At 53.4% G+C, this 69,767-nt stretch overlaps 3 protein-coding genes across 3 annotated transcripts in view; 1 reads left to right on the top strand and 2 right to left on the bottom strand.

Moving 5' to 3' along the window:
• Positions 1–15,163, bottom strand: part of MFN2 (mitofusin 2) — a gene marked incomplete at its 3' end in the record, with an annotated part of 24,437 nt that extends 9,274 nt beyond the window's left edge. The window contains exons 1-7 of the mRNA XM_079696557.1: positions 15,120–15,163; positions 10,405–10,583; positions 6,172–6,307; positions 2,911–3,073; positions 1,884–2,008; positions 1,061–1,169; positions 841–948 (exon numbers count right to left, since the gene is read on the bottom strand). Coding sequence (XP_079552683.1) covers positions 841–948; positions 1,061–1,169; positions 1,884–2,008; positions 2,911–3,073; positions 6,172–6,307; positions 10,405–10,579 — 816 coding nt within the window. The 5' untranslated portion in view covers positions 10,580–10,583; positions 15,120–15,163. The remainder of the gene's footprint in view (positions 1–840; positions 949–1,060; positions 1,170–1,883; positions 2,009–2,910; positions 3,074–6,171; positions 6,308–10,404; positions 10,584–15,119) is intronic.
• Positions 15,164–23,698: 8,535 nt separating this feature from the next.
• Positions 23,699–51,080, bottom strand: PLOD1 (procollagen-lysine,2-oxoglutarate 5-dioxygenase 1; the record flags this gene model as incomplete). The annotated part of the gene is given in 22 exon segments (XM_079696594.1): positions 23,699–23,854; positions 25,133–25,258; positions 26,368–26,514; positions 28,074–28,178; positions 28,828–28,893; positions 29,579–29,692; positions 30,318–30,459; positions 30,769–30,894; positions 31,311–31,415; positions 33,727–33,848; positions 35,335–35,466; positions 36,041–36,142; positions 37,011–37,108; positions 38,426–38,489; positions 40,372–40,484; positions 41,871–42,034; positions 42,477–42,610; positions 44,023–44,114; positions 45,777–45,872; positions 45,875–45,914; positions 45,917–45,921; positions 51,005–51,080. Coding segments are annotated over 22 exon segments (2,325 nt in total).
• Positions 51,081–55,828: 4,748 nt separating this feature from the next.
• On the top strand, positions 55,829–60,991 carry KIAA2013 (the record flags this gene model as incomplete). The annotated part of the gene is made up of 3 exons (XM_079698632.1): positions 55,829–56,861; positions 59,169–60,022; positions 60,752–60,991. The coding sequence occupies 3 exons, from the start codon at positions 55,829–55,831 to the stop codon at positions 60,767–60,769; spliced, it is 1,905 nt and encodes a 634-aa protein (XP_079554758.1). The 3' UTR covers positions 60,770–60,991.
• Positions 60,992–69,767: the final 8,776 nt, after the last annotated feature.

Below are 69,767 nucleotides of genomic sequence, written 5' to 3'. Positions count from 1 at the left end.
TCATATCCAACTCACAGGTGAGGATTTACCGGAGGGGTTAGGAAATTTACCAGTCACACTGCCCAGCGTCAGCCCGCTGACTACATGCTTTATCACCACCCCATATCAACTGTTACTCCTTTTTCTTTCATTTCACGCATAAAAAGTAAAGCATTCTGAGCTGTCGGTAAGAACCAATTATTCTTCACTCCTCTTTTAAGCTTCTTTCCTGGATGTCTTTCTAAAGCTAAGCCTGTTCTATAATGATTAATTCTTTATGAACTAAATAAAGAGAGCAAGCAAGGGTGCAGCAGCTAACGTGGTAGGGATGCTTCTCAGACCTGGAAGAAAGCCTTTTGAAGAGGAGAGGGGTCCGGGAAAGCGAATGGGAGAAGTGAAGGGTTTGCGTTTTGTTGCTGTTGTTGTTTTTTTTTTTGCCGCACCACGCAGCAGGCAGGATCTTAGTTCCCGGACCAGGGAATGAACCCGTGCTCCCTGCAGTGGAAGCACGGATTCTTAACCACTGGACCTCCAGGAAAGTCCCAAAGAGTTGTTTTTGTTTTTTCATTTTGGTTTTGTTTGGTCTTGTTTTTGCCACACTGCATGGCTTGTGGGATCTCAGTTCCCTGACCAGGGATTGAACCTGGGGCCTCAGCAGTGAAAGCACTAAGTCCTAACCACTGGACCGCCAGGGAACTCCCACGAAGGGGTATTTTTAAAGCCATCAGCGACCCCAAGGAATACCCGGGACTTCTTTGGTGCTGAAATTCATTCAGGGATGTGGCCTGGGAGAGCATAAAGAGGGTCTGGGTAGACACATGGGGTGGCATTCCCCAAACTGCTGGGTAAAGAGGCACCCACCTCCTCCATGTACTCAGGCTCCGAGGCGGAGGCGTCCCAGCGGTTGTTCAGGATGAAGATGTTAGGGCGGGACAAGCGCTCGCTCACCTTGTGGAAGAACTGCTTTTCCTGGATGGAGGGGAAGACCTCAGTGGGGGAGGAGCTGTGCCAGCCGAGGCCCTGCCAGCCCGCCCGCTCAGCTGGGTCCTCGGAGTGTGGGAAAAGGCAGAGGAGGGGTTACCGTCTGCATCAGGGTGGACTCTGAGTTGGCCACCAGCACGAACACATCGGCGTCCAGGCAAAACTTGTCAATCCAGCTGTCCAGCTCTGTGGTGACATCGATGCCAGGGCTAGAGGCGACAAGGATAAACTGTCACCGGACAGACCATGGGCCCCATTCTTCCTGCTCTGAACAGACCTGAGGCAGCCAGGCAAAGGAGGAGAAAGCTACAGAAGGGAGAGAAATTGGGCCTGGCCCTTATTGGAGGGATTTTTCCTTTTCATCTCATATCCTTCCAGACTCTGAAAATGTGGTTTTTGCCATACGCATCTATCACTTTTATAAAAACGTAATGATCTGAATTTTACTTTGGGGGTATACAATTAAGGTGAAGCTCTGTATTTATGTGAGTCTGGCAAGCACCCTAGTACCGCACTTCTTGGTATAGTTACAGCCTGTCCACAAAGCAGGAGCAAAGTGTTCCTTTGAGAAAAATAAAATACAACATGGACCTCACCACCGCAAGCTCCACCCCCCGCCCCCAATAAACACACTAATGTTGGGTTGAGGCTGAGAACCTTCCCAACTTTTGAGCATCCTCCCTATCCCTCTTTACAGGCCATCACTGGGACATCTTCAGGGCCCTGACACCTGCCCAGGGATACAGTAACCAGACCCTAGAGGAAATCGAAGAGGCAGGAAGATTTGGTTGAGCCAGTATGAAAAGCAACATACTTAAGCAGAGCAACAACAGGACCTAGGGGATCCTGGCCTGGATGATCCAGAAATGGAAACCTGGTGCCCTCCCAGTTTGGACCTCCTGGGGAGGCACCTTCCCTCTTACCTGTCCATTAGCACAAGGTCATCTTTGAGAAGCGGACACTTGGAGTTGGGCCACATCACACTCACCAGGCTGCCAGCATGCAGCTGCTCGTCCTGGTGAAGGGCGTGGGCCAGCTGGTTCACAGTCTGATGGGGGAGAAGGGAAAGAGGGATCAGGGCTGAGGAAGAGCCTCCAGCCTGGAGATTTCCAGTGCCATGTGGCCACAGCACAATGGCCGGAACTGCTGCCTGATCTGCTACCCCGTTTTTTTTGGTTTTTTTTTTTTGCGATACGCGTGCCTCTCACCGCTGTGGCCTCTCCCGTTGCGGAGCACAGGCTCCGGATGCGCAGGCTCAGCAGCCATGGCTCACGGGCCCAGCCGCTCCGCGGCATGTGGGATCCTCCCGGACCGGGGCACGAACCCATGTCCCCTGCATCGGCAGGCGGACTCTCAACCACTGCGCCACGAGGGAAGCCCTGTTACCCCTTTTTCTTTCATTTCACACATAAAAAGTCAAGAGCTGGGAACTGTCAATAAGAACCAACTATTCTTCACTCCTCTTCTGAGTTTCTTTCTTGGATGTTGTCCTAAAGCTGAGCATTTTCTGCATTAATTCTTTAGGAACCAAAATGAGCATCTGGCCCCAACCAGGAATGCAGCTGGCTCTCAGAAAAATGAAAACACGCAAGCCCCGAGCTGACGTGTCAGAATCACAGAGCAAATGCAGGGATCGCTCTCTGGCAACACGCCAAAGAACAAGGCACATATGCTCTTCATCACAAAGAGAAAAGGCCTGCCCAGCAATTCACAAGGACTGTGAATCCGGACTTCAGGCGCTCCGGCTTTCAGACCCTCCCTGAAGCTCTCGCAACTCCCAAACAGCCAGGCTAGGACAGGGCCTCCCAGACTCCACCGCAGTGGAGGGCACTGCCTTCTCCTTAGAGCTTCCAGTGGTCCTGGCACAGTGGATGCGCTGGTTGGTCTAAACCCGGATTTAACCCACCAGCATGCCCAGGGCTGAAAGCCGGGCCGGCGCTGTCCCCTCACCTTGACACTCCTCTTTTCCTCTGAGCCCTCCGTGAGGAGGAAGGCCTCGTGGCCATCTGTGCCCTCCACCCGCAGGAAGCAGTTGGTGGTGTGGCCGATCCCGGAGGGCAGCACTTTGTCCCAGAGCATGGCATTGATCACAGTGCTCTTCCCGTTGCTCGTCCTACGAGGAAATCCTGGCTGTCAGTGAAGCTACCGCTATCTGCGTCTCAGGCTGTGTCACTAAGAAGTTACAGCCTGCAAGTCCAAAGTCTTGTCCTCCACCGTGATGCGTGTGCCCAGGCAGGCAGAGAGGGCTCTCTGTGTCTATGAAAATGCTGGACAAATACCCGTGACCCGTGTCTGTGATGTGCTCCTGGTTCATCACGGCAAACCAGCCTATGAGGGGCTCCCTCGGTGTGGCGCTGCCATGCAGATGTTCTCTGCCCTCAGGGGAGCCCACCACCGCCTGAGGCTCTCAGCCTCACTCTGGAGATGACCCTTCGGACTCCAAGGGACAACCCACTCCTCCTCTTCTACTTGGAACCACTGGCTCACCCCCAGGGTGTCTTCCTCAGTCCAAGTGACCTCAGCTGAATGACCCCAAAGTCCCTGGTTTTCTACAAAAGGCCAATTTTGCTGCCCCCCACCCCCCCACACCCCCCCCACACACACACCCCCGCCATGCTCCTCCCATACCTGAAGCCCCACCTGTCAGTGCCGGCTGATAAGGGCCTGCTAAGGGCAGATTACTGTAGCATTCCTGCCCATCACACCCCTTCCCGACACTCTGGTTCTTGAAAACAGCTCTACTCTGCAGACTCATCTCTCCAGCTCACCAAAGCCAGGGCCACAGCTCTGAGGGGAGGGCGCAAAATGACAGCCCAGAGGCCTGAGGGCCACCCCTGAGGTGATTAGGGGCAGGGGTGGCAGAGTGCCAATTCCTCAGGCCACCACTGTGCGCACAGCATCCAACCGTCTGGGTGTCTCTTTTTTTTTTTTTTTTTTTTTTTTCCTGTATTGGGCTTTACTTTTTTTAAAGGTGCTGTGGTATAACAAGAAATATGTTTGATTAAAAAAAAAAAAAAAAAAAGAAATACGTTTGGTCTTTGTCCCCGGTTCCTGGCACAGAGCTCCTAAAGCCCTTGGAATTTCCTGAGTGGAAGGAGTGTCTTCAGTCACTCATAAGGAGCCCCTGTTGGGCACACCTGTTTATGCTAGTGAGGTGACTCAGGCGGGGGCCCCAGGCAGCCTGAGGATGGGCTGGGCACCAGAAAGACCAAGTGATAAGAGAGCTGCCTCCAGGAAAAGGAAGGAGGACGCTGTGGATTAAGCTCCACAAAATCTCCTGAACAATGAAAAGTGATGAGCTTCAGGGTGGAAGGCAGTGCACCTCAGTTCCACAGGGACAGAAGCTCCTGTGCTCAGGACCCTCCCAGACCTCACCCCGTGTACCTCTTCACCTGTATCCCTTACAGTATCCCATATTTATATACTAACCAGTAAATGTAAATAAATGTTTCCCTGAGCTCTGTGAGCCGCTCTAGCAAATTAAGAGGAGGAGGTCGTGGGAACCTCTGATCTATAGCCAGTGGGTCAGACGCCCACATTTCCAAAGGCACCTGAAGCGGGGGTGTCTTGAGGGACCGGGCTCTTATCCTGGGAGGTCTGCCGCCACCTCCAGGCAGCATGTCAGAACTGAGTTCACTGTGTAGGCCACCCAGTCAGTGCCCACTGAGAACTGGAGAAGTCCTTGGTACTGTAGCAAACATTCCAGAGGTGCCTACCAGACCTCAAAGTGTAACAGGAAGGATATCTGAGGGCTAAAAATATAAAGCACTTAGAAGAAAACATCGGGGAAAAGCTTCATGGCACTGGGTTTGGCAATTTCTTAGATATGACATCAAAAGTATAGGCAAAAAAGTATACATAAATTGGACTATATCAAAATAAAATATTTCTGTGCATCACAGGACACAGTTAACAGAGTGAAAAGGCGACCTATAGAGAAAATATTTCCAAATCATATGTCTGATAAGGAATTAAATCCAGAACTCCTACAACTCAAAAACAAAACAAAACAAAAAAAACCACACCAAAACGACATAAAAAAAAACCCCAAACAACCCAATTTAAAAGTGGGCAAAGGACTTGAATAGACATTTCTCCAAGGAAGATATACAAATGGCCAACTAACACATGAAAAGATGCTCAACATCACTAATCACTAGGGAAATGCGAATCGAAACTACAAGAGATACTACCTCACACCCTTTAGGATGGCTACTATCAAAAAAACAGACAACAAGTATTGGGAGGATATGGAAAAACTGGAACCCTTGTGCACTGCTGGTAGGAATGAAAATGGTACAGTCGTTATGGAAAACAATATGGTGGGTAGTTCCTCAAAAAATTAAAAACAGGGGACTTCCCTGGCAGTCCAGTGGTTAGGACTCTGAGCTGCCACTGCAGGGGGCACAGGTTGGCACGGGTTCAATCCCTGGTCGGGGAACTAAGATCCCCCATGCCGTGCAGTGTGGCCAAAAAAAAAAAATTTTAAAAACAGAATGAACATATGGTCCAGCAATTCCACCTCTGGGTATATTCCCAAAAGAACTGAAAGCAGGGTCTCAAACAGATATTTGTACACCCACGTTCATAGCAGCATTATTCACAATAGCCAAAAAGTGGAAGCAACAAGTGTCCATCATGGATGAATGGATAAACACGATATGGTATATACATACAATGGAATATTGCTCAGCCTTAAAAAGTAAGGTATTCTGACAAATGCTGCAACATGGATGATTCTAGAGGACATTATGCTGAGTGAAAGAAGCCAGTCACAAAAAGACAAATACTGTGTGATCCCAGTTACCCTGAGGCACCTCGAGTAGTCAGACCCATAGAGACAGGAAGGAGAACGGGGGTTGCCAGTGGGGTGGGGAGAAGGGAACGGGAGTTGTTACTTAATGGGCAGAGTTTCAACTTTCCAAGGGGAAGAAGTTCTGGAGATGGATGGTGCTGATGGTTGTACAACAATGTGAATGTATTTAACAAAACTGAACCGTACACTTAAGAATGGTTACGATGGTAAATTTTACGTTATGTGTATTTAACCACAGTTAAAAATAAAGAAATAAGAAGGAGAGCACTGAACTCTGAAGCATGCCAGCTGCTTCTCTGCCTTGGGGCCCTCAGGCTGTGATCCCACACACAGTGCCTGCCCCCCTGCCTGCCCCCAGCTGGGAAGAAAGACGGTATGAGGGCTTTGAGACTCACCGGCCAAAAAAAGCCACTTTCATGTGCCGCCGGGCCAGCACCTCGCTGATGCCCCTCACTTTGGACAGGTAACCTCTGACGTCCAGAACCTGTTCTTCTGTCGTAACAGGGTCCAGTTCCGCATTCCTGTAGGTGTCTGGAGGTGGAGATTGAAAACGGCTCACCCCACGGTCAGAGTCCCACGTCACAAGGCTGGAAGGCAGAGTCCACCACCACGGCTCCCTGCTACACCCTATGTGGGCCGCAGTGCAGTTAAGAACACGGCTTGGGGGACTTCCCTGGCGGTCTAGTGGTTAAGACTCCAAGCTTCCATTGCAGGGGGTGTGGGTTCGATCCTTGGTGGGAGGACTAAGATCCCGCAGGCCGCGCAGCCAAAAAAAAAAAAGAACACAGCTTGGGAGCAAGACTGCCTGGATTCCAGTGCAAGAAGTGCTGGTTCTTACCTCTTCCTGGCTCTTTGTGACCCCAGGCAAATGAACCTTCCTGGTCTTAGTTTCCTCACCCTTAAAACACAGATAACAGTACCTACTTCATGTGACTAGTGAAAGGATTAAATGGATTAAAACACAAAATGGCTAAGAATGGGGGCAGGTACCTAATGAAGTTATATGTTTTTTACTTAACAAATACTTACCAAGTTCTCACTATATGCCAGACACTGTTCTGATCTCTTTTCTTTTTTTTTTTTTTAATTTTTATTTATTTATTTTTGGCCGTGTTGGGTCTTCGTTGCTGCGTGCAGGCTTTGTTTAGTTGCGGCGAGCGGGGGCTACTCTGTTGTGGTGCACGGGCTTCTCATTCCGGTGGCTTCTCTTGTTGCGGAGCATGAGCTCTAGGCATGCGGGCTTCAGTAGTTGTGGCTCGTGGGCTCTAGAGCGCGGGCTCAGTAGTTGTGGCTCAGGGGCTTAGTTGCTCCGCGGCATGCGGGGTCTTCCTGGATCAGGGCTCGGACCCGTGTCCGCTGTGTTGGCAGGCAGGTTCTTAACCACTGCGCCACCAGGGAAGCCCCTGATCACTTTTCAAATACGGTCTCATTTAATCCACAGCGTGTACCCATCAGAGTTAGCAGATGGCAGAGCTGGGATTGGGACCGCGTCCCTGGGCACCTTCACGAGGCCCTGCCTGCTCTGGCCCCGCTCACTGCTCCAGCCGGGTCTTGGGCACCCGCTGCCTCGCATGCTGCCTCACCATATCTCCACGCTCGCCACTGCTCTGGGCTTTGCTCAGTGCTTCCCCACGCCCCTCCCCCACTCTGAAGAACTAATGCACTGCCTCGGGGTGCCTGGCTCTTTCCCACTTAGCCTGCCCTGACCACCCCTGAGTCTGGTCCCCTTGTTTACGCTCCCATAGCATCTAGCCCTTATCTCACCACAGGGTAACTGCCTAGCTCACCTGTCTGCACCACCTACCACATGAGGGCCAAGCTGTCTGATCCCAGCACCCAGCGCTCAGCAGGTGCACAATGTTCACTAAGCAAACAGATACCAGGATCACTGCATTGCTTCTTCCCAGGGCCCTTGACAGGCAGATGGATAACATACTATGACAGATGGGAGCAACTGAGCAAGATCCTGACCCCAGCCCATCTAGTACTTGCATGAGGAAGGTCATGAGCTGGCTGGACAGCAGACGGGTGTTTGCCCCTCAGCACACTCTTGCTGCAATGGACTAAATGTTTATGTGCCCCCATGTGATGACGGTATGATGGTACAGCTGACCCTTGAACAACACGGGGGTTACGGTGCTGACTCTCCACACAGTCAAAACTCAGCATGTAATTTAGTCAGCCCTCCGTATCCACGGTTCTGTATCCACAGATTCACCCATGGATTCTGTACTACTATAGAGTATTTGCTATTGAAAACAATCCACATATAAGTGGATCCGCGCAGTTCAAACTCATGTTATTCGAGAGTCAACTGTATACAGAGGTGACGACCCCATGCCTGGGATTAGTGCCCTTACAAAAGAGACCCAAAGAGCTAGCCAGCCCCTCCTGCCGTGTGGTTACATGTGACGATACAGAGAAAAGACAGCAGTTTAGGAAGCTGGCCCTCGCCAGACACCAAATCTGCCGGTACCTCGATCTTGGGCTTCCCAGCCTCCCAAACTGTGAGAAATAAATTTTTTTGTTTACAAGCCACCCAGTCTATGGTATTTCTGTTACAGCCTCCCAAACAGACTAAGGCACTTGTGAACCACTGGGCTGACAGGCCCCAGCACTGAGAGCACTCCCAGAGCATCCAGAGCATCCAATGCAAGCGCATTTCAGAGATGCCCAGTGAGTTTTCCCTGCAGCTGGTGCCACGAAAGGAAGTGAGCAAACCAACAAGACCTCCCCACATACACTGGTTACCCCCTACTCAGACCCATCAACATTCTTCCCTTATGTGGGCACCTATTCAGACCCATCAACATTCTTCCCTTGTGTGGGCACCTGGGTGTGGCCTTTGGAACGCGCCCCGGAGGAAACTGGCTCTTAAGCCTGTGGCTACATTTAAAAGAAACAGGCAGTAGGCCAACAAGCTCTTATTACCTGCCCTTTAGAGAACAGTCCCAAGGCAGCAGCCATCCCCCTCCCTAGCCAGGACAATCCCAAATACATCTCAGGATCACTCCAGCGCTTTCCCTTCTAGTCCGCCAATACGAGAGGCTCCATGTTTTCACAAAAAGAGAAACCAAAACACCCACTCCTGATGCCATCACACAAATACCTTCATTATTAAGCACGTGTTCGTCCACAGAACCATCTGAGTGAGTCAGAGCATCACAGAGGGTTAGTCTGGGCTCCGGCGGGACAGGGGCCTGGTCTGTCCCATCTCTGCAGGCACAGGGCCAGGCACACCACAACTATTGCTAAACAAACAGATAATAAACTGGAATGATTACAACCACCAATCTTATAACCCTGAAATTCAAATTTTTAAATTTAACAAATACTTTGGGAACGCCTCTCTTGCTTCAAGCACCACGCTGAGGGCAGGGCATAAAGAGTCCATTCTTAGTCGATTCGGGCTGCTCGAACAAAATACCATGACTGGGTGGCTTAGACACAACAGAAATGTATTGCTCACAGTGCTGGTGGCTGGAAGTCTCGGATGAGGGCGCCAGCCTGGTCAGGTGAGGGCCCTCTTCCAGGTGGCAGATTTCTTGCTGTATCCTCGCGTGGCGGAAGGGGGTGAGGGAGCTTTGTGGGGCCTCCTTTATAAGGGCACTAACCTCATGCACGAGGGCTCCACCCTCATGACATAATCCCCTCCCAAAGGCCCTACGTCCTAACACCAACACTCTGGGCCTCAGGATCCCAACATGTGAACACGGAGGGACAAACATTTACACCATAGTACTGGAACTACTTCCTTTCTTTAAAGGGAGCCTAAAGTAGCAGCCTGACATGTAACCCAACCAGAAGCCAAGGTGCTCCAGTGGAAAGCAGAGAGTGGAGAGCAGTGTGTCCCGGGGCATTCCCACTGAACTTTTAGGGTTCTGCAGACTAGAATTTGGAAATCCCTGGTCTCACCTGAGCCCCTCTTTCACAAATGAGGAAACCAAGGACAGATAAGATTCAGCTACTGGGTCTTCACTGACAATCCCAGGACCTGGAGCCAAGGTGTGCCTTCTAGAGAGGGAGTCTGAGAAGCCAGTGGCTGGAGCTGGTGCTCAGACCTAGTGGGGCCCTGGGAACCATACCTTCTCTGCTGACAGAGCAGGGATTAGAGGTTGGGCTCAAATTAGTAACTAGAGGAAAAGGTACTGGTGACACAAGTTTCTTATTCATAGTCCTGTTGTCTAAAAATATCAGTGAGAGAACACCCTGGTCAGGAACAACCAACAGCCAGACAGTGCCCGGACTGATGGCAGCCAGACCGGGCCAAGGAAAACACCTGGGCTTTGGAGTCAGAGACACCCGGGTAAAGGCCGCTGTGTCACTTACAAGGTATCAAACAACTCTTAAAACCTCAGTCTGCTTGTCTCTTAGATGAGGATACGATTCACCTACCCCTCGTGACTAAATGGAACAGAGTTCGTAGAATTCTTCAGTGATAGGTCCCTTGTTTTCCTGGCCCAGTCTCCCCAGAGTCCAATTCCAAGACCAGAGCACCACTGAAGGTGACAACCCATCTGGTCATGGGCTCCTCAAGAGCAGGGCTGTACCTCCCCATCCCCAAGTCCTGCCACCTAAATACTGAAGCTGACAGGAGTGGGCCTGGCTGAGTGGGTTGCCTGTCTCACCTTCGAGGAAGGTGGCGCTCTCCTGGATGTAGGCCCCCAGCTGCTCAAAAATGCCATTGATCTTCTTCTTGGCGGTGACAAAGTGCTTGAGCGGGGAGGCATTCACTTCAGCCATGTGTCTCTTATCCTTCTTGACTGTGATGATGGAGTTGCATCGAGAGAAGAGCAGGGACATTGCGCTGCCAGAGAAAGAAGACACGTGAGCGCACCCAGGGACACCCAGCTCAGGACGTTCTGCCGGCGTGCAGCGGGGTGCAGCAGGGGGACGGGCACCAGCCCGAGGGTCCATCCAGAACATGGGCCCTCCAGGACTAGATCAGGGACAGCAAGATCAGAACCAGCACCTCAAGAGTAGGAAGGGACCACTTGGGCCTGTCTCCATGTCACACAGTGTGGGCACCCAGGGCCCTGAGCTCAGGCCTAGAGCTGGCTGTTCCCTGCCTGGTGAACAGGGACAGGCCTGCCCTCCCCATCTCAGAGAGAGACAGAGGGGAACCACGAGGTAACACACAGAGAAGCCCTCCTCCTAGCCTTATGCAGAAAAGGGTGACAGAAATCTCACTTATTTCCTATACATCACCCCCCTGAGAAAAAGCACTGAATATGGAAAGCAGTGAAAGCATAGTGACACTCAAGGTCACGCACTCCCACCACCCTGCCCTGGCTACTCTGCTGCCCAGTCCTGATGGCCCTAATTCCTAACAGGTTTTTGGTTTTTGGTTTTATTTTTGGTCGCTGGGGAGGGGTGGAGGAGTAGATGGCAAGGAAGGGGGATCTTCAAATGAGAGAGGTCTACTTCTACCATTTACTTAGAGACGTTTACTGTTCTCTTTCATTTTAAATGTGTACACTGTAGAAAACGTGGAAACTAAAGGAGAAAAAAATCCACAGCCCCACCATCCTGTGATGGGCACTGTTAACATGCGCTTATCATCACGTCTGCGTTTGTGTGGGGAGCTCTCCTGTTCTTATTCAATCACACGCACATCTTTGCAGGCTCTTTTCCTTCACACGGCAATAACATGTGAGGGGCCGTGAGGCTTAACTCCAAAGCCCTAGAGGTCTTTGCTCAAAGTCAAAAGAGGGAGACAGACCAGAGAAGGCGGTCCCCAGATGTGGCTGGGCATCCCTGGATCGTTCCTCAGAGTTCCCAGCTCGCACAGTGCCATTTCTTCAGTAGAGCCCTCAGACGCTGGGAAGTCACAGGGAAAAGGCCTTTCTGAGGATGAGGGGAGTGTGCACAGCTGTGTGTGCCCGGTCCTGCCCTCCTCAACACCTAGCAATTTCTTGTCGGCCCCTCCCCCCCAGCCACCCTAATCACACTGCTCTCCACCAGACCCGGCACTCGCTCTAGCTGGGAAATGACAGCGCACTGCCCACGAGTGCACGTACACGAGAAACTGCCAAAGCGTGTTGAACCAGTTCCTGAGAAGCAGAAAGAACATCTGGAACAAACGCATAATAACTGAAAAGTGGCCCTTAGGAACTAACCATCCCAAAGGGTGGGCAGAAAGAGAGACCCACAGGGCAATGGGGACCCACAGGTTTTGCCTAAACCTACCAATTACTTTGCGCTGTTCCTGATTTCTGGGGAGATGAGAGAGGAAAGTGAGTGTGTGTCCTTCCTCCCCAGGAATACACCACAGCTGGGAGATTTTCTAAGCATGGAGCCCACGTGTCAAGGGCTGAAATAAGAAAGACAGCAGAGCTCTGAGAAGGGGAACTAGGAAGAAAATACCACTGGCTCCTCCAAAGCAGAAAAGGAGAGTACACTGAAATCAGGCTTACTGTGGCCCAGCAGGAAAGACTCTTAGAGAAACAGGGGATATGTGTAAGCAGAAGAGGAAAGTCACCGAAAGGAGAACTGGGTCTGGGATGGCATGATGTAGCCAGCATTATAGATAGATTCTGGAATCAGACAGAGCTGGGTTCAAACTGTGACTGTACTATTTCTCGGCTGTTTAAGCCTCAGATGCTTGGATTCGTCACATGTACAAGCATGATATCACGTAGACCGTGAGAAGATTAAAGATGACATGGCACGAGCTCAAAGGTAGTTTTACATGTTATAAAACAACAAGAGTAATAAACTCCACCAGCAAGATCACAAGACTTCCCTCTGGAAAAGCCAGCCTTCAGGGGAGGGCGGAGGCAACTCCACCACCAGCACGCCCACAGCTGCCATGGGGACTGCCATGGGGATCGAGGACACAGGTCAGCTCAGGGGTGAGGTTCAGCAGTGCCCCGCCCCAGAAGTGACTTGCTTGCAGGCAGCAAGTTCTCAGAGATCAGCTGGGATTTTAGAAGCAAGTGCTTTTGAATTCTGATCATTGTTTGCAAGTCCAAAGGGTATGACACCAAAGGCGTTAGTGTTCAGTAAATGCAAGACTTAAAAGCATACACACTAGTTAAAGCTCAGTGCTTCGAGGTTACCTGGTCTGCTCAGAGTGCAGCCCACCCAGGTGCTGCCCTGCTCGCACATTCCCCAGACTGCAGCTGCAGGTCCCGAACCGCCAACCCCTCCCAACTGCCTTCTCTGCCTCTGTTCGTGCCTGAGCTGAGATTCCATGTTCGTGTTACACATGTTGCTTCCAGCCTGGAATCCTCTTTCCTTATTCACCCATTTGGCCTACTCCTCCTGTCCTTCTAGACCCAGCTCTAGTGTCACCCCCTCCGTGAAGCCTTCCTTGACATCTCTGTGGAGACCATGCAACCTTACCAGACTTTTGGCTTTTTTTTTTTGGTCATACTTTCTCCCTGTCTCATCTATGAGCTTCTAGAAAGCCAGTCTCTAATACAGAGCAGTGACCTATTTCCATTTCTACTTTCCTCCTCTACAACTGTAAGAGACATGGTTTGAGACAGTGAGTGCCCCTAAAGGGGATTACCTTCCTGCCCTTCCAATCCTGGAATACATATATTTACTTTTTTCTTAAAAAGCAGCCTTTGGCTAAGCATCTGTTTCTTAGTATTTGGAGTTCAGTGAGTCAAGAGAGTTAAACAAATCTTTCAGATTCCAGAATGTAATCCTTCCAAAGAGCAAGCTAGGCATACATACGTGCACAAACGGACCACAGTTGCAAATACACACACACAAGCCAAGATAGGGCCCCAGCTGTCTTGGGGTTCCACCTGCTGGCTTCCTATGCTTCTAGAGCTGGGGGAAACAGCTGGTTCCTGTTCCTCCTCTGGAAAGCCCTGACAGCCCCTACTTCACCGCAGGGCTCACAGCAGGCATGCACAGCCAGTCCCCCAACCACAGCTGGGCCAGAGTTGAGCTCTGGTATCAGCTATACACTAAGTGGCACGCTTCAAGCTGTCATGACCGCCTCAAAGTGCTCTTGAGGTCATGGTTTCAGAGAGTTTACGCCAGCATTTCCCAAAGCGTGGTCCACAGAACTGCAGTGGACAAACATGATCCCATAGTAGAAACAATTTGTAAAACACTCTATGTTACAGTCCCCCTCCACTGGAGTACACAAGCACAGAAAAGACTTTGGGAAGGAAGGCCTGTTTAACTGTATTTAACACAGCATTTCACAAATTTATCTGAAGAGACCCTTCTTCTATGTCACAGTTTTTAAAACCCCGAGGGTCATACTTTGGGAAAAGCCTCATTCATCCTAGCAGTCTCCCACTCCCCCCCCAAAAAAAGTGCTGGGGGCACAATATTAACGGATATTAACCTAAGACCAGAACCAAACCCAATTCTAAACTGCTATGAGGGACTTTCCTGGCGGTCCAGTGGTTAAGACTCCATGTTCCCAACGCAGGGGGCATGGGTTCAATCCCTGGTCAGGGAACTAAGATCCCACATAATGCAGCCAAAAAAATAAATAAATAAACAGCTATTAGCACTCCCAGGTACTGAAAAGCTCTGCCTCAGCCTAGGCTATTAGTTAAGGAGGATTAAGTGCCTCAGGTATAGGGATGGCAACAGCAAAAGTCACCACAAGGTGTGTCTGGATCCCAGGCACAGTCCCTGAATCCACACCACCTCTTTACCCAGTTTCATGCACAGCAACTCCTAGCAGGGAAAATAAAATGGATCCACGGATTGTCTGCTGGCACAACTGGAACAGAGGAAAAGCTGAGAAACTGAAACAAAAGTGTATGCTTCCCTGGTGGTGCAGTGGTTGAGAGTCCGCCTGCCGATGCAGGGGACACGGGTTCGTGCCCCGGTCCGGGAAGATCCCACATGCCGCGAAGCGGCTGGGCCCGTGAGCCGTGGCTGCTGAGCCTGTGCGTCCGGAGCCTGTGCTCCGCAACGGGAGAGGCCACAACAGTGAGAGGCCCGCGTACCGCAATAAAAAAAAAAAAAAAAAAAAGAGTATGCAGGGTAAAGGGGCAGAGTAGACTCTTAGAAGAGCTGTGATAAGGAGCCAACGAGCCAACTTCTGCTGGGCAGAGAGGGGGAGGGAGGAGCCAGCACAGCAGAGAACAAACGAGGGAGATAGAGACTCATTCTTCAGGGAGCCCAGAGATCGCAGTCACTTTCTAAACAGTCAACCTTTAAACGGGCTCTCTCGGCAACCAGTGAAATCCTCCATGGAAGGTGAAAGGAACTACAGTTCTTTCCAACGTGGGTTGGAACGCTCCAGCTCTGCGCAGGGATGACCCCATCCAAGAGACTTGCTGCTGGATGGCCAGCAGAGTACACCCCTTTCCACTCCACCCAGATCCAGGGTGCCAGATGTCACAGCCACCCCACTTACTTTATGGATGCTGAGAGACCTTCACAGGGTGGGCATCATGGACATGGCTGGAGTCAAAAAGACGAAAAGAGTCTGAGTTCTCCTCTGTCCTGTCTCAGGTTGAGGTTGGCTACTGATTGTGTTGACTCCACCAATTCTGAGTTATTGGAAAGGAAAAGGGACATGTCAACGGGGCAGAAAAAAACAAAACAAAACACAGATGCCAAAGAAGTCTAATCAGGTTTAAAAGCCAAACAAACTCATCCCCGAGGGAAGCTTACTCACGGAGGTATTGGGGTGGTGTGTGAGGAAGTGCCCTGGGGAAAAACACAACACACAGGTGCGAGGCCAAGCCCGGGTGTGCACAAACACGTGTTCAGACATGTGCTGGTGAGAAGCAGGGACCCTGGTAAAGGCACATCCAGAGGGGTGAGAGGAAGGGGCTGAGCCAGGTCAAGGACTGGGCTTGAGGACTGGGGCACTGAGGATTAGAGACGGGAAGGCGGAGTTGAGAGAGAGAAGTGGAACTTACTGAAAGCCTCTATCTGCCAGATGCTGTAAAATATCTTACTTAATTCTCAATTCCATGGTGCAAAGAGAGGCTTGGAATACTTAAGAGATTTATGGACTGCTAGTTAAGTGGCCAAGCTGGGAACTGAGATATCACCTCCCGTTGACTGTAAAGCTCACTTATTTTCAGTTATGGGAAGCTGCCTTACCTGACCCTTGGGGATGGGAAGGGTGACCGTCAGAGCCCTTTCTGGGAGGAGAGAAAGAGAGTAAATAGAGAAATTAAAGAAACAGGGCAATCAAGGCTTAAAACAGACGGGAATGGGCAGTTTTGGCTTCAAGCATCCAAGCAGCTAATTATTCGACATTTTCTGTCTGCCTTTTGTGTGTGTGCTAGGCGCTAGAGTTAGAGATGGATAAAACACAGTCCCTGCCCTCAAGGGGGCTTACCGTCCATTGAGAAGCCAAACAAGAGACAACTGTGCGAGGGCAAGAAATGCCCAAATTTGGGGAAATCAGAGCAGGGCGCCTACGGTGATGAACGTAGGCACCTCTCATGTGCTGAATAAGTGCTGGCAAATACAGAGAACTGGATGAGAAATGGGGAAAGGGCAGGGGTGGGATGTGGTGGTGGAGGGTGAGAAAGCGGGGGTGACAAGAAGCCTTAGGGGACCCCACTCCCGAGTCCCGAGTCCCGCGTCCCGCGTCCCGCCCCCTCCTGTCAGGGCCGCTGAGGGCCCGGCGGCGAGGCCGGAACGCGGGGACGCCCGCCGGCCCGGATCCTGAGCCCCCGGGAACCCGGCGTCTCACAGGCCCACGCCGGGGTAATCAGGACTCGCCGTGTTGGCCAGGGCCGGGTCCCACCACCCGACGCGCTCGCCCTCTCACCTTCACCTTCCCGGCCTCCCGGCGGCCATCATAACCCAGACGTCACCAACACGCGCCCCCCGGGGACAGGCGGGAGGAGGAGGCAGGACGCGCGCGTCACCAGCCGCCGCAGGTTCGCCGTTCTGGTCCCAGTGAGTCGGTAGACTCCGAGCTCAGCAGCTTCCACCCTACTAACGCTTATGGGTCAGGGGTCAGCTGGCTCAGCGCCTGGAGAGGCGCCTCAGCGATCTTATTCACCGCCCAGGCGTCCCAAGCCGATGACGTAAGATTCGGGACTCCCGCTGCATCATGGGGGCTGTAGTTCCGCCAGGCGCCGGTGAAGGCTGGGGTGGGCGGGGCCGCGAGCTGTCAAGGGGAAAAGAAACCAAGGGCGTAGATTAGAGGTTCCCGCTCTTTCGTTTGTTGCCCCAGAGCCTGACCCCAAGGACCCTGTCTGCTCTGGAATCCAAGATTGCGTTTGGTAATTTTAGACAAGAGCTCTCAAGAGTAAGACAGGAAGCAAGCCTGGGCCTGCGCCCTTCAATTGACTTTGAGGAAGTAAGAATAGCAACAGTCCCTGAGCAGGCTACCCAACATATATCGTTTGACCTTCACAGCGGTCCCAGTTGGCTCAGAGGGGAGACTACCCCAGCTCACATATGGCAGCTTACTAGGCCTCATCATGTGCCAGGCACTGGGACACTGCAATAAACATACTCCTGATGGCCTCAACAACAGCAGGGAAGGCTCCAAGCCTGCGCTCTCAGGTATGGTACCCCCCAGCCATGTGTGCTACGAGCTCCTGAAATGTGGCCAGTGCAAACTGAGATGTGTAAGACTCGGTAAGAAAAGGAATGTAAACAATCTCATTGATATTTTTGTATTGTAAGATGATAATATTTTGGATAAATTGGGTTAAAAAATATATATTACTAAAATGAATTTCATCTGTCCATTTTACTGTTTAAAATGTGGCTACTAAAAAATCTAAAATTACATAAGTGGCTCGCTGTGATATTGTGGTTTATAATAAGAACTATATTTTTGGTCTTTGTCCACTGTGCCTGGCACAGAGCTCCTAAAGCCCTGGTAATTACCTATATAAGAGCCATAGGGGCATCTTTTGTCATAATATTTAGTTTTGTCCTCAGTTTCTGAAACAGCTTCAGAGCTATTCAAATAAAGGTGAAATGAGTGTCTTTTTGTTATTCACACCTTTCAACCACACCTGAGTTTATGTTAATGAGACAACTTCTGGACAACTCCTAAAGATGGGGGCTGGTTGCCAGGGGAACCCAACCACATGATTAGAGGGTTGCAACTTTCAGCCTCACCACCCCTCTCAACCTCCTGAGAGAGGAGTTGGAGATTGACTTGATCACTAATGGCCGATGATTTAATCAACCATGCCTATATTCTCAGTGAAAGAAAGGTTCTTGATCCATGGCAGAAAGAATTGAGAGATGAGACAGGGAGGTCAAGAAAGTAAATTGAGTATTTATTTAAGCAAAAGTACAGTCTCAAAGGGAGAGCGGACAAGACAGGTGAGTAGCTACCCCGAGTTTTCTTGGCAAGCCGGTTATGTGGGGTGTACAAATGAAGGGGCGGAATATTCATTGCAGAAGGAAGGCTTGGGGGTCGTGTTCCCTGATTTTCATTCCAGCTCCACCTTCCCGAGGGGAGGAGGGATTTTTGTCCTTATTTAACCTTGATTGGAAGTGTCGTGGTGCCAGTGTATAACGGGTATTTCTTATCTGCAAGGCTAATTTTTATTGTAATGAGAGCATAATGAGCAAAAGGTTACATCTGGACACCGGAGAGTCCCACCTTTTCCCACCTTTCTTTGTCTGCCACCCCAGAATATGTGGTTTCCTGTCAGTCTGGAGGTTCCTGCTTTTCTCTGTCTGCCTGTGGACCCCAAGATGCATGGTTTCCTGCCATCTGGCCTGTGCTCCCCTTTCTCTGCTCACATCTAGCTACCTGCCTGTTTTTTTGGTGTATTTTTTTAAAAATAATTAATTAAATGATTCATTTTATTTTTGGCTGCATTGGATCTTCGTTGCTGTGTGTGGGTTTTCCCTAGTTGTGGCCAGCAGGAGCTACTCTTCATTGCGGTGCGTGGGCTTCTATTGTGGTGGCTTCTCTTGTTGTGGAGTACGGGCTCCAGGTGCATGGGCTCAGTAGTTGTGGCACATGGGCTCAGTAGTTGTGGCCTGTGGGCTCTAGAGCACAGGCTCAGTAGTTGTGGCGCACGGGCTTAGCTGCTCCACGGCATGTGGGATCTTCCCGGACCAGGGCTCGAACCCATGTCGCTTGCACTGGCAGGCAGATTCTTAACCACTGTGCCACCAGGGAAGCCCGCCATGCTCTTTCTGGGCACGCCACCCTCCCAGCACCTCCACTTGTTTACCAGCCTGGAAGCTCTCTGGACCATAGTTCAGGGCTTTTTATGAGGACTTCATTACATAGGTGTTAAAACAGGCAGGTAGGGCTTCCCTGGTTGCGCAGTGGTTAAGAATCTGCCTGCCAATGCAGGGGACATGGGCTTGAGCCCTGGTCCGGGAAGATCCCACATGCCACGGAGCAACTGAGCCCAAGCGCCACAACTACTGAGCCTGTGCTCTAGAGCCCACAGGCCACAACTACTGAGCCCATGTGCCACAACTACTGAAGCCCGCGCGACTAGAGCCCATGCTCCGCAACAACAGAAGCCACTGCAATGAGAAGCCCGTGCACCGCAACGAAGAGTAGCTCCTGCTCGCCGCAACTAGAGAAAGCCCGTGCACAGCAACAAAGACCCAACACAGCCAAAAATAAATAAATAAATAAGTTTATAAGAAAAGAAAAGAAAGAACATGGGAACTCCTCACTCCTTCCGACATGCCTTGTCCTATGCATCTCTTCCATCTAGCTGTTCCTAAGTGGTATCCCTTTATAATAAACTGGTAATCTAGTAAGTAAACTGTTTCCCTGAGTTCTCTGAGGCACTCTAGTAAATTAATCAAACTTCAGGAGGGGCTTATGGGAATCTGCAATTTATAAATGGTTCATCAGGAGCACAGGTGACAACCTGAACTTGCAATTGGCATTTGAAGTGGGGGCAGTCTTGTGGGACTGAGCCCTTAACCTATGGGATCTGATGCTATCCCCAAGACAGCCTTTCTGTTTTCACTCAGAATTGGAGGACTGCTTGGTGTGGGAAAAACCCAGACACATTTGGTGACCAGAAGTGTCATTAAGGGGAGTATGGTGTGGAGTATAAGGAAAAACAATAGAGTTTTTCCTCTACACTAGGATTTATAGTTCACATTATACAGTTGTACCTCGGGATCCGCAGGGGATTGGTTCCAGGACCCTCCTGGAACACCAAAATCCTCCAGTGCTCAGGTCCCTTATATAAAATGGCATAGAACAGCTCCTCCACGTCCAAATACGTATTGTGGATAAGGAAGGCCAACTTTATTCCTAGTGGACTGCACTGCTTTATAACCACGGTAGAATCTTGCCTGTGGACACCTCAAGAGGCAAATCGTTAGCCTCTGGACCAACCAGCTTATCAGTTCCCAGTGAGGTTGGTCAGAGGTAGCTGTCCCGCCCTTTCTGTGCTAAGTGAGCTAGTAGCCTCCCATCCTAAGAGTCAGACCCCAGACTGTGAGGCCACACTCAGACCCTGCCTCAGGGTGTGGCCAGGCCTCTGGATGTGGCACACACGGGGGCCTGTACTTGCTGCCTTGTAGAGCACCTGTCTGTTTTCCTCCTCCAAGCTCCCTGGCCTCCCTAAGGAGACTGTCAATACTCCAAGGGCACGAAGTGAATTCCATTTCCCTTCTTCGGCAGAATCTTGCCCAAGTTAGGAGGAGGCCTGGAGGTTCTCCCCCTTAAACATCTGTCCTGCCCATTCCCTCCTGCGAGCTCTGGCCTAGGCGCTGGTCACTTCCCTGGGCTGCCGCAGGAGCCTTGGAATCCATCCCCAGCCTCTAGTATGACCGTCCACCCAGCACCCTGCTTTCTCTCTGAAGCACTGCCTCATGCTGTGAGGCCTCCAATGACAAGGCTCCCCTAGCTTGGCTGGTAGTGTGATTGTGCGGCTGCAGGGCAGGGATGGGGTGCATTCGCAGGACATCTTTTCCACATAACCTATTTCTATTTTGATGAACTTTTCCACGGTGGACATGAATTGCATTTTTTTTTTTTTTTTTTTTTTTTTTGGTGGTATGCGGGCCTCTCACTGTTGTGGCCTCTCCCGTTGCAGAGCACAGGCTCCGGACGCGCAGGCTCAGCGGCCATGGCTCACGGGCCCAGCTGTTCCGCGGCATGTGGGATCTTCCCAGACCGGGGCACGAACCCGCGTCCCCTGCCTCGGCAGGCGGACTCTCAACCACTGCGCCACCAGGGAAGCCCTGAATTGCATTTATAATCAGAAAAAGGTTAACAATGAAAAACAACCCTAAGACACACACACACACACACACACACACAATGTATAGCACAGACCATCTCAGAAAGGACACCCAAGAAACTGATTAGGCATGGTCACTTCTGGGGAGAACTGGGAAGCCGGGGGTGAGAGATGGGAAAGAGATTAAGATTTGCACTGTTTGAATTCACCATGTTTTTTTTTTTTTTTTTTTGCGGTACACGGGCCTCTCACTGTTGTGACCTCTCCCGTTGCGGAGCATAGGCTCCGGACGCACAGGCTCAGCGGCCATGGCTCACGGGCCCAGCCGCTCCGCGGCATGTGGAATCTTCCCGGACCGGGCACGAACCCGTCTCCCCTGCATCGGCAGGAGGACTCTCAACCACTGCGCCACCAGGGAAGCCCGTCACCATGGGTTTTTTAAACACAAAAACTTATCTTTAGAGGGGAGGGATAAATTAGGGATTTGGGATTAACACATACACAACTACTGTACATAAAATAGATAAGCAACAAAGACCTAATGTATAGCACAGGGAACTATATTCAATATCTTGTAGTAACCTATAATGGAAAAGAATATACATATAACTGAATCACTTTGTTATATACCTGAAACATTATAAATCAATTATACTTCAATTAAAAAAATTTTTTTTAAAACTTATCTTTAGTATATATATGCAAAACCCTTGAATGACTCCAATTAAATAAAGTCCAGCTCTCCTTAGCCAGGGAAAATGGGTTTTGCAATCTGACCCCTCCACCCCACCCACACGAGCCAACCTGCTTCTCAGATCCCACCTGTGCCTTCCCGGCTCTAGCCCTTGACCTAAAGAGTGTCTCTGCCTGTTGGATACCTTCTTCCCCTCCCAGGCCCAGCTTAAATGGCATCTGCTAGCAGGCTTCTCAGCCTCAGCACTACTGATATTTGGGGCTGGGTAATTCTTTTTTTTTTTTTTTTTGGCAGTACGCAGGCCTCTCACTGTCGTGGCCTCTCCCGTTGCGGAGCACAGGCTCCGGACGCGCAGGCTCAGCGGCCATGGCTCACGGGCCCAGCCGCTCCACGGCACGTGGGATCTTCCCAGACCGGGGCACGAACCAGCGTCCCCTGAATCGGCAGGCGGACTCCCAACCACTGCGCCACCAGGGAAGCCCCTGGGTAATTCTTTGTTGGGGGGCAGGGATGCCTTGCAGGATGCTTAGGAGCGTCCCCAGCCCCTACTCACTAGTGCCAGCAGCATTCCACCCCCCTTCCCAGGGTGTGACAACCCCAAATCCCTTCAGACATCGCCCAATGCCCTTGGGGGCAAAACCACCTCAGGTGAGAAGCATTGTTACACACGCTGCCAGGAGGGTCTCTCCTGTTCCCCACAGTTCTTACCACCATTGTGGCATTTATCACACCAGTCCACACCGGGTCCACAGTGAACTGCATTTGGTTTTTTGTCCTCACCACTGATTACAGGATGCCTGGGGTGGGGGTAGGGGGGCAGGGACCAGATTTCTGCTGACATCATATTCGAATCCCTGTCCTTACCACTTGTGTGACTTTAGGCCACTCACGTGGCTTCTCCAAACCTACATTTCCTCATCTATAAAAAGGTGATGCTAGCCCCTACCCCAGAGGACTGCGTGCTGAGCCGGCCTGACATGCACGACGCCCAGCCCAGAGCAGGGACGGGTAGAGGTTACTGCTTATTATTAATAAATGCCCTGAAGTGTTATTGGTGCTACAAATCTGCCCAGGGTATGGGGGAGCAGAAGTTCACTGTTCCCTGACATTCATGTTTGCAAGAAGGGTGGTCAGCGAAGGCTTCGGAGGAGGGTGACACCAGAGTCAGATCTTAAGAGATGACACAGTATGCCCCAGGTAGCAGTGCCTGGCTTATAAGGAGGGTTTATGGAATATACAAAGGACATGGAGATCACATGTGACTGAGTGTGGGAAACACGAGTCACCCACGGCCGGCCTTCCTTGCCAGTCGTGAGCTGTTCAAGTTTCTCCCTGCAGAGACCCGCCCTGACATGTATACACCCGCCCACCCCAGCATCTCCCACTCAGTGGTTTGAATGACCTTTAGTAGAAACTCCCCTGTTTCTGACTGTCTGTCCCTCTCTCTGGAGGCATTCACGACAGGGTGACGCAGTGCAGTGTGTGGACATACCACTCCCTGCTCTGCGCCCCCAGAAAGGGTCAAGTAGAGGATGGAGATGTAGCATCCGTGCCTTTTCTGTCTCCCAGGAGGTTTCTGAGTCACCGTCTCCAAGGGACAGTTTTGCTCTCATGATAGGAGCCAGGGAGGATGGGGCTTCAGCAGTCCCACAGTCAGGGTGGGGACTTGAGTCTGATCCAGGTCTCGGTGTCAACCCTGAAGCTTGAAGCAGAAGTCCCCGGGGCCGCAGCTCTGCCGTGGAGAAGCTCTGGGGCGTGGCTTCTCACCCCGAGAGTCTCTCTGGGAAGCTGGGCCAGCCCCTCTTCTGCTCAAGTGTTGCCCCTTGGAAGAAGCAGAGGAAGTGGGACTGGGTGTTTCAGGAAGAGGGATGGGACAGGACGCGTTGCTACAAAGCAGTGAAAGTGAACAGTTTCTCCCGGGGCTGTGTCCAGAGCACCAGGAAAGTCCCAGCCAAGGAGGTGTGCTCTGCCTCTAGCCTGTGGCCCAGTCTCTCAGATGGCGGCTCCAAGAGCAATGAGAGGTCAAGAGCCTGGAGGCTGGATCTGGTTCCCTGGGACCCCGAGGTCCCAGAGGCTGCTGGGCAGTGGTTGTTGACAGAGGAAAAGGTCTGCGGTGGCCGGCCAGGCCAATTAGGGATCGACGAAGGAGACTGCGATGTAGCGGGTGCCTTTGGTGGTGGGGAGCCCCTCGTGGTAGTGCGTGAGTCGCCCGGGGTGCATGAGAGTCCAGCCCTTCCGTGGGGCTCGGACGGAGCAGTTGTAGCGCAGGAACCGACAGCCCCCGCCCTGGGAGACAGGAGGTGTCAGTTCCCCAACAGGAGGCACCAGTTCCCCAGTGGGACGCTGGGCCCTTCCCCTACTACCCCCATTCTCCCATCTGAGCCATCACAGCCAAGGGGTTCTCAGCACACCTGCCTGGGGATACCTTGCAGAGCGACGGCCATGAGCTGCCTAAGGAAGACACTTGGCAAAAGAGCAAGGGATCAAGAGCACTGGCCTTGCAGGTAGGCAGCACTGGGCAGTGCCAACTAACTCTGTGACCAACCTGAACCTCAGTTTCTCCTTCTGGAAAATGGGCATTAAACTGTACAGGGTGGTAAGAATTAAATGAGATGATACAAGTAAGAGCTTAGGGCTCAGTTTCTCAACCTCAGCACTACGGACATTTTGGGCCAGATAATTCTTTCTTACGGGGGGTGTCCTGGGCATTCCTGGCCTCTACCCACTAGATGCCAGTAGCACCCCCATAGTTGTGACAACTTTAGGTATTACCAGTGTCCCCCCCAAGGGAGGGGGACAACCTCATCCCCTATGAGAACCTTGATACATTGTAAACTCTCAAAAAAATGACAGGTGTTTTTATGGGTGTCCTTCACAGTGCCTGCTCAGGACTGAGTCCCCAAAAGCTCTTAGAAAATAGTAGCTTAAGCAGTGAATGAATGAATGAATGGATGAATGGCTCCCTAGCTGATCACACCTAGAGGCCTTCCCTGGGGCCCTGAGGCCCTCAACGGCTCCTTCCAGACCCTCCTGTCTTCCTGGTTCCCCCAGCCCTCCCCTCTGGCCTCTAGCTTGTGCCCCGCACCTGCACGAACTCTGTCGTGTCATTCCCAAAGCTGCATCTTACTTTCAAGAATGATGAAAACCCTAAGCTTTTGAGGACTAATCGCTATCATTCCTTGAGTACTCATTATGGGTCCATGTAAGCAATTACCTGGATGAACTCAGTTAATTCTCACCATTCTATGGGGGCCCCTCTAGGTTCTCCCATCTAAGACGTGAGGAAACTGAGATGCTAAGAAGCGTGCCTGGTTATATGTTACAGACAGCTGGTGAGGGGAGAGGCAGGACCCAGGTCCAGGCAGTCTGGTCCTGGTCCTCCTGTGCCGCTGCTCTGTTACGTCTAAAGCCTTCTCCCTCCCACCAAATTGTGCTCTAAAGTCACCCCTCCCAAGAAGCCGTCCCCACGGACCTGGAACCCTTTCTCTCGGGTCCCCTGGGCCCCTCTGCCCGACCACGCTGTGAGTGCTCCCCAGCCAGCCCTCCCCCCCGGCCCGCCCTCACCTCGTAATCCACCCCAGCCCGGTTCAGGGCAATGTTAATGGTGAAGGTGGAGGCGTCATGGTGTGGCATCAGGGAGGGCTGCTCGTCAGGCCTGTAGCGGACAACAAAGGCCAGGTCGAACTGGGCCTGCGTCGAGGAAGCGGGACAAGAGAAGTGGCGTTAGAGAGAGGCCCCCGAAGGCCGGGAAAGGCAGGGGTGCACAGAAGGGACCCCTCATCCAATCGCTGGAACGTTGGCCGGGAGGGCAGGTCTGTTTATGCTGTGTTCTCCAGTGCGTGGCACAGAAAAGGTTCTCAGTTAAACTGTGGGGAGGAAGGGAAGGAAAAGAAGGAAAGGGGAAGAAGGGGAGGACATGGAGGAAAGGAGGGAAGAGAGGATGGAGAGGAGAGGAGGGGGTGGAAAGAAGGGAGGAAATGAACTTAGTCCTCACGACCCGCTCTGGCTGGTGAGTCCTTGAGGGTAAGGCCCAGGCACACGCAAAGCAGGTATTTGGAGAAAACCATTTAAAGAGCAGGCGAAGGGGTAAGACAGGAATAAAGACACAGACCTACTAGAGAATGGACTTGAGGATATGGGGAGGGGGAAGGGTAAGCTGTGACAAAGTGAAAGAGCGGCATGGACATATATACACTACCAAACGTAAGGTAGATAGCTAGTGGGAAGCAGCCGCATAGCACAGGGAGATCAGCTCGGTGCTTTGTGACCGCCTGGAGGGGTGGGATAGGGAGGGTGGGAGGGAGACGCAAAAGGGAGGGGATATGGGAACATATGTATACATATAACTGATTAAATTTGTGATAAAGCAAAAAATAAAAAAAAAAAAAAAAAAAAAAAAAAAAAAAAAAAAAAAAAAAAATAAAGAGCAGGCGACTGAGAGAAGGAGTGCAAAAGCCAAAGAGACAGTCAAAAGACACACGGGGCAGGAGCTGAAGGGATGGGCATGCTGGCCAGCTAAATGGGGGCTTGTCTGGGGGGCTAGCATAGGAGTCACTGAGGCAGGATTTAAGTACACAGAGAAAGATGCAAAGGGGTGAGTCAGAGGCTAGAGGCCCAGGGGCCTTCCATGACCCTAAATGCCTCCCGGGGCCCCGCCTCACACCTGAGGGGAGGAGACTTCACTCCTGGAGACCAAATATTCCGTCACTTCTCCCCCAAGCCAGGAACACCCTCCTCCCCACAAGCCCCAGCCGCTCCACCCCAAGCCCTCATCCTGGCTGCACCCCAGGCGCGCCCACCCTGGTGTAGTAGCCCGGGTAGAGTTTCTCCGTCATGGGGGCGATGTACTCCACCAGGAACTTGTGCCACGCCCGCTCAAAGTTGATCTGGTTCATGTGGATGTCTATGGTCGGCACGTTTTCGTAGCCACCCTGGATGCGGTTGTCCTGGAAGTGACCAAGGAGAGTGTGGTGAGCAGAGCTCTAAGATGGGCCCCACTCCACCCCACTGGAATTCCAGCCCCCTGGTGTACAGGCTCTGTCTAATCCCCTCCCTTTGACCTGTGAACCCCATGGGATAAGGTTAGGTTACAGGACAAAAGTGAAGGGATTTGGCAGATGTCATTAATGTAACCAGCCTATTGACTTTGGGTTCATCAAAAAGGAACTCATCCTGGCTGGGCCCTTCAAGGAGGATCTTTTTTTTTTTTTTTAGATGTTGGGCGTAGGAGTTTATTAATTAATTAATTAATTTTTGCTGTGTTGGGTCTTCGTTTCTGTGCGAGGGCTTTCTCTAGTTGTGGCAAGTGGGGGCCGCTCTTCGTCGCGGTGTGCGGGCCTCTCACTATCACAGCCTCTCTTGTTGCGGAGCACAGGCTCCCGACGCGCAGGCTCAGTAGTTGTGGCTCACGGGCCTAGTTGCTCCGCGGCATGTGGGATCTCCCCAGACCAGGGCTAGAACCCGTGTCCCCTGCATTAGCAGGCAGATTCTCAACCACTGTGCCACCAGGGAAGCCCCAAGGAGGATATTGAAGAAGGAGACTCTGTGTCCCACTGGCCTGGAAGGAGCAAGCTGCCTGAAATTCTACAGCTGCAAAGAAAGGAGTTCTGCCACATGAGCTTGGAAAAGGACCCCAAGCCTCAGATGAGACCCCAATCCCGGCTGATACCATGACTGCAGCCTTGTGAGGCCCTGAGCCGGACTCCCGACCCACAGGAACTGGGAGATAATAAATGGGTGTTGTTTTAAGCTGATAAACTTTGTGGTGATTTGTTACACAGCACAGAAAACCAATGCAGAAGGCCACAGGTTAGCTGGGGCACTAGCATCCCAGGGCTGGCCCGGTCAGTGGAGCACAAGGGTTCACCAGACCCCACACATGGGCTATGCGAGTTACTGGGTCCTGCAGATGAGCTCTGCCACCGAGCATGTAGATTAGGCGGTAACCAGAACCACTGCTTAGTCAAGCTGCCAGCCCAAAGGTTAGCTGGTCTCTGAGGCACATAGGCCCAGAGGCTCATGTGCCTTTAAAAATGGTTCCTGAACTTCCCAAGACGGGTGCAGGTATGCATTCCTCCTTCAGGGAGTGCACAGCCTGTCACATCCACCATGCCCCTTGCTTCTGCTGTCTGGTGCACTTGGCACTGCTGTCGCTTCCTAATTCTTCTGCGGCCCACACTTGTTCATTCCTCCCCCAGCTCCATCCACGCCTGATCTGGGGAAGGAAGCTAAATCATTCTAGTGAGAAACCAGGAACTGGAAAACTTGCAATTTAAGCTTAAGGCAGCTCGAAGTCACCCAGCAGCAATGGCAGCTTGAGGACCAACACCCCATCCCATCTCTCAATCCCTCTACTCCTAAGTGCTTGCAGGCACCCCTGCCGGTGCCCCCATCTCCAAGAGTCCCAGAGAGCTTGGCTGGCTTGCCAGGAAAAGAGCCCAGAGGGCAGGCATGGGGGGAGGGGCAGCCTCCCCTCAGTCGCGGTCCAGGCGTCTGGGACCCCTACCTTGTTATCTCCCAGAGACCACTGGCCGTAGTGCTCCATCTCTTCCACCAGCTCATCACAGGCCGTCTCCGTGAAGATGGGGAACCAGTAGACGTCTGGGCAAGGCTGAGGAGGGCGGGGACTCGGTCACAGGGTCCAGAGTGGCGTCACCACATTCCCCCTCTGCCCCCATGGCCCTCTGCAGAACCCACCGCAGGCAAGGCCCATCATGTGGTCTATGCCCGGTCCCACACACTCCAGTCTGTGAGCCCTCCATGTCCCCACGAGTGTCCCCAGGGAGCAGGGGCTCAGTGAGCTGCTGAAGGGAGAAGGAAGCAGAGCTCAGAGCTGGCCCTTCTCAGCCAAGAGCAGCCAGGGCCAGGGCCAGGAAAGGCACATGCGTATCCCCAGTGCCCCCAGGAAGCAGAGGCCCGCAGGCTCCGGGAGAAGCAGAGAAGCATTTGTTTCTCATCCTAGGCCCACGGTCCACAGTTGAGACCACATTTGGGGATATTTTCTTCTTGCTTGTTCAGGCCAGGGAGGAAGCGTCAGGCACCCCCAGGCCCCTGCAGACTCCAGTTGGAAAGTGCCAGCAAGAGGAGGGGGCCCATCCCACTGTCCATTCCCTCACCCCAAGCAGTGCCAGAGCATAGAAAGGTGCCTTCTCCCCGCCCAGGTCGGCTGGCTTTGTGCCTCTGCTGTCTGGCCCCGCCTTTGCAGCAGGTGCCGGATGTGAATCCAGCAGCTTTGTTCCCAAACGGCCTCCAGTCCTTACCATCTCCACCATCTTCCCTGCCAAGGCCTTGGTGTAGTTCTCGTGGATGTACTTCTCCTTCCAGTCCTGTGGGGAGTGGGAGAGGTGGGGTTCTCGGGCCTGCCTGGGCCAGCTGGGGCTCACCCCTTGTTCCACCGCATGAGCTGCTCCAAGATGGAGTTCTGCCCGCGAGCCCCCTGGGGGGTGGGGCGGGGGGGCGGGGGAGCCGGTATGTGCCTGTGCCACTGGGTCATGTGAGCTGATGGGCCCACAAGTGTGCCTGCAGGAGGGGGTGTCTGCATGTGCGTGTACACACGTGTGCGTGTGTGTACAGGTCTGCCTGCAGGTATGTACATGTGCCCACATCAGCCACAAGCTTGCAACGTCTAGGGATGCTGTCCCAACTTTCTCTTCCTCTGATCATCACAACACCCTCAGAGGTGAGACAGGCTGGGATAGTACACCCATTTTAGAGCTAAGATAACTGAGGCCCCAAAGGTGGAGAGGCTCAACTAAGTCACAGCTGATGGACCACAAACCTCGGCCTCTGACTCCTGGTCCCTCCTCCACCAGACGGCGCTGCCTCTGGCGATATTCTCCTCTCCCCACTGAAATCCTGCCCAACAAGCCCCCTGGGGCAGAGGGAGGCGGCGGGGGTGGGGGTGGCTTGGGGTCCCAGCCAAGGTCAGGCTGTGAGAGGGAGGCTTCTCAGGCCACAGGATCCCTGGGGTCTCCTCCGCTCCCACCCCTGCCCACCCACGAAGGGCCTCACCTCGGGGTTGCTGAACACCTCCCAGAGGTCGTTATGGAGGTGGGTGGTTTGGTAGCTGTCCAGGGACAGCAGGTGGCCGAAGGCGTGCCGGTTGGTCAGGAACAGGAACACATCCTGGAGAGAACGGGCCGGATGGAAGAGACCCTCCCCCTCCCCTGCACGCCCCGAGGGGTGAGGTGAGGGGCATGACTGCAGCCTCCTCTGCCCACCGAATTCGAATCCACCTCACCTCCCCAGTGCCTGGATGAGGCCTGACACTGGGGATGCAATCAAGGAAGACTTCCTGGAGGACTGAACAGGAATGAAAGAATGAATGTGCAAAAGAAAAGGATGGTGTTCTGATCCTGGAGTTAGTTGTGGGCACAGGGGAAACATTACCCTGCCATCATAGTTTTTAAAATAACCACAAAATAATATTGGGTGGGGCACGGGGATAGGGTAAGGGCATCTCGGGCACATCACTTGGAGTGAAGGTGGAAAGTTTTAGGTAGAAAGCTTCCTTTAGGCTCTGTCGAAAATGTAAATAAAAGAGGTGGTGTGAAAACAGGTGGTGTGGAAAAAATGATCCTGCAGATCCCGAGGACCAGCCCTCATGCCCGGGGCCCCAAGTGCCCCCACCAGGGCCTGGCAGCCTTGAAGCAGCCCTGCTGGGATCTCAGAAGCTGCAGGGCCTATGGTGACAAGGTGGCCCATCTTCCCTGTCAACAGGGCCTCTTCTGACTGCCCAGCCCGGGCTAACCTGCTGCCGGATATTGGCACAGAAGGCCATGTCCGGGTCCAGCTTGCTGTGGTGGAATAGGTCCATCTCCTGCAGCTCAGCCCGCAGGGCACTGCCCTTGATCAGGTAGATGTTTGAGATGTAGGGCACGTTCCAGACGCCGCTAAGGGAAAGAAAGGAAGATGGAGGGGGCCACAGGCGATGGCGAGGGGTCATAGTCTGGGGGTCAGGGGGAGGAGGAAAGGGGAAGTCACAGGCTGGGAGGGCATGATGGTGGTGATTTGATTCCCCTACCCTGGGCACATGGGCCCAGGATAACTATCAGGAAGTCCTTCTGTGTGTCTGACTGCAGTCTTCCTTTCTTCAGTTAAACAGGAATTTGAGGGCAACAGGGCAGGAATACCAGGAAGGGCAGTGCTGTAAGGCTAAGAGGAAAACAGATGAGGGGGCCCCCCATCCTGCAGGCACTCACACACGCCGCCCCTGCACAATGTCCACGTAGTCCTCGGAGCGGGCGTAGTAGCCATCTGCACTCAGTGTCCCCCAGAAGTTCGACCACAGCCTCCCGTGGCGGGTCATCAACGGGGCGATGACATTCCTGGGGAAGGAAGCACCTCAGAGGGAGTCCCTCTGCCACGGGGAGGTTGGGGCAGACCCAGGTATGGGGAAGGGGAGGGAGGGTGCCTTCACCCTGCAAGCACCTCCCTAGGGTAGGGCCTGGAGCTGGGTCTGGCCCATCTGGTGCCAGCTCCCTCCCACAGGGCAGCCAGGAAAGGCTGTGGGGGGGATGGGAGTGGGGGGTGGTGAGGCTGGGGCTTGTGGCCGGGAGGTGGGGAACATCCTAGACCAAGGTAGCCAGTCTGGGAAAAGCCCGGGGTCATAGGTGAGGCCAAGGCGGGGGAGGAGGAGAAAGGCAGGGAAGGGGCTCCCACCCCAGGTCCAGGCCCAGGGGAATCGTGAGCCCTGGCTCTGAGGGCCTGCTTTTCCAGCAGGCACAGCCCACCCAAGCCTCACTTGTTCTGCTCGATTAGCAGCTGCAGGGTTTTGGGCTCGGTCAGGGCCACATCGGCATCCACACTGAAGTAGTAGGTGCAGCCACGGTCCTGCCGGCACAAGTCCCTGCAGGGAGGGGGACACGGGGTCAGCGGGGACAGGGTTCTGGCGCCAGCCTCCCCACCCAGGATCCCAGAGCTACCCCCAGGCTGCAGTCCCCAACCATTGCCCATATCTGCAATCACCACATACCAGCCAAGGGTCTTTAGGGAGCTCAGGCCGGCCCTGCTGCAGGCTGGGACCAGCCACCTCCAGGTCTCTCCCAACTCCGAGACCCAACCCCTGGGCTACGGAGCTGTCCAGACAAGTCCCAGAGCCTGGCAAGTGGTGTCTAGTGCCCTGAAAACCTTGCTACTGGCGACAGCAGGCCCACAGACAGGTGCTTACACTGCCCGGGGCTATGGGTAAACTGTTTCTGCCTTTCTGGAGGATAGTTTGGCAACTTGTACCCAAAGCCTTAAAAATCCCATACTGGGGGCTTCGCTGATGGCGCACTGGTTGAGAGTCCGCCTGCCAATGCAGGGGACACGGGTTCGTGCCCCAGTCCGGGAGGATCCCACGTGCCGCGGAGCGGCTGGGCCCGTGAGCCATGGCCGTTGAGCCTGCGCGTCCGGAGCCTGTGCTCCGCAATGGGAGAGGCCACAGCAGTGAGAGGCCCACGTACCGCAAAAAAAAAAAAAAAAAAAAATCTCATACTGGGGCTTCCCTGGTGGCGCAGTGGTTGAGAGTCCGCCTGCCGATGCAGGGGACGCGGGTTCGTGCCCCGGTCCGGGAAGATTCCACATGCCGCAGAGTGGCTGGGCCCGTGAGCCATGGCCGCTGGGCCTGCGCGTCCGGAGCCTGTGCTCCACAACGGGAGAGGCCACAGCAGTGAGAGGCCCGCGTACCGCAAAAAAAAAAAAAAAAATCTCATACTAAGTAAAGTAAGTCAGACAGAGAAAGACAAATGTGATATCACTTATGCATGGATTCTAAAAAAATAATACAACCAACTTATTTACAAAACAGAAGTAGACTCACAGACATAGAAAAGAAACTTATGGTTACCAAAGGGGAAAGGTGAGGGGGAGAGATAGGTTAGGAGTTTGGGATTAACAGACACAAACCACTACATATAAAATAAACAACAAGGATTTACTCTCCAGCACAGAGGACGATATCCGGTATCTCATAATAACCTATAATGGAAAAGAATCTGAAGCTGTACTCCTGAAATTAACACAATATTGTAAGTCAACAATAGTTACATTAAAAAAAAAAAATCTATGTTCTTTTTGTTTATCTGGTGCCGGGCTCAGCAAACTACGGGCCACAGTCCAAATCTAGACCACTGCCTGGTTAGCTCATGAGCTAAGAACGGTTTGTTGTGTTTTTTAAATTTATTTTATTGAAGTATAGTTGATTTACAATGTTGTGTTAATTTCTGCTATACAGCAAAGTGATTCAGTTATATATATATATACATATACACACACATTCTTTCTCATATTCCTTTCCATTATGATTTATCGCAGGATATTGAATATAGTTCCCTGTGCTCTGCAGTAGGACCTTGTTGTTTATCCATCTTATAGATAATAGCGTGCATCTGCTAACCCCAAACTCCCAATCCATCCCTCCCCACCCCATCCCACAAGTCTGTAAGAACAGTTTTACATTTTTAAATGGTTGGGGAAAATAAAAATCAAAAGAAGTCACGTGGGCTTCCCTGGTGGCGCAGTGGTTGAGAGTCCGCCTGCCAATACAGGTGACACGGGTTCGTGCCCCGGTCCGGGAAGATCCCACATGCCGCGGAGCGGCTGGGCCCGTGAGCCATGGCCGCTGAGCCTGTGCGTCCGGAGCCTGTGCTCCGCAACAGGAGAGGCCGCAGCAGTGATAGGCCCGCGTACCGCAAAAAAAAAAAAAAAAATGTTATGGGAGCACTGCCACGCTCATTCGTGCTCCAATAGCTGGGCTGAGTGGTCACGGCCGAGCCCACAAAGCCAATTTACACAGATTTACTAGCTAGTCCTTTATAAAAAATTTGCCAGTCTCGGATCTGGACTTTCTAATTCTTTTATAGTCAACACAAATTACTTGTTTGTTTTAATGATAAAGGAAAAAAAAAATCAGAGATTGTTTCTCTAATTGTCAGCATTTGTCTATTCTGGCCCTCCAGTCCTTCCTCTTTCTCTCATTTGCTTCCTGAATCCAATTGACAGTGCTCAGCCCCTCCCAGGAGCACCGAGGTTGGCTCAACTACTTCCCCATTTGAGAGATGGGAACACTGAGGCCCAGAGAGGGGCAGGACTTGCTGGAGACCACACAGCCTTCTGAACCTGTCTCCCCGCCTGGTGCTCCTGATACTGCAGCCCCTCTGCCACGACCCCCAACTCACACGCCCATGTTCCTGGCGTCCGCGTTCGCCACCCGCACCTCGGGGCCCAGCAGTTTTACAGACTGGTACTCGCTGCCATGCTCTGCCAGGAACTGCTCCACCTGAGTCTTATGTTGCTGCTCCTGGGGGTGAGGGGATGGAGGGTGAGGATGAGGCTTCACCCCAGGGACCACAGCACCTTCTGCTACGGCAGGCTGCTCTCCGTCATTCCTGGAGCATCCCTGGCCATCTGCTTTCCTATCCCCAGAACTCTGCCCATGCAGAGCCTGGACCTTCTGCCTGGAGTGCCCTTCCTGGCCATCCTTTGACCATCCTCCTCTGACCAGGCCAGGCCCACAGGCCTCTTAAGAGCCTCTGTCACCAGGCCAGTGCCCCTCACCCCACAAGCCACACATCCATAGTCGCGGATTCTGCTGGTCCAGGGTGTGGCCCAGGGGTCTGCTTTGCTATAAAACGCTCCAGGCGATCTTCAAAGTGCATTCTGAAAAACAGTTTCTACCTGGAGCCCCTGCACCGGGAAGCAGAAAGAGCAGGGTGTTTAAAAACAAACCCAGGGTTCAGAGAGAAACCCAGCTCTGCTCTGATTAGCTGCATGAACTTGGACAAGTCACTTCACCCGTCTCAGCTTCAGTTTCCTCCTTTGTAAAATGGGAGGGCGATCATGCCTCCCACACCGGGTCACTGCAAGGACTCAACAAGGCAGAGCACAAAGTAGGTCCTCAAAGACTGCCTGGAACAGTTCTCTTTTTCTATACAAAGTCACAGTGCATGCGTGTGAGGTTTGATGTCTCCAGGGAAGCTGGGAGCCTCCCAAGGGCAGGGCCTACACCCTCCTCCTGTTTCCAGGTGACACAGTTGAATGAATGTCTGTGACCCACGCAGACCTGAGCTGAGTGGGGGACCACAGGTCCCTGGGGGTGGGGTGCAGACAGTCAGGGCCGAGAGGTCTCGGAAAGGGGTGACCCTAGACGGGGCAGCTGAGAAGACTCTAGGGAAGGCAAGGAGCCTTAACAGCAGGTGGAATTTGGAGAGCGTATCTGGCTTCTCTCAGCAAAAGCTGAGAGGTGGGACTTTATCTGGCTGGGAAGGAAAGGCAGGCAAGGGAGGGAGCTAGCCCTGCGAGCCACAGAGTAGCAGGCCTCCAGGCCCTCCCCGATTCCTCAGAAGGTACTCAAAGAATGAAAACCAATTTGACCATCACCAGGTCAAATCAAGAAAGACTGCCTGGACCAGGAAGGGAAACAATGACAATGACATCAGCTGAGAGCACCTACTGTGCAACTTCTTTAACCCTTGCAGCAAATCTACGTGGCCTGCACTAACACTATCCCTATCTAATAGACCTAAGAGATGAGAAAACTGAAGCCCAGAGAGGTTGAATAACATGCCCAAGGTCACACAGCTAATAAAAGCAGTGATGTTGGGGTTCAAACCCGGCCAGTCTGACTCCAGAGTCAACCCAGCGAGTGGGGATACAGCCCACTGCCCACTTCCGTTTGGCCCAGACAACCCTGGTTCAGTCACTTCCTCAGAGGTGTCAGGGCGTCTTGTGAGGCTGAGCCCTTGACCCAAGCCACACGGCGACCCCACCAAGTGCCTGCTACTCACATGGTTGTGAATGAAAAGCCGCAGCTGTTTCCGGGGGTAGTGGAGGCGCAGGAGCCGCTGGAAGAACAGGGACAGGAACGGCGTGGGCTGTTCGATGAACACGCCAACTAGGACCGTGGGCAGTGCTTCATCCTGCATGGGGAGAGGGTGGCACAGGAGTCCGGCGATGTCCAGCCATTGCGCCACCGCTGAGCCCCGAGGATGGCCTGAGGGATCTGGAGCCACAGGCAGACGCTTGCGGACTTAGCAGGAAAGGGGCCTGGGCCGGGGTGCTCCGAGCAGGATGTGCAGATGGCAGAGGCAGGGACTGGCAGGGAAGCAGCAGGAGGCTGTCCCTGCCGGGGACGAGAGCAGCGTGAACCCAGACTTGGAGAGAGGACGGGTTGATGGCACGCCGTCGGGAGAGCTTGGCTGGCATGGGGTCTGAGGTGGGCCTTAAATGAGGAGTAAGTTTCGTGGGATGGGGAGAAGGCTGCAGGAGCACCCGAAGGACCAGGCAGAAGACACCAGAACATAGGCACCTGGGGGAAGCTGGAGCGTGTAGTCTGAGAAGGTTTCCAGGAGGAGGTGTGTAGGTGAGGGGGAGGAGGATGGAACCCCAGACAGGGAGGTGACCCCTTTACCCCCAACCAAAGACAACAGAGTCTCCAGAATCCACCATCCTCCCCTCCCCGAGGGACGGAACCCCGGGGTCCAGCAGCCTCACCCCAATGCCCTTGAGGCTGCGCAGGCCCTCATCACACACAGCACATCCCGTCTCAAAGGTCCAGAAGCGTGGGATGTAGTTGCCCAGGTAGTTCAGCTGCAGCTGTGGGGAGATGAGGGGTCTGAGAGGAAACAGGCTCAGCCCCACCCCCACTCCACCCAACCAACAAGTCACATCTCCCTGGGCCCCTTGTGGGCCTGCACCCCAGCCTCCCCTAAGGGGACAGGAATGTGGCTTTATTTGGGGTGGGACTTGGAGAGCATGTACATCCCCCTGGAGATCACCAAAGCTGCTCTGAGGGGGAGGGCCGCGGGAGGACTCAGCACTCTGGTGCTTCTTCATCTTTGGATCTCCTGGGAGCTTGTAAAATGCAGATTCCTGAGCCCCATGCCTGCAGACATTCCAAATGAGCAGCTCTTGGGTGGCATCAGGAAATCTGCATTTGAACACCCTCTCCTTCCCCTCCGTCCACGTGATTCTGACGAGGGTGGTCAAGGACCACACTCCAAGAAATGTGCTGTGATCCAGGGGCCCGTTCCCCAGGGGCCAGTTGGGTCTGGCCTGCTCCCCCGCCCCTTCTGTAGCTCTGGGAGCACAGGGAACAGTCTGTCCTGTTCAGGTCTGGCGAGGCCTCAGGCCCTGCTACAAACATTCAATCGACGTTTGTTGAATGTAGAAACAAGCCTGCCCGGGAGTGGCAGAGTACAGATGACTCAGGGCCGCCCAGTCTGGGCCTGGATAGGGACAGGAGCCTCCTTTGTGGTCCAGCAGAGATGGACAGGGCATCACCAACCACCACAGTAAGGAGAGAAGGCACCACATTGAACTCGGATGTGAGGTCGGAGGCAATGCGTGGGTCCCAGGTGGGTGGCCCTGACCCCAAGGGGAAGCTGTGGTGTCACAGTGGGAGCACAGTTGGGATTCTGGACCCCCATCCCACTCTCCCCCGGGAGCTGGGGCCCCTCCCTACCTTGGTAGGCCCATTGCCATGAATCAGGACCGGGAGGGTGTCGTAAGCCAGGTTCCTTGCTCTCACTTGGCCCATTTCAAACTTGAGCACCACCTCATCTGGGGGGCAGAAAGCAGAGACCTGTCCAGCATCAGGCCCACAGGCCGAGCTCCAGGGCTGACAGGATGGGCTAGAATCCAAAGTCTCCCCCAGTGAGGCCCTGGGCTAGTCACTTCACCTCTCTGAGCCTCAGTTTCCTCATCTGTAAAATGGGGGTTAGAGTGGGAGGATTCCGTGTCCTGCGAGTACTTAGCACCACGCCTGGCACGTGGTAAGCATGGAATCCATGGCAACCTCTACTATTTGTTGTGATTACTTATTAGAGCCAGAAGCAGAGGATGGGAGCAAGCAAAGACCTGAAACATCCCAGCTCCAGGTGCAGTTCAACCAGCAGGGAGGCCTGGGTCAGGCAGGGACAGATCCTGTCCCGGTGGAGAAAGCCCCTGCAGTAGGGTCCCAACACCGAAGCTCTGACCTGGTGAGTCTGCACGTAAGACAGCAGGTAGGACGCTGCCTTGCCTGACAGTTATAGAAGGCAGAAGGGCCTTTTCCCAGAGGCCTGAGAAGATGCTGGGCTGGGAGGGCTTTTGTGGTGGGTGATCATGTGATGGGAGCCCCTCTGTGCAAGCTCCTGATCCACCTAAGAGGTGGCCTGGACCCAGCTTCTAAACCTAGGTTCACAAACTCCCAGAACCCACAGGCCAAAGCACGCAATGCTTCTGCACCTCCCTGGGAGGGGAGCCGGAGCTCTCCTCAGATTCTCAAAGGGGTCCATTTACCCCATTAAATCACCAATCAATGATCTGGTCCAAATTCTCTTTTCTAAGCATGGGAAAACTGAGGCAGGAGGGGTGTGTGTGTGTGTCTTGCTTGAGGTCACCCAGCAAGATAGTGGCAAAGCAATGTCATCACCAGCCACCAACAGGACCAGGCCAAGAGCATTTGTGGTTTCAAGGGCCAAGTGGCCTCTCTGCTTCCGAAGTCATCCATCAACTCCCTGCCCCCAGCCCAGGAAGTCTTCACCTGGGAGGTGGGAGGACAGGGGAAGGAGGTGAAGCAGGCTCTCACCTCTAAAGACCAGTTATGCAGGGCAGGGATCAGGTACCCGCCGAGTGCATCACCCAGCTCCTCCCAGGCTGAGCCTTGGTGTCCGGCAGGCTCTCTGGAATGACCTCTTAGCCCTCCTTTCTCCACCCCTAGAGAGACACAGCTCTGCCCCCAGAGGACATCCAGGTGGTCTCTGGGGACCTGGGGATGAGGTGGGCGACATCCCGGCACAACAACCCGAGAGGAACCTCCTCGGCTCAGGCCCTGCCTGGAATCCTCATCTCCTTACCACTCCTCTCAGGATCCCCCTCCCTGTCGGGGCTGCTCACCCAAGGCTCCATCCAGATTCTGGAAGATACGGCAACGGTGGTCCAGGGTGATATTGATCCCCTCCTGCAGGAAAGAGGGCAGCAGGCTGCAGCAGGGACAGGCCCTGGCAGAGGACAAGGCTCCATCACCCAGTGTGGGGAATCTGTCCTCCCACTTTTGCCACTTCCTTTCCCCACACCCACTTTGCCCTGTCACATCAGGGCAGCTGGGAGCCTTGGGAAGGCCAGCCAGTGGCCAAACCCCTGGGATCTACTAGTCTAGTGGCTGTATTCACAGAGAACCAGGGACTCTCAGAACTGGAAGGAATCTAAGGAAACAGCTGGTTCAACTACAACAACAACCATAGTAATAACAAATGCTTGTTTAGCACTTTACTATGTGCCAATCACATCCTAAGTATTATATGTACATTAATTTAATCCACACAACACCCTTATAGACTTAAAAACAAGGCACACGGACTTCCCTGGTGGTGCAGTCGTTAAGAATCCGCCTGCCAATGCAGGGGACACGGGTTCGAGCTCTGCTCCAGGAAGATCCCACACGCCACAGAGCAACTAAGACCGTGCGCCACAACTACTGAGCCTGCGCTCTAGAGCCCACGAGCCACAACTACTGAGCCCACGTGCCACAACTACTGGAGCCCGTGTGCCTAGAGCCCGTGCTCCACAATAAGAGAAGCCACGGCAATGAGAAGCCCGCGCACTGCAACGAAGAGTAGCCCCCGCTCGCCGCAACTAGAGAAAGCCCGTGTGCAGCAGCGAAGACCCAACACAGCCAAGTAAGTAAGTAAATAAATAAATAAAAACAAACAAACAAACAAACAAGGCACAGAAAGGTTGGATAACTTGCTCAAGGTCACACACTTAGTAATTGGCTAAGCTGGCATCTGAGCCTGGTAGCCTGGTCCTGAGGTCCACGTTCACTGCATAATGCTGCCTCTTCGAGATCTGACTGTGTCTCATGGAGCTCTAGGCCAGGCCAAGTGACACTCTAGGCTCAGCCTTCATCCCACAGAGAACAGCTCCACTGTTTTGTTTTAGACCATGGGCTTCTGCTAGCAATGTAACTGGAGGCAAAGGGGAAGGAGGAGGAAGGACTGGGCTAACTAAAGATCAAGTTCATCGTTTCCACTGCACAAGTCCAATTGCTTCATTATTTCATGGATAACAAAAATCAAGGCCCAGAGAGGGAAAGTGAGTTACCCTACGTCATGCAGCACAGAATAAACAGGGGCTGGGGGGGGTAAGCAGGGAAGAATCCAGGAATACTGACCCCCCTCAAGGGCTCCCTAAATTTCCTGCCTGCCCAGAGGACACTGGTTGGCTTTGGGGCTACACTGGCCTAGTTCTACTGCTTCCATTCCCCTCAATGATCTCTGCTTTTTCTTTTTTGGCCTTGCCATGTGGCTTGAGGGATCTTAGCTCCCCAACCAGGGATTGAACCCGCACCCTCGGCAATGAAAGCGCAGAGTCCTAACCACTGGGCCACCAGGGAATTCCCCAATGATCCCTGCCTTGAGACAGGCTGAGAGGCCTAGCTTCTGGGGCCCAGGTCCAGCCAAGATCACATCAGCCCCCTAGAAACCCTCCAGGCAGGGTTGGGCAGGGGCAGCTCAGCCTGTCAGTTCCTTTCATGACCATCCTCACCACCTGACCTGAGGCTGTAAATTCCTTGTGGCCCCAGCTTGAAGGTCCACGAGGGCAGACACCCCAACTGTCTTGTTCACTGCCATATCCCTGCCCTACACCTGACAGTGTCTCTCACACACCACAGGCACTCAATAAATACCTGCTGAATAAATGAGTGAATCGAAGAATAGATAAATGGAGTGTCAATGCCCAACCCAGGGGGTCAGGCCTGGGGGGCAGGGGCTGCTCCTAGTGCAGCCTGGTCTGGGGGAATCCAGCGTCAAGATCCCACAGTCCCACCCACTGCCTCTTACCCTCTTCTCCGGGTCCAAGAAGATCTTGGTGTAAAAGAGCTGGTCACTGTCACTGTCCTGACCCTCCCACTCAGCCACCAGTTTGCTGAGGTTGGGGGCATAACCGATGAAGCCTGGGGGTGGGGGACATACAGAGACAGACACTTAGCTTCCGGCCTCTAAGCCAGGGGCCTCTTCCCAGCCTCCCCTCTCATCCACCTCCCACTTCCTTACCCATAAGCCCTGCCTCCTCTCAGAAGCCCTCCTGGATTGAGAAGAGGCGATATCTACAGGTTGGAAACAGCCTGCCAGTTAATGTCACTTGGTGACAAGTTCCCACTGAGCCCAGAGAGAAAAATCAGTGCTGTCCATTAAGCTGCACCAGCTCAGGTCCTGGGCACCACACAGGTGGTGAATAAATGAATTAGACCAGAAGCCCAGGAGAGCAGGGCTGGTGGGGCATAGGCTTGGAGCCCCTTTTCTACAGCTATCTGAGAAACCTGACCCAGAGAAGGGTAGAGGCTGAGCCAAGGTCACACAGTACAGGAGGGCTTAGAGGGTAAGGGCCACACAGCCCCCAGGCTACAGTGCAGACTGGTGAGAAGGGAAGAGAAAAAGGAGAAGGTGGGCAGCCAGGGAGGGCCCTGCCCTAGGGGACACCTCTACCCCTGGGCCAGGGCCAGGCCATCTGGACTCTGCTAACTCTCTTGGCCAATGGGGAAACGTGGTCCCTGGGGGCGGAGCGCCCTTCCGTGGCTGGACAGAGGAATCCAGAATAAAATATGGATTTTATTCTCCGTGCAGTAGGAAGTCACTGAGTGATGTGTGCAGACTCGCATCTGGCTGCTGGGTGGAGAATGGACTGGAAGGGGCGAGGGTGGAGGCTGGCAGAGCAGTTAGGAGACGACTGCCCATGCCAGGGGCCCCAGGAGGCAGCGGCAAGGGGCGTGGACATGAGAGGGCAGATTCCAGAGATCTTTTGAATTGGAAGTGCTGTGACCTGCTGATGGACTAAGGTGCGGGAAGGCAAGGGAGGAATCAGGGGTGACTCCCTGTTTTGACCTGTGCAGATGGGGGGCTATTGAATGAGACAAGGAAGATTGCAGAGAAGCTGATTTAAGGGTTAAAAAGTCAGGAGTTGGGGCTTCCCTGGTGGCGCAGTGGTTGAGAGTCCGCCGCCGATGCAGGGGACACGGGTTCGTGCCCCGGTCCGGGAAGATCCCACATGCTGCGGAGCGGCTGGGCCCGTGAGCCATGGCCACTGAGCCTGCGCGTCCGGAGCCTGTGCTCCGCAACGGGAGAGGCCACAACAGTGAGAGGCCCGCGTACCGCCAAAAAAAAAAAAAAAAAAAAAAAAAAAAAAAAAAAAAATCAGGAGTTCTACTGAGGACATTCTGCATTCAGGACCCGTGAGCCATCCGCATGGGATGTCAAGCCAGGGGGCATCTGCACCCAGGCAGCAGATGGACCCCTCTGGAGCCTGCCCAGCCTGCCACACACTCCGCACCTGGGCCCCTCACCTCCAGAGCCCAGGAACCTCTTGCCGTCAGATACCACCGGGTACTTGGCCTCCAGCCTGCGGTCCGGGTAGATGAGCTCCTCGGCAGAGAAGACCACCTGGCTCCCGGCCTGCCGGAACTTCTTCAGGAGCTCTCGGGGCCCCGAGGCAAACACCACGTCGTAGCTGTGGCCAGAGCCGGGAGAAGACAGGGCAGAGGTGAACAGGGAGGAGAAGGGGTGGGGGAGAGGGAGGCAGGGGCTCAGGAGGGTGCAGGCAGGAGGAGACCAGGGATCAAGGCTCTCGCCCTCCTCCCACGCCAACCCCAGGCCACATCTGGGAAATGGATCTGCCCTGTTGCCTTTGCCCCTGCCCACCACGTTTCCACCCCCTTCCTGGGCAGAGACGTGGTCCCCATAATCTGTGCCCATCTCACACTCAAAGCATAGGTCACCAAACCTGGGCAGGTCCCCCCACCCATCTTTTCACCAAGAGTGGACATGGGTCTTTTCTGGGGTTCATAGACCCCTTAAAACTGCAGGCAACCTTAGCTAGAGTAACCCTCCTCATCCCTGATGTCCTGGCAGGACCTCATTCTAGAATATTCCTCTACCTCTCAGCTGCCTACCTGTCTGTGAAGAGAATGACCAGGTTCTCCTTGTCTGCGTGCTTCTCCAGGGCTTTCTTCAGTAGTCGAACCTTCAGCCCTCCACCTGCCGACATCTCCTTGCCCCCATGCCAGTCCTCCCCCAGCCCCAGCGCCTGCAGAGAAAGGCCCCTTAACATGAGCTTCTGGTAAACAAAAATCTGGCCAGCTCAATTTCCAACCCCACCTGGGCAGTGCACATCTTTGCTTCTGGCTGTGGCCAGCACCTCCTCCCCTCCCCATGGGAAACCATTCTAAGACATATGTGTGGCTGAGCAGGTGCCTGGTGTGGTCATGTGACCATGGCTGGCCAATCAGAGTGTCCCATCTCTCCCAGAGCCATAAGTTTGAGCATGTAACCCAAGTAGGGCCTATGAGTCTTCCCTGGGACTGTTATGTTAAAAGTAAGAAAAGCTTGTCTTGTTCTGCTGAGGTTGTGAAGCTGGGGCATGTGGGTCTATGGCTGGTGGTCATCCTGCCACCATGTAGAGAGAGCATGTCCGCAAATGAAAACAAACAGGGCCTAGAGATGGAAAGACGAGGCCCTTACCATGCTGCTTGAACTCCTAGATCCAGCTATGTCTGAAGCAACCCCCTGCCTCAAGCCCCATTTATGTAAACTAATACACTTTCTTATAATGAATTTTTTTTAATTTATTTTTTAAATTTATTTATTTTTGGCTGCGTTGGGTCTTTGTTCCTGCACAAGGGTTTTCTCTAGTTGTGGCGAGCGGGGGCTACTCTTCATTGCGGTATGCGGGCTTCTCATTGCAGTGGCTTCTCTTGTTGAGAAGCATGGGCTCTAGGTGCGCAGGCTCCAGTAGTTGTGGTGCATGAGCTTAATTGCTCCTCAGCGTGTGGGATCTTCCTGGACTAGGGCTTGAACCCCTGTCCCCTCCATTGGCAGGCAAATTCTTAACCACTGCGCCACCAGGGAAACCACAAACTAATACACTTTCTTTCTGGCTTAAAGCCACTAGACTGCAAGCTGTGTAGGCAGTGCCCTGGTCTGTCTCGTCCATCTTTCTGTCCCCAGTGCCAACCATGGCACCTGACACAAGGAGGCACTCAGCACACTCAGTGAAATGGAGGAATCTCTCCCTGCAGGGCTCAGCCCCACAGACTGCACGCACAGGACATGACATCCATGCCACCGATGGACATGGCGTTAGCTTGTGTTTCGTTACAGCAGTGTTTATACAGGTAAGATATCCAGACAAGGGCATCCCCAAATCACCTGGGAGGCCTTGTGGAAATGCTGATCCCCAGGCCCTACCCTCTAAACTAGCCACAGGTCCCCAGGCGAGTCTTATGCACTAACATGAGCATTCCCACATACCTCTCGAGTCTCACCTTCCACACACCCTCTATCTCCAGCACCTCCTAGACTTTGCTTATGTTCTTCCCATCTTACTTTTCCAGAAGATTTCCCTTTGGGCCCAAGTCAGTTTGGGAAAGGCAGACATCCAGCTCCTGGACTCTCCCCCCACCCCTTGGCTATCTCTGCCCCACCCAGGGAGCCCCTTACCTGGATCTTGTAGTTGAAGAACTGGGCTGACCGCTTGAAGCGTCGGAACCCCTCGGTCTCCTTTGTGGCCACCGTGAGGACCAAAAGGTTGTCTGGGGACAGAGAAGGGAATGAAAGATGAAGAGAGGTGACAGCAGGAATGGATGACCGTGCCCAGCGGGATGTGTCAAATCCCACAGGATGTATCTTCCTGTCAACCCATTATACACAAGGGCCCAGGGCCCAGGTAGGAGGAGACACACCTAAGATCACTCAGCTGGGTTAATGACAGAGCTGGGACATAACCTGGGTCTCCCAGTTCTCCTTCAGGGCTCCGTTCATCTGGTAACTGACCAATGTGGCGGGAAGTACCCAGAGCAGAGGTGTCTGCACCTCGCATTGTGAGACTGGGTCTCTCTGGACTTAGGAGCAGAGGAAAGGATTCGCTCTGAATGCTGAACAACAGGAGGACCTCTCTGGCCAATATCAGACATTAGCCTGGCAACAATCACAGCTCTCCATGCCCGCACTCCCGGCAGACATTGCTAATCAATCCCAACAGACTTTCTTGCTGAGCCTCACTTGGCCTTGGATTCTCCCAACACTGTGAGAACCAATAAGAGCTGGCCTGTAGTGGAAACTGACTTGAAATCCTGGCCTTTGGCCAGAGCAGCTATGCTACCTTTTTAATGAGGGACCTCTCTGGGCTCTGCAGTGTGGCTTCACCTCTGCAACAGAACCTGCTGGAAACACTCCCAGATGCCATCTCTGGGAGCCGTGAAGAAGCCCCTCCCAGACCATACTTTGAGGCTGTGTTCTATGAGAAGTGAAGGCTCTGGGAGTCCCCTGGTGGCCTAGTGGTTAGGATTTCGGGCTTTCACTGCTGAGGCCCTGGTTCAATCCCTGGTTGGGGACCTGAGATCCCACAAGCCGTGCTGCACAGGAGAAAAAAAAAAAAATTCCCTGTAGCTGGCCTGGTTAGGCTCCTAGCTCTGCTCTTTACCAACTGTGTGACCTTGGGCAAGTCCTTGACCCTTCTGAGCTGGTTTCCCCCTTGTAAAATAGGGATAGTAGTAGTACCTACTTCCCAGGGCTGCTGGACTAATTAAATGAGATCAGGCCTGTAAAATCCTGGTTGGGATGCCGGCACACACTAAGCTATTATTGGTGCTTATTACTGAGAGGCAAACGCCTTGCTCTGGCATTCAAGGCCCCCGTTGATTGGCCTGGTGACACACTCATTCCCTCCACTGAGTGGGCCCTCCTCCTGGCTGGGCTCCTCCCTCCTGCCAGGGCTCCCTCTCTGTGCTCTTTCTCTAACCTTCCTTCAAGTCCCAGGGCCAGTGACACTTCTTCCCTGCCACCACCTCTATGAAGCCTTCTTGGATTTCTCCTGACCTCTCTCTGGGCAGAGGGCAGGACCCCACTTTGCAGCGCCCATCATTGTTTCACTGGGTGAGCCTTACTTCCCTGGGGTCCAGGTCTTAACACTTTTCTGGGTGAACAGACTCACCAAGTGGCCAGGCCAGCACAGGCAGGTAAGGCCCTCCCACCTCGACCTCCCCAGGAAGTCAGGAGGAGCCTGGGCTAAAAGAACAAAGGAGTCCAGCCTGACAGAGCTGGCTGAGCTGAGGGGCAGGCTGCTGGTCCCAGAGCAAGGGGTTGGTGCCAGGTGGCCCAGCCAGGATTGGCAAGGATCCGCTGCGGGTGGGTCCAGAGACCTGGCACAGAAGCGGGTGGATTCACTAGGCAGATGTGTAGAGGGGAGGCCTCACCATCTGACCCTGGGGTCCAGGAAAGAGGGGTGCTGCTCACACTCGGGGAAGGGCTCCCCCCAACTCCTGCCAGGATGGTTAAGTCTGCCCTCAGGCAAGGAGAGACAGAGCCCCAGCTCTGAGGCCCTCTTGTCGACAACAGGGGCTGCTGGGGACAGGAAGAGTGTCACATTTCATGGATGGAAAAAGCCAGCGTGTGTATCTCTGTGAGATTCTGGATTCTCCATTGGACCAGGGCTCCTGAAGTCAGGAAGTGGGGGAGGGGGAGTGAGGAACCCAAGACTCAGACATGGTAACCTGCCCAAGGGAGCCATGATGTGGCAGCACCATGATTTGGACACAGATACCTGGACCCAGAGTCCCCTCTCTTCACCTCTGCACGCACCGCTCAGGCCTGGGACGTGGCCAGGCGTCCATCTCCATCTGTCTAATGAGACTGTCCGGCTCAAGCCATGCTGGACCCTCCCCACTTCCCTCCCCACATGCCCCCTTCCTCCTGCACAGCCTGTCTCCACTCAGTTTTCCTGCCAGGTGCTCGCCATGGCACCTTAACAAATCCTGGGTTCCTTGGGCAACACAACGCCCACTCTCCTAGCCAAGGACCCCACAAAATCCCCCAGCGCAGAGGGCCACAAACCTGCCTGCATATCAGCATCACAAGGGAGGTTGTGAAATCCACATTCTCGGGCCCCAGGACCAGAGGTCTGAGATGGACCCAGGAGTCTGGATTTGTCCTACATTGCCCTGGTGATTTCTGATGTCAGCCACATTTAGAAACCGCTGGTCCAACCCATCCCTTGGTCCTCTGCCTCTGGGCTCCAATGCAGGGGCCTGGGAGGTGGTTCACAGCAAGAGAGCTCAAGGCAGGCCCCTCCCCTAAGGGACCCTGGCATCACCCCTCAACACCCCATGAAACTGCATCGCTGAATCCAGCCGGCACCCCATTCCTTTGTCCTGCCTGAAAAGCTTGCTTCTTCCCCTGAAAAGGGCCCAGGCCACCTCCTCCAGGAAGCCCTCCTCTATCTCATCCCCTTACCCAGTCAGCCCTCGGCCCGTGAAGTCTCCGTGTGCACAGCAGGCGAAGTACCAGTACAAACCTGCTCCTCCCTTTGCCAGGCCAGGCCCGCATCTCTATTTCCTCGGTTTCCCTCCCCCTCCCCAGGACTCGGACTGAGTGTGACTTGGGCCTCAGGTACAGTGTCTGGCCTTCAGGAGCCCTGTGGAGATGACTAGTAAGCGCGAGCACTGTTGAGCCTTTTCTAGATGCCGTGCACCTTGTGAAGCGTGTTACATTCATTATCAAATTTAACCATCGACACCCTGTGCTGTAGGTGATATTTCTACCCCCCCCTTCTACAGGTGAGGAAACTGAGGCACAGAGAGGCTATATAACCTCGAGGTCAGAAGGAAATGAGCTGGAATTCCAAATGCCCATGCCCTTCACCACACTGTTTCCCTGTCCAACATCCCGGAATGCTGGGAATCCCAGCTGTAGACTGAATCCAGCATTTCCAGCCACCTTCTCTCAGGCCTCCCCAGTGTGGACACCCGTTCCAGTTACTGGGAGAGGTCTCTTCCCAACTCACTGCACAGCCAGAGCTCTGGGCAGCCTACAGGGTGACAACGTGGCCCAGGGCCCTGCCCACCTGCTTTCTGTCTGGTCCAGCCAGCCACCTTGGGCTGAGGCCAGGGCCCACGTGAGGCCCGACATACAGGGCTCTTGGTCCCCCCTGACCCGCTGCTCAAAGTCCAGCAGTGGTTTCCCCAGATGGATGACCCATGATCCAGGGTCAGCAGAGACAAACCAGAGAGCAGAGTGGAGTGGCAAACTGCCACAGATTGCTGGGAGGGTAACTTAGCCTCTCTGTGCCTCTGTTTTCTTATCTGTAAAATGGGAGTAATAACAATAGTACCAGGGAATTCTTTGGCGGTCCAGGAGTGGTTAGGACTCTGCGCTTTTACTGACAAGGGCTGGGGTTCAATCCCTGGTCGGGGAACTAAAGTGCTGCCCTGGGGGGCAGGGATGGAGAGGAGCTGCCTTCCTGAGAGTGAGAATGATGGGGAGTGGGAGGGGCACGGGGGTCTTGAGGGGAGTGCAGACACCTCTCTGGGATCCTAAGAGAAGGCTGAGGACTCAGGCTCTGTTCGGCTGTGTTTCTTCAGATGCCACCTCCTCTCCCCAAGCAGTGCGGGTCCAGGCAAGGGGGTGGATGGTCAGCGTGTGGCCTTGGCTCCCAAGGCACGGTCATGACACACCCAGTCTGCTCTCTGGGGAGGCGGGAATGAATGAAGCTCCTCTCCCATCCCCCACACCCACCTGGGGCTGGAACGGAAGCCAGGCGATGGGGATTCCCAGGGCTGGAGCCAGCCCTGCCTCTTCCCCAGGTCTGGCCTCCCACTCATTTCTGCCACCTCAGGTCTCCTGAGACTCCCCCGCCCTGACACACACACAGCCAGCTGGGTCTGCCTGCTTCTCCATTTCCTGCGGCGGAACGGCACGACCTGGAGCTCCCACCCAAGCCCAGCTGGCATCCCTGGAGTCTCAGGTCTCAGCGGCCATCGGGCTCAGGCTGCTCCTTCCCTCTCTGTGGCCAGATGAAGGCCTGCAGGGAAAGGCATGGGCCCAGGGAGAAGGGGGGCTCAGCTAGAAGCAGCTACAGAAAGAAGGACGGACCACGTTGCTCCTGGGCTCTCCCAGCCCCTCAGCTCTGTGCAAATTTGCTTGTTTGGATGCTGCTTTGTTGAAGGCCTTTTTCTGTCCCGCACATCAGTCTGGGGGGCCCCCAGGGCAGGGCACTGTCTCCTCCCTCAGGCACAGGGCTCTCTGGGAGCGGAGGGCTGTGCCTCCCCCATCAGACTGGGCGTCCACTGGGGTGAGAAGCTCCGTGCCCTCCCTCAGACTGGCAGCACCCTGAAAGGGAGAACTGTCCCTCTTTCTCTCTGTGTGCCGAATCCTTGGGTGTGCAGATGAGGGTGGACAAGCAGCTGAGAGCACCTCCACCCGCCACACCCCGTGCAGCAAATCCCCTGCCCCGCTTCAGGCTTCACTGGGCCCCTGAGGGACACACGGCACAGTCCCTGTGCCTGCCCCATGGAACACTCCTCTGTAGCTGCTCCATCCCAGCCACCTGGGCTGGGTGTCCCCGCAGGCAGCTGGGGTGCCCCCTTGCTGAGGCCAGTGGGCAGCCTGGGCCAGGCCTGTAGGAAAAACTACCATCCTATGCTGCCTCCTTGGCCAGCAGGCTGAGGGGTCCCAACCACCTGGGTCTGGGACAGTTGGGCAGACTTCCCCAGGCAGCATCTCCCGGCAACACCTGCCCCCCCATCTGGAGCTGGGGGTCAGCAGGAATGAGCAGAAGGTCTGAGTCCCAGTCGATGATGCCACTTCCAATCAGCGGTGGCAACCTGAGACCAGGTGTTTAACCGTTTAGGGTCTCAGTCTTCCTATCTGCAAAATGAGGCCAATGATTCCTTATGTATCAAAAGGGTCTGAATGGAGCAAGGGAAGCACAGGGCCTCAAACTTGAGAGCGGCCTGACTTTCGCCACATGCCTGGGGACCCGCTTACTATCTACTAGGTGCTTTACCTGGATTATCTCAGCAACACCCTGAATCCTGTACCCTCTGTGGGGGCTGCCTTGTGTCCACTCTGTCCCCTCCCATCACCTGCTAGGGGTCAGGGCACCTGAAGCCTTGTCATCAATTTGGATCCTCCAACTCACCTCCCGGGCTTCATCACCTCCCTGGGCAGCTGGAGTTTCTCCCCTGGGATGGTCTGGGGTGGAAGGAGCCTACATCAGCAGAAGCAGAGGGAAGAGACACCCAAGGCGAAAAAAGGCCAGCAACTGGACCCAGGCCATAGGACCTTTGCACACACCACCAGCCCAGCCCAGCCCTGTGCTTAGCACCTCCCTCACTGGATTTCTTGACCTGTCTTACTGCCCTGCTGGGATACTCCAGGAAAGCTGGCAGCGCTGGGCCAAGAAAGAAAATGCCTTTATGGGCTGGGCATCGAGCTGAACTCTCACTAACAGGCCTCATCCCACAGAATCATTGTCAAGAGCTCTAGGACGCAGGTATCATCACGCCTGTTTTGCAGGCTAGAACACCAAGCCTCATGGAGATTAAGCACCACTGCTTTACCACAGGAGACGCATGGCCTTGGGTAGAACCTGACACAAAGGAAGTACTCAAGAAATGGTGGTTCCCATCCCTTTTCCTGGCCCAAGGGTCTGCTAAACTACCATCCTGCCCCACTCTGGTTCCCAGTTTCTCTAGAAGAGTGGGCCAAGGGGAACGGGGGATGATGGAGGGTGTGGTCAGTCTGGCTCTGCTTCGCTGGGACTGCCAGTGGTCTGTGTCCTCCTCGGGCTCTCAGATGCTGACTGGGTGGCCCTGCAGGTGGTCCAGGGAGGGCTGGGGAGGAGAGTAGCACCCGCTCAGGATACACAGTGGGACACACTTTGAAATCCAATCTGCCTTGGGGTTGTAGAAAAAGCACTAGAGCCGGAGTCCAGCAGATCTGAGACCCACCACTCCAAAGCTGGATCCCCCTGGGCAGTCACTACACCTGTCTGGGCCTCAGTTTCCTCATGTGCAACCCGGAGAGAGTGAGACCCACCTGGGAGGGGGAGAGCAGACCACTGAGGACACGGGTGAAAGTACAAACGGCTCGGTGATGTGAGCCACCCTTTCTGTCCCCCACCCCGCCCGGGTGCCCCTCACTCCATAGTTATGAGGCCTAGGTGTGAATCCTGATTTCACAGCCCACAAGCGGTGTGACCCTGGGCAAGTGAATCAACTCTGGAGCCTCAGTTTGCCCAGCTGGAAAATGGAAATGATAGAAGGATGCACTTCTGAAGGTTAGGATCCTGCTTAATCGACGTCTGACTCATAGCCAGTGCTCCACAAAGGTAGTTATTGTCCGTATTATTATGAGTGCTATCATTATTTGCCCTTCTGGGTAATGAACGGGACTTGGGCCGTTCCTCCCCTCCAGCTGCCCGAGGAAAGTGGGAAACGCAACCCTAAGAGGGGAAGTGCCTTGTCCAAGTCACCATTGGGTCAGTGGACAACTGGCCTGAACCCAGAACCCCTCGGAAGCCCAGGCCTCCGCTACAGGCCGGTCCTAACGGAGGCAGCCCCCAGACCAGCCCACCTGCCCCCATCCCCCCCACCCCACCTCCGGCCCCGGATTCCCACTCCCGCCCCCGGCCCGGAGCCCTCACCCTCCGGCTTGGCATCACCCTTCGTTTCCACCAGGAGCAGCCAGCCCAGCGGGGCCAGGAGCAGCTGGAGCCGCATGGTCCGGGTCTGGGAACGTCCGGCGCGTCCAGCGGCGCTCGCTCGCAGGCTGGAAACTTCCCGACGGGGCCGGCGATCCCGCTGCCACGCACTGGGCCCGCCCCGGGGGCGGTGTCGCGCCGCGCTGCCGGGGGGAAGGGATTCCTGCAGACTCTCCCGAGCCATCAGCCTCTCCGAGTCCGGGCAGCTCCCTGCGGGCCCGTCCCTGCGGCTCCCGGGTCCTTCCGCCGCCGGCCTCCTCCCTCCCGTCTCCGGGGGCTTCACTCCGACCGGAAAGAGGAGGGGAGACGGGGGCGAGGCAACAATTTCTGTACCCCGGACCCCGCGCCAAGCCTTGATGGTATCAATAAACGTGAGCCTCGGTTTCCTCTCTGGAAAGCGGGGTTTATAATGGTATCTATGCGTTAGGCCTTGCACGGGTTAATGACATTGTTACCTGCAGTGCCCTTAGAACAGCCCCTTGATAAGCCCTCAGTAAATCTCAGCTATTCAGATTTCGTTCGCCCTTGTCCAAAGCCTTGGCCGTGAGGGTCTGAGCCTGGAGCGGGCGAGGCCTGGCAGGAATGTGTTCAGAGGCATCCACACGCCTGCCGAGACCCTTCTGGCTGCTGCAAGTGCAGAAAGCGCATCACCGCCCCGCAAAAAGGGACTCACTTAATCTGCCTTTTTGTCCCTGGGAGGCAAAGGGAACCTCTGAGACAAGGAAGGTCTTGTTCCTGAGGTCACATTGTTGAATGAATGGATGAATGAATGAATGAGAGAGAGAGAGAAGAAAGTGAGGGAAGGAGGGAAGGAGGGATGAAGGAAGGAAGGAAGGAAGGAAGGAAGAAGTTGTTTAGGGTCTCCTCACAGATGTGGGTCTTCAAAAAACAGCTCAAGCGTTTCTAGAACAAGGTTTCCTGGAGCAGATGTCAGCTAGAGGCAGCCATCTCTGGGAAAACAACAACAACAATTTTCATCCTTGGAAGAGACCCTCAAAGGGAGATCCTTTCCAGCAGGTTAGGCTCCAGAGGAGTGGGTAGTGGGTACAACCCTGGGTGGGCAGGGGCTTCCCCACCCACAGGGGGAAAGGGCAGAGGCGGGAGGAATGTCATGATTATCAATGAACAACATAAAGCAGGCCACGCTAGGTTCTGGGGAAAAGAGAAATCAGCAGTGCTCTTAAGACTGACGCAGCCAGGGTAATGCACTACCGACATGATGTTACATGGGAAAAGCAGTATATACTGTATGACCCCACTCAGCAAAAATATATCCTTACAGGTACAATGCATAGAGATGATGCTAAAAGAAAATGACAGCCAAATATTTACAGTCATTATTTCCAACTTGAGGGAATGTGTGTGTGTGTGTGTGTGTGTGTGTGTGTGTGTGTTATTGCCAGGTAGTTTTTATTTTCTGATTTATATTTTTCATTGTTTTTACAATCATTTTACAATGAATGTATACAATTTGTACAATCCAAACAAAGCCAACACATGTTCTTTTTAGAAGATAGGTACAATCCCTGGGAACCTGGGAAATTTTCTCACTGAACAGAGATTTACTCATGGTAAAGATGGTAGAAGTAAGGCCCAGGGGGACCCAACAGCAAGTTCAAATTCGAAAGGCAAGTAAAGGGAAGAGGCATGAGTGCAATCCAGGGCTGCCACCCAGCTGGGACCTGGGACCTAGGGCGGGGAGTTTCTGCAGCTGGGGACAGAACATGGTGCCAGAATCCACCGGATGTTTTTGAATTCAGGAGGATGCAGACTGAAATTCCAGCTCCTTGGAGGAGGAAATGGAGGGATAAGCGGAGGGGAAGAGAAGGATCATGTGTTGGCTGGCTCAATTTTCAAAGCTCTGGCTTATGCCATGTTCCCCACAGCCCTGCCAGTTAGGCAGCATTGCCCCCATTTGTGAAATAAGGAAACCGGGGCTCAGAGATGTGAAGCAACTTCCTCAAAGTCACACAGCTGATGGGGGACCACAGTAAGGGAGGCGACTTTGGAAACCGGCTCTAACTTCCCTTTTGCTCAGGCCCAAGGAGAACCTCAATGGTGGCATACTATGGACGGAAAAAAATCCTTGGGCAGTGGAGTTCCCAGAGTCATTGCAAATCGGGAGGGCGAATCAATCTTGGAGGCTGCTTGCCGCCCCTGGAGAAAGGATTCACCCTGATGAAGCCTGCCTGCCACCCTTCACCAAATTGCTGGAACTTGAACTCGGTCCAAGCTTCATCCAAAAGGAGGACTTGTCTCTTTAACCAGGGGTGGCTGCTGCCTAGATGTTACTCAGGGTACGTGCTGCACGTGTTGTGCACAGTTGAAGGCACAGGACTCTGCTCTTCTGGGAAACAGAAAGGATAGCTGGACTGGAGGGTAGTGGTCTGGTGCCACAAGGGGCTTTTCCCCCTTTCATCCTCTGCTTTTCTCCATTTTTACCATTTCCTTTCTTGACCCGAGGAAGAGCGATGGTCTCAGTGGACAGCCACGTTCTGTGCTGCCAGCCATTCTCAGCCTCCTCCCCGTTTACACCCATCAGCTAGTCCCACTGGCACCTAACCCCTTTGATGATGATGATGATGATGATGATGATGATGATGATAATAATAATAATAATAATAATGGAATTTCCAAGCTGTTCCCTTAAATGAAAAAAGTAATATACAAGGGTATATAATATGCTACAATTTCTGTGAAGGGAAAAATATAGGTCTCTGTCTATATGGCTGTATATCTGTAAGTGAATAGAATTTCTGGAGGAGCATCCAAGGAACAGGAAGCAGTGGTTGCATCTGGGAAGAGGAACTGACTAGCTGGGGCTCCAGGAAAGAGGAAGACTTAATGGCCACTCTTCACCCTTTCATATATGTTGAATTTTGTGTCATGTACATGTGTTTCCTGTTTCCTAGTAAAAATAAATTAAATAGTGAATGGTTATTTTAAGCGTTTAACTTGTTTATCTAACTGAAGTCTCAGAGCAATCCTACTCTGTCTCATGATCCCCATTTTATGGATGGAGAAACCAAGGCCCAAGGAAGTTAGCTGACTTGCTAGCAAGGGGCAAGGCCAAGATTCAAAACCCAGGCAGCCTCATGCCAGTGTCCTTACCCTTGACCTCCTGGCTTTGTTGTGGCTATGTTGCTGATTGTGGGCTATGATTCCCTCCCCTGGGGTGTTTGAGAGTGGTAAGGGAGTTAAGAGCACCAGCATGAACCTTCTCTTTATCGTAGGAATCTACTTCCAGGAATTGCTCCCCCAGAAACAGTCTCAAAAGTAGGCCAAGGTATATGTCTATTACCCAGACATTCGTAATAGCGAAAAATAATTATGTGGGTTTACGTTTACTGTTACCCCATGTCATGCACCTTGCTTGCTTTGCCTGTATTAACTTACTTATTCCTCAGAAACCTGAGAGGCAGTTTCTCTGGTCATCCCCGTTTCACAGGTGGGATCAAGCCTGGTTTAGTCCTTTGCTCTCATCTCACTGTGCCTCCCAAGTGTTTCTGCCTCCCTGAGGGGCTTGGATGGATCCTATCTCTCTAACTGTAGGTTATGGATTCCTGCACATCCATGAAGTTACTCTGTGGGGTTTGTGAAATCCTGGTGGAAATTAAGAATTTTGTGTGTATGTTTTGATAATGATCTTAAAAAAGAAAAAAAAGAAGGTAAGCATACTGTAGGATCACCTGGACAGCTGCCTTCTTATAGGGTGCTGGCCCTAAGACTTGGCAAACACACGTGTCTGCTCACAGCTCACAAGAAGCCACCTCAAATGACCATTTAATTTTCAACAACTGGGAAGCACTGTCTGGCTTTGGAATGTCCTGAAACTAAAGCGGAAACAATCGCCCCATTGTCTGCCCCTGTGCTCAAATTGAAGTTTTTTCCGAGAAACAAAACAAAATTTGTCTTTTGCATTGATAATACACAATTTAAAAGCATTTTCAAGCATGAGACTTTAGGGTTTTATGTTATTTAATAAGTTAAGACTCACGGTTGACATCAAGAAGACGACTTGGTGTGGTGGAGAAATGGACAGTCCTGGGCCTGATTTGTGTCCTATATGCTGTACATGCAGCCAGACAGGTCTGGAAGAGTTGTCAACAAAATATATCCTAGGAAGTCTGGTTGACAGTGCTTACTTTTCTTTTTCTTTCTTTCTTTTTTGGAGGGGTACTGTTCTGTACTGTTCTAAGTCTTTTTTTTTTTTTTTTGCAGTGAGGATCATTTTTACAGAAAAAAAGTTTTTAAATTATTTTTTTAAAATCTTGGGGCTGTTGTTGAATACATTAGTAGCGAATGGGGCCCAACACGTGTTCGGTTTGGCTAGCGCGGTGGGTTTTTTCGTTTCTGTTTTTATTTCCCATGAATTGGCCGCTTCCAGTCCTCCGCTGACCCCTCTCCTCTTCTGGACTTGACTTTTCAGGCCCGAGAACTGGTGCTCCAAACCCCGGCGGTGCCCGCCCCCTCCTCGCTGTGGCCCCGCCTCCTTCTCCCGGGCCCGCCCCTCTCCCCTCCCTCCGCCCTCCCCTTTTCCATCTGTCGCAAAAGAGTAGGCGGCGCTTGACGGCCCGCGTCGTTTGACGGCCGGAGGCAACCGAGAAGGAGGAGGAAGTGGCTGTGGCGGCTGCCGCGGCGCCTGTGACGGGGGCTGGGGTGGGCGCCGCGGTCCGGGCCCGGGAGTGAGGCGCGGGCGGCCGGGCCGGTGGGCTGGGCGGCGGGCCCGGCGGCCGCCCCCGCGCCGCGCCCGCGCCTGGCGGCCCGATGTGGCTGCAGCAGCGGCTTAAGGGGCTGCCGGGACTGCTGTCGAGCAGCTGGGCCCGCCGCCTACTCTGCCTGCTCGGCCTCCTGGTGCTGCTTCTGTGGTTCGCGGGCTCCGGGGCGCGACGGGCGGCGGGCGGTCTGCAGCTGCTGCCCTGGCCCCGCGGCGAGCCGGGCGCCGCCGAGCCCTCTGCCTGTCTGGAGGCAGCCACCCGCGCGTGGCGCGGCCTGCGGGAGCGGGGCGAGGCTGTACCGCTGGGCCCTGGAGTGCCGGCCCTGGTGGCCAACGGCTTCCTGGCCCTGGACGTGGTCGCCAACCGGCTGTGGGTGACCCCTGGGGAGCGGGAGCCCGCCGTGGCGCCGGACTTCGTGCCCTTCGTGCAGCTGCGCCCGCTGAGCGTGCTCTCTGAAGCTGGAGAGTCATTGTTGCTGCTGCGGGAAGGGCTGCTGCGGCGGGTGCGCTGCCTGCAGCTCGGGACTCCGGGCCCCGGCCCTGCGGCCGCCGGCCCGGGCCCCGCCTCGGCCTCCGGCCTCGTCACGGGATCCGGCCGAGACTGCGTGCTGCTGCAAGAGGACTTTCTGGCGCACCGGGGCCGACCCCACGTCTATCTGCAGCGCATCCAGCTCAACAACCCCACGGAACGCGTGGCCGCGCTGCAGACTGTCGGGCCCACTGCCGGCCCGGTCCCCAGGGCCTTCACCAGCACCCTGGAGAAGGTTGGAGACCATCAGTTCCTCCTCTACTCGGGCCGGTCCCCGCCTTTTCCCACGGGGCTGGTGCACCTGATGGTGGTGGCCGCCAAGAAGTTAGTGAACCGTCTCCAAGTGGCTCCCAAGACGCAGCTGGACGAGACTGTGCTGTGGGTGGTGCACGTCTCCGGCCCTCTTAACCCCCAGGTGCTCAAAAGCAAAGCAGGCAAGGAGCTCAAGGTGCTCCAGGACTTGGCACGGAAGGAAATGCTGGAGCTCTTGGAGATGCCGGCGGCGGAGCTGCTTCAGGACCACCAGCGCCTCTGGGCCCAGCTCTTCAGCCCAGGTGAGGCCTGGCGAGTGCTTGGTCCACCGTCCACACCTTGCACCAGGGTGAGCACGGTCCACCCTGGAGATGCCCCTGCAGAGTCTGCAGAGGTGACACTGAAGGGGGGGTTCCCGGGGTGGTTCAAACTTGGGCTTGGCGTTTGATCTGGGGCTGACTCTTGCTCCACCACTTAGTAGCTGTGTGACCTTGACCCCTACGCTCTCTGGGCTTGTGTCCAATAATAACAGTAGCACCTACCTCAGAGGACTTTTATGAGATTGTCGTGGAAGAGGAGTGCAAAGGCAGGTCTTATTGTTATTCGTTCTTGTGGCTGAAGCCTTATTTGAGCAGCGTGGTTTGGGAGGTCAGTTGGTAAAGGATAAGCCAGAGGCCTGGCCGATCCTGGGATTCTTTTTTTTTTTTTTAATGTATTTATTTATTTTTGGCTGCATTGGGTCTTCGCTGCTGCGCGGATGCTTTCTCTAGTTGTGGTGAGCGGGGGGCTACTCTTCGTTGCGGTGCGCGGGTTTCTCTTGTTGTGAGCACGGGCTCTAGGCGCGCGGGCTTCAGTAGTGACACACGCGCTCAGTAGTTGTGGCACGCGGGCTCTAGTGCGCAGGCCCAGTGGTTGTGGCGCACGGGCTTAGTTACTCCGCGGCATGTGGGATCTTCCCAGACCAGGGCTCGAACCCGTGTCCCTTGCATCGGCAGGCGGACTCTCAACCACTGCGCCACCAGGGAAGCCCTGGGCATGGGCTTCTTGACATGACTCCCGCTAGCCTGAGCTGTGGCCTCGCTGTTGTGGCTTCAGCTTTTTCATGGCGGGGGTGGGGCGGGTAGTGGAATCTCTTCAGCAGGTGGGATGCTCCTGTCAACTGAAAACTCCTTCGCCCCCTTGACTGCTTAAGAAAAGGAAATCCTAGTGTAGAGGAGAGAGAGATTAAGAGATTTTGGTTTCCAGGGTTCTAGTTGTCTAAATCCTTAAACTTAGTTGCTCAAAGAGTCTTTAATTTAGTCAAGTATTTATCGAATGCTTCTGCCAGAAAGCGTTCTTCACGTGGGGCATACGGAAGCCAACAGAACAAAGTTCCGGTTCTCATGGTTCTTAAATTCTGGGCGGGCGGAAGACAGATATTAGAAAGCGAAAATTTGGATAAAAAAAGCGAGATAGCTTTTTAGGCTCAAGCGTTGTAAGGAGAAAAGATAAAAATATGTGCTTGGGGGTGAGTGACTGCAGTGGATGGGGCTGAGTGTGTAGCTCTGCTGTCGGGGAGGCCTCTCTGAGCAGGAATCGCAGAAGCCGAGGCCTACACAGCTAGGAGAAGCGCTGTGTGGTGGTCTGGAGGGAGCCAGCAGGGCAGAGGCCCTGAGGCAGGGGCGGGCTTGGTTGAGTGGCCAGTGTGGCTGGCGGGTAGTGAGCCAGGGGAGGGTGGCAGTGGCCAGAGAGTAAAGGGCCTTGGGGCCTTGGTGCGATCAGTGAATTTTATTCTAAGTGAGATGGGAGGCAGGGTGGAGGCACCATCTGGTGCACATTTTTAAAGGTCCCGGTGCTGCTGTGTCAGAGTGTAGACAGTGTGGGGGAGAAGGGGAAGTAGAGTGTGGAGGCCAGATAGGAGGTTTTGGCAGGAGCCCAGCTGAGAGGACGGTGGCTGGGACCAGAGCTGTGACCATAGAAGCAGGGGTGGATGAGTCGGAAACTTGCAGCTGGAGCCACCAGGCGTTCTGTGGACTGGCTGTGGGGAGTGAGAACTTGAGGGTGACTCCTGGATTTGGGGGGAGGGCCCCAGCGGGTGTCTGGAGGTGATTTAGGGAAGGATTAGCATGGGGCTGGAAGGATTCATCAAACCTTGTCCGTTTCCAAATGCCTGTCAGACATCCAGCTTGAGACACCACGTGGGCGGTGAGCTGTCTGAGTCTAGAGCTCATACAAATCTGGGCAATCCTGTGCTCAGATGTTGTTTAAAGCTGCAGGCCCGGTGAGAGAGAAGCAGCCCACGACTGGCCAGGGCGTTGATGACAGTTCTTGGAGTCTGGGAACTGGCCTTTTTACTTGGCGCCCTAGGCTTGGCTAAACCTGTGTTCTTCTGGGCTCTGGCAGGAGCCCCACTGGCGGAATTTTCAGTTTCAGGCCCAGAGGGCTCAGGGCGGTCACGTGAGGAAGCCAGGCAGGGTGCTGTTCTCCCGAACTCGTGGGAGACTGGAGCTGCTGCTTTCATCCCTGAGGACAAAAGCTTCGTGTCTCTGCTGCTCTTGATCTTTGTTTCATAACCTCAGCCTCTTGGCCATGCCATTCCTCCTTAATGTACAACCTCTGTGGTGTTACAGGTGTGGAAATGAAGAAGATCACTGATGCCCACACTCCATCAGGCCTGACCGTGAACCTGACGCTGTACTACATGCTTTCCTGCTCCCCCGCGCCACTGCTCAGCCCCGACCTGAGCCACAGGGAGCGGGACCAGATGGAGTCGACCCTCAACTATGAAGATCACTGCTTCAGCGGCCACGCCACCATGCACGCCGGGAACCTCTGGCCGGGCCGCCTGTCCTCCATCCAGCAGATCCTGCAGCTCTGGGACCTGTGGAGGCTGACCCTGCAGAAGCGCGGCTGCAAGGGGCTGGTGCGGGCAGGCGCCCCGGGCATCCTGCAGGGCATGGTGCTCAGCTTCGGCGGCCTGCAGTTCACCGAGAACCACCTCCAGTTCCAGGCCGACCCTGACGTGCTGCACAACAGCTACGCCCTGCATGGCATCCGCTACAAGAATGACCACATCAACCTGGCCGTGCTGGCGGACCCCGAGGGCAAGCCGTACCTGCACGTGTCTGTGGAGTCCCGCGGCCAGCTCGTCAAGATCTACGCCTGCGAAGCGGGCTGCCTGGACGAGCCTGTGGAGCTGACCTCGGCGCCCCAGGGCCACACCTTCTCGGTCATGGTGACGCAGCCCATCACGCCGCTGCTCTACATCTCCACCGACCTCACACACCTGCAGGACCTGCGGCACACGCTGCACCTCAAGGCCATCCTGGCCCACGACGAGCACATGGCCCAGCAGGACCCCGGGCTGCCCTTCCTCTTCTGGTTCAGCGTGGCCTCCCTCATCACCCTCTTCCACCTCTTCCTATTCAAGCTCATCTACAACGAGTACTGTGGGCCTGGCGCCAAGCCCCTCTTCAGGAGTAAGGTATAAAGCCACTGCGCCTCCGGAGCCCGGGGCCCTGGCCTCGCGTTCTGTCCCGAGTCTAGTGTAGTGGGGTGGAGGGTACGTTAAGCTCCAGCTCTGTGCTCCCACTCTTTAAAGAGCCCGGACTCAGGAGAGAGGGGCTCTGTGGCTTCTGGTTTGGAGAAGGAAGTAGCACTTGACCTGAAGGAGTGGGAGAAGGGCCGGAGGCAGGTCTGAGCTCCTCAAGCGTGAAGAACCCGGAAAGTCAGATCAAAGGGAAATGTGCAGGCCGCCTTCCCGGGTGGCCGTCACAGGACAGGGTCTGCGTTTGCATCGCATGGATCTGGCAGCCTCTGTCAAGCAGGCGGGCGAGCCGCTTCTCCCTGCTAGGTGGTGGGCTTCTCTGCTCTTAATCTGGCATATCCCCATTCACCCGTGGTTCCCAGCTGATCAGGGAGACAGGCCAAGCTGCCTTCACAGGTCCTGCCCAGTGACGTCTGCCCGCCCCTCCAGCCGGGCCTGGCCAGAGCAGAGCCCGTGAACTCGCCGCACCTGCCTAAGGAGGCGCCTGGGCCCCCGAGTCCGTGGCAGCTCTAGCCCGTCCCTGGGCCAAGCGCTGTCAGCAAGGCGGGCTCGGAGCCTGGGTGGGGTGCCAGCAGGGTGTCTCCATCGCCTGCTTCCCTTGAGATTGCTGTAGCTGTCCACCGGGGTTGGCGTGAGCAGTAACGACCTGTCTTGTTGATTGAACAGGAAGATCCCAGTGTCTGAGTGGCATCAGTCCTGCTTTCAGTCGCCACTTGCACAAGACACCCAGCACTGAAAGTCCTGCTGCTGCGAACAAGGGATCCTTTGAAAGCACCCAGCCTTTTGTGCCTTGTTGGGGGACACCAGTGACTCGGAAGTGCGTGTGGATGTTCAGGAGTTTGCATCGGGGAGCAGGAGGGGAGGGGCTGCTGGACTTTTTGTAAGCTTTCGACTCAATAAAGTGAACCTGTACGGAAAATACTTGAAATCGAACTCGCTCTTTCCACTTTCCCCCTTTCCTCTGTCCCAGGAAATAGACCCTCTTTTGAAAAGACTCTTGTCTAGGAAAAAATGTGTTCTTTTCCTAATTTAATGTGTTCTTTCTTGAATGAATTTTTAATTTATTGTTGAGATTTTGCTGGATGGCTTTTGCATCCGCCCTCGATAGGGAATCTTGGCAGTGATTTCCAATATGCACCACCTCGGGAGGTTTGGAGGCCCGCACGCCGCCTGCGTGGAGGGGGTGGGTCTCTGTCACTCTCGGGTTTGCACATTGCGTCTTTCTTATCATGAGCCTGTGGAGATCTGTGGTTTTGTACCTCTGGGCTTTAGGGGAGGTGTTTAACTTTCTAGTGATGGATGATTGTTGGGTTTTGGAATACCAAAGCTTTTTTTTGTGTTCTGTTTTTAAATAAATCTCTTTCAAACCTCCACGACCGGTTTGTGTGTGGTTGAGACCTCTGGAGACATCAGACCTTCCTCGGTCACCAGGCTTTTGGGTAGAGTCCGAAGCAAAGGCCCCGCTGTGGTGACAGTATTCTTTTCCCACATCCTCTCCTCTTCAGAGGAGCCCACTCAGAGGCTGTGGAGGTGGCCCCCGTGCTGCCCACCTGGGGGATTGCTGCATGTCCCAGCTGAGTGGGCTGCTCGAGGAGCATTACCCTGGCCCCTTCCTGCTGCAGCGCCTCTCCCCCTGCCTGCCCTAAAGAGAGTTGCCTGCCCCGGTTTTGCTGCCCATAGGACCGGGGGCAGGAAAAACCCTGAGTGGGCCTCCTGCAGATTGTTCTCGAAGCTAAGGTCTGAGTTCTTCCTTTGTGGGGAGAATGGAGCAAAGAGGGGCCGGGCTGGGTGTGGACCATCACCCTCAGTGTCTTGGTGGTTTCCCTGGCTTCCCAGATGGGCGTTTTGAGCAGCCTGGCTCACCAGGAAGCCTGGTTTGCTTGCCAAGTTGCCGAGTGTCCGGCCCCCGCAGGTGGCTGGGAGAGAAAGTACACAAGGGTTTCAGGCTCTTCTACAACTTGCTCTGGTTTGCTGCTGTCGCTCCAGTCCTGTGCGCCTTCCACTCCTGCTCTGAGGGTGCCTCCCGCTTCTGGCCAGGGACCCTTGGCTGGCGGCAGGGTGTGGTGGACTGTGGTGTCTGGCGTGACATGCCCTCTAGTCACTGCATTCAACTGGAAGTTACTTGACCACAGGAGCAGCGCTTCATGGCTCCCACTCACCCTGTTAACTTGGAACCAGGCATGGCGTGGGCTCCCATACATGTAAACACGAACCCATGTACCTGTGCCTGGAGAATACCGAGCCAACGACTAGAATTTCAGTAGATGAACACTTGCGAATTATAGGTCATTGAAGCGAGCATGTGTGTTAACATATTTTACATCAACACGGCCTCATGCGGGGAGGAGGTGGCTAAGGGTTAAGATGCCAATTTGAGAGATGAGGAAATGTGCTCAAGGCCGAGCAGCCCAGGCTGGGATGCAAACTGGGGCTCGCTGTCAGCCCAGCCTCTCTCTCAGCCCCCACACTGCTTCTCCCCATGCTCTCTCCCCACACACTCCTCTGATGGTTCCCGCAGGATGGGGGGGGTAATGCTTTTGCTCCTGCCCTCTGGGATGACATCAGCCCACTCTGAAAGCGGCTGGGTGTCTGCCGTGAGCCTCTGCAATGACTCCAGTTCAGCCTCAGTTGGGAGCAGGCCATCCACTAACTCTAGTGGGTCTGCCTCTCACGGTCCAGTAATGCACTGGAGCTTTCTTCTTGGGCTGGATGCACAAAGAGGCTTGGTCCAGTTGCTTTTCAGGGGTAGACACCTGGTATGGAATTGCATACTACCCAGCACTTCCCAACAGCTGAAAAGTTGGTTTGGAAATGTATCAACTCCCTGAAAACCTACAGGCACCTTGGCCTCTCGTGCCCCATCTCATGTCCTCTCAGGCCACCTTTCACTCCTGCCGTGGTTGCAGCCACCAGCTCTTTCCAGGTGCGGGTTCCTGGCAGCATCTGACCTCACCTTCTCTCTAAACTTCAGGAAGCTGCTCTGCACTCAGCATGTGTGTAGCCTCAAAGCAGGCCAAGGATATCGCTGCTAGGGGCAGCCCTTCTCCCGTGAGAGATGGAGCCAGTGGACCAGTGCTCCCTCCGCCGTCCCCTGGGCGGACAGTTCTGTGACACATTCTACACGGCTCCTCAGACGTCAAGATCAGGCCCCCCACTGCCCACAGTGGTGAAGAACTTGGGAAGACACCCTTGATTCAGTTTCCCTCCCTCCATTTTACCCTCCCCCAGCCTCCCCCTGCTGTCCCCTGGGGTCTCTTCCTAAATAAACTACCCAAACACAAGTTTTGCTTCAGGTTAAGACACTAACCAGGAGGTCTGTGGCTCCTCTGGAGGTTTTTCCAAGAGGAAGTTGGATTCTCCTGTGGGTGTTGTTACGGACTGATTCACATGTTGAAGCCTAACCCCCAATGTGATGGTGTTTGGAGGTGGGGCCTCTGGGAGGTGAATAGATCATGAGGGTGGAGCCCTCATGAATGGGATTAGTGCCATTATACAAGAGACCCCAGGGAGCTCTCTAGTCCTCTCCCGGCCGTGTGAGGACGCAGAGAGACGACAGCTATCTCCAGCCCAGAAGAGGGCTCTCATCAGAAGCCGACCACGCCGGCACCCTGATCTCAGACTTCCAGCCTCCAGAACTGTGAGAAATAGATTTCTGTTGTTTATAAGCCACCCAGTGTGTGGTATTCTGCTGTAGGAGCCCAAACGGACTAAGACAGTCATATTCTTCCAGTGGAGGAATGGAACTTTTCAAGGGTGATAAGAAGCCAAAAATCCAGACATTCGTAGGGTCTTAGATTAAAAAAACCTTAGAGTTTTTCTTTTGCTCAAGTGTCCGTAACCTGGCTTCAAGTGACCTGTGAACCCCTGGAACTGCAAAATGTATGCACTTTTTTTTTTTTTTCGTGAGGGGAGTTTCTGTAGCTTTCCTCAGATTCTTAAAAGGATTCCTGACCTTTAAAAAAACCCTTAAGAACAAGATAACCTGCACTTTGGGGTCTTGTTTTCAGCCCCCCACCCCACCCCCAAGAAGCAGCAGTGGTCTGACCTCCGGCCATCTGCTTAGGGGTCTGGTGATTGGGTGGATCACCTCACTTGCTGAGGGGCACTTGCTCCCCTTGCAGAAAGGAGGCCCATCTCAGCTGAGCTGAGCAAACAGCCTCGCCGTGAACAAGCTACCTAGTCTCATAATCGTGTTTCCTGGGAGCCTCTCCTCTGGACTTTGGCTGATGGAAGCTTCAAATAAATCATTTGACTCAGTAAATGTTCATTGTGAATCTTTGGAATTTCCCTGGTGGTCCAGTGGTTAAGACTCTGCGCTTCCACTGCAGGGGGCATGGGTTTGATCCCTGGTCAGGGAACTAAGATCCCTCATCCCACATCCTAGGTTAAGGTGTGGGAGAGGACCGTCCAGGCAGCGGGCAGAGCCCGAGTAGACATACAGAAATGGGGAGGTTTAAAGAGGCAATGGACAGTAATACTTCAGTTTGTCTGGAGCATAGAATCCAGGAAGGGAAAAAAAGTAGGTAATAAGCTTAGAGAGTTGGGATTTATGGTTCCACCTCATTGACCTGTAAAGGCAAGGGGTAGGTGGGCTCTGGCCCTAACTCATGGCAATGATAACATTATAATTTCTCCCAAGGATTAATCACTTACTCTCCCCTAGTTACTGTCATAATTTTAGCCAATCTTTACAGCTCCTTCCAAAACCAAGGACGACAGTTCATCATCCTGTTTTACAAAAGTAGAAACTGAGACACAGTGAAAGAGACTTGCCAGAGGTCACTGACCATCTTGCAGGATTGACACTCTCCCAGTGGCAGGTTAATTATCACCTCTGCTAGTAATGTGAAGGAGAGTGCTGGAAATCAGAGGTCCTGGTTGCCTGCGAGCACCACAGGAATCAATGTGACTGTTCAAGGGGGTCCTGAGAGGTGACCAAACGGAGGACAGGTGAGCTCAGGAGAAAGGCTGTGGCTTCTCTCAAAAGAAAACTTCAAGAAAAGTTAACTAAGCAGCATTTCTGGAGCTGGGAGTTGGATGCGAAAGAGTGGGGAGTGGGCTGGGAGTTAGGGGACCTGGGCTCTGTCTCCAGCTCTGTCATTATCATTGTGTAACCTCAAACAAGTGGGTTAAGTGTTACGCTCTAGGTTCCCACCTATAAAATGGGTCTAGTAACACCTTCCAGCTTCAGAAAGATGGTTAGGAATTCCCATGAAATAAATGACTCTGTGTGAAGGTGCTTTGATAAATTCAAAACCTTCTCCCCATACAAGGGGGAATTGTTTGTATTATGTGCCTAGAGGCAAGGGAATGCAGATCAGGACTTCTAAACCTTGGGTCCCTGAACAGAATTCAGGGGGTCTGCAAAATTGGATGGGAAGAAATCTTTATTTTCGCTAACCTCCAACTGAAATTCAGCATTTCCTTCCATGATTAACTTTGACATTTGCATCTTTGTCACAACTAGAAATCACAGATGCAGTCATGACACGCCCAGTGGTGGCAGGCATCTTGAAACATTGCTCACGTTCATCGTGGCTTTGAAATGCTGGTAATCATGAGACTTCCCACTAGATACCAATATTTGATCTATTAATGAAGAAGTGCATATGTTACCAACGGCAAAGTTGTTTTTTTTTTGTTTTTTTGCGGTATGTGGGCCTCGCACTGTTGTGGCCTCTCCCGTTGCGGAGCACAGGCTCTGGACGCGCAGGCTCAGCGGCCATGGCTCACGGGCCCAGCTGCTCCGCGGCATGTGGGATCTTCCCGGACCGGGGCACGAACCCGTGTCCCCTGCATCGGCAGGCGGGCTCTCAACCACTGCGCCACCAGGGAAGCCCCGGCAAAGTTGTTTTTAAAATGTATTCCGGGAATTCCCTGGCAGTCCAGTGGTTAGGACTCCGTGCTTCCACTGTAGGGGCCCTGGGTTCGATCCCTGGTCGGGGAACTAGGATCTCACAAGCCGAGCGGTGTGGCCAAAAAATAAATAAATAAATAAATAAATTCAAAGCTTTTAAATTATGAATAATGTTTAACATACACAAAAGTAGACCTAATAGTATAAAGAACCTCCGTGTGTTGGGTTACCGAGTCCAACAACCATCACGTAAACAAAATTTTACTTTTGTTTTTGTTTTTTTCAGTTGGGGGTGGGGCTTTTTCTTTGCACTCATTATTTTGAAGCAAATCCAAGATACAATATCATTTCATCTGTAGATATTTCCGGGGAATTCACTGGCGGTCCAGTGGTTAGGACTCCACGCTCTCACTGCTGAAGGTGTGGGTTCCATCCCTGGTCAGGGAACCAAGATCCCACAAGCTGTGCGGTGTGCCCCCCACCAAAAAAAGTTTATATTGTAGATACTCCTGTAGCTACTTCTAAATATAAAGAGGTTAAAACAAAAAACATTAGCACACTATGATAATCATACCCAAAACCCTTCAGTAATTCCTTAATATCATCAAATATCTAGTCAGATTGAAAAATGAAGACATCTCATAAAGGTGATAAGTTCTGAAAATAGTGTTTGTTTAAACCGGGATCCCAGTAAGTTCTGCTTGGTGAGATGGGTTCTTTTAACTCTCTTTTAACATATAGATTCCCTTTTTATCTCCCTCTCTCATTTCTTCTTGTAATTTATTTGTTGAAGAAATCTGGTGGTTTGCCCTGAAAAGCTCCTCGCAGCCAGGGTTTTGCTGATTGCGTCCATCCCCGCAGAGATGCAGACAAGCTCGACTGTGCTCTGCTCTTCTGTCAACGAGTGGTCAGGTCTAGTCTTGAACAGACTCAAGTTCGATTTTCCCCAGCCAGACAACTTCATGGGAGCAGCGTGCTCTTTCACCCGGAGACATATAATATCTAGTGCTCTGGTTGCTCGGCGTGCTCATTACTCTGGATTGTTGCTTTTGCCGAAGGTGAACAACAAACAAGTTAAAACCCCTACTTTGGATACATACTCAGCCTTCAGAGCCCAAGAAAGCACTGTCACCAGTATTACATTCTCACTGACCAGATCTCGTCGTGAGAAAAGCAGCGTTTCTAGGGGGACAAGAAAACTACCCGCCGCAGTGGGGCAGGGGTAGACGGTGGACAACTTGCCTGAGCCAGGGGTTCTGGTTCTCTACACAAGAGAACATCGAAAGGGCCTGGGAAGGGGTGATCCCACAGCCGCGTTACAGCCTCCCAGAGGTGTCTTGTACACGTATGGGAGAGCTGGCCACGGGGAAAAGCCTGGGAGGCAAGAAAACGAAACTCAACAAAGGAACTTGCAAGAAGGAAACGTGCGGATGGATTCCCTCCTTTCTTTACTGGGGCAGACGCTGCTAGTTTTTTCCCCACGTATTCACTTCCTCCCTCCTAGGATCTCGCAAAGGTCATGGCTGCCTGGAGAAACGACTACATTTCCCAGCCTCCTTTGCAGTTACGCGTGCTCAGAAAGCTGAATTCTAGCCACTGTGATCAGTTGAAGTACTCACTTCCGTGCGGGTTTTATTAAATGTGTTACAACCGTGAGCGAACGTCTTTCTTGAGTAGTATTTTTCGAAAATGATATAGTTTCTGTTCTGAAGCTAAACTACCTCAACAGAGTAAAACAACGATACTTACAAACACGCTATAGAAGAAACAATGAATCCATACTTAAATTCTTTCTAAAGAAAAATTTTTATAGATTTCCCTCACAGTTATTGGTGAAGAATCTCCCTTTTATTGCGGGGGACGGGGTCTAGATTCCTGGTCGGAAAACTGATTCTACAAAACGCGAAAGAACTAAACCCGCTGACCGCCATTATTGAATCCCAGAGCGCCAAACCTTGCCCGCTACAGTTTAAGAAAAACCCTCCCACCGCGGGCCGCATTTAACACTGAAAAAACAACCATGGAACATAAACGAAAACACTTTTATTTCAAAAACAGCAACTATTCCACTCTCCGAACTTCTCGACACTTTTTTTTTTAAGTAGGTTTAACGCCGTTTACTCCTAGACGCGTACTGAAAATATTTTCAAAACGGTAGAAGTCTAAAAATTAACGAACTTCTTTGTGAAAGTGAACATGGCTCGCAAAATTAAACAAACATCCGCCCACAAACTAAACAACCCAAAACTATAGAATTCTATTTTTAAACATCACTATTGGCCTTGCAAACGCAAGACCTCAAAAAATTGGGTAAAAACTCAGAATTGTTCCTCTCCACGGAAATCTTTAGTAAAAGGCGAAAGATTTATACGATCTGAAGAGAAACCAGAGTATGCCTCCCATAAGGCAGCACGCATTCCTCGGGTAACTGCTACCCCTAACACAGTAATGGTGATTATTTAACTGAAAGAGCTATTAATATCTGCTTTTTCCCCAGACAATTCTATGAAAGAATTCTCACTTCTGGGAAAAAATAGTTAAAGAGAGAAGGAGAATCTAGTCATTTTTCAGTCGAAAACTTGTCCTGGGTGCAATGCATTCTGGATATGCAAATGAAATCTCAGTCTTTACACTCCGGTTTCCGGAAATACCTCAAATAGTTCATTCATCTTGTGCTGGGACCGAGACTACCGCCAGGGGGCAGAACGGAGGCGAGACTTAGGATAGAGAGCTGAGGCTGATCCAGCTAGAAAAAGTCTGTTTTATAGGTGGCATTACAAGTAAAAATTTCTTTTGGAGTTAAATAAAATAAAATAAAATAAAAATTTAAAAGCTTGAAATAATTATGTTCATCATTCAACAAAAATTTATTGAACACTGTGTTCAACCCTGTGCCGGCCTCTAGGGATAGAGTGATAAGCGTAATATTTCATCTTCAAGGAGTGCTCAGTGTGATGGGGAGCCAGGTGTCAGTGATGAGCACTGATAACAGAAGATGACATCTGGGCAGAACAGGAGCCGTATGGTGAGGGTATTCCGGCAGGGAGGCACAGTGCTCAGAGGGCAAGTAACCGGTTGGCCATCAGTGCCAGCTAAGAGCTTGGATTTACCCTGAGGACAGTGGGGAGGCAGTGAAGAGCTTTAAAAATGAATACATGATCAGATTAGCTTTTTAACACAGTGGTCCTGGGACCAGCAGATCAGTGTCACCTGGGTACGTGTTAGAGATGCAGCTTCTTGGGTCCTACTCCAAGACCCACTGAATCTGAAACTCTGAGAGTGGGGCCCAGCAGCTGGGTTTTAACAAGCCCTCCAGGTGAGTGTGATGCCAGCTGGGTTGAGAGACACTGTTGGACAACCACTCTGGTTAAAGTGTGGCTATTGTTGGAAAGCAAGGAGGTTTGGGGAAGCGAATTAGGAGCCTGAGAATTAAAGCAGAGAGAAATACAGTGGCCTGGATGGGGGGCAAGGCCTGGGAAAGGGTCAAAGTCGAGGAGAGAAAACATTCTAGGGAGATCCTTAGGGGATGGTGGCATTGAGGGGAGGTGATGCAGCAGGAGAAGCACGTGAAGGTCATTAGGAAGAGGCCAGGGAGGCAGAAGGAAGACCAGGACTGGGGACCACCGAGAAATCAAGGGCAGAAGGGAGCAGTCAGTTGTGTTAAATATCCACCGGAGGTCAATTAAGGTGGGGACTGTAAGGGCCAGTGGATGTCACAGGATGGAAGTCAGTGACCTTGACCAGAGGCGTTTTCAGGGAGTGGAAGTGATAGAAGCCCCACTGTGGGGAGCTGATGAGGGCGTGAGTGGGGTGGAGAGTGAAGGC

This window comes from Hyperoodon ampullatus, assembly GCF_949752795.1.
Source record: "Hyperoodon ampullatus genome assembly, chromosome: 2".
In the NCBI taxonomy this organism is placed as follows: Eukaryota; Metazoa; Chordata; class Mammalia; order Artiodactyla; family Ziphiidae; genus Hyperoodon; species Hyperoodon ampullatus.
Note: the sequence above shows the minus strand (reverse complement) of the source record. Positions and strands in the feature narration are given on the sequence as shown.